General features: G+C 36.7%; 2 protein-coding genes across 2 annotated transcripts; one reads left to right on the top strand and one right to left on the bottom strand.

Annotated features, from left to right (window-relative positions):
• Positions 1-6,111: 6,111 nt before the first annotated feature.
• On the top strand, positions 6,112-33,374 carry LOC123526991 (uncharacterized). The gene is made up of 3 exons (XM_053523743.1): positions 6,112-6,574; positions 25,619-26,349; positions 31,194-33,374. The coding sequence occupies exons 1-3, from the start codon at positions 6,372-6,374 to the stop codon at positions 33,353-33,355; spliced, it is 3,096 nt and encodes a 1,031-aa protein (XP_053379718.1). The 5' UTR covers positions 6,112-6,371; the 3' UTR covers positions 33,356-33,374.
• Positions 33,375-40,447: 7,073 nt separating this feature from the next.
• LOC123526148 (uncharacterized) lies at positions 40,448-48,705 on the bottom strand. The gene is made up of 3 exons (XM_045305167.2): positions 48,578-48,705; positions 41,837-41,980; positions 40,448-40,956 (listed from the first exon to the last, which is right to left on the bottom strand). Exons 1-3 carry the CDS (start codon positions 48,663-48,665, stop codon positions 40,856-40,858), a joined length of 333 nt encoding a protein of 110 aa, XP_045161102.2. The 5' UTR covers positions 48,666-48,705; the 3' UTR covers positions 40,448-40,855.
• Between the last annotated feature and the right edge of the window lie 4,848 nt (positions 48,706-53,553).

Here is a 53,553-nt window from a genome sequence, read left to right as displayed (position 1 = left end):
TAACAGATTTCCAAATAACTATTCTTGTGTCCAACAACCATGGTCATCTTGGCCCCATATCTACCCCCTGCTAAATGTTTGTTATAATAATATTATACACAAATAAATAAAGAAATCTTACAGTATAAACTATTTATTTATGAAACTGCAAACTATTTTACGAGTCTCTTGAGTCTGAAGCACATTATGATTTACAGTAAATGTCGAGAACGTGATCTCTGCCTTGGTTCGGCTACATAGCGACTCGCCTTCCTCTCTCTGCACCGGTCCAGCTCTCTACGTACCGAACAAATTAGTTCATAAGCTTTGTTTGACCTTTCTAGTTCCAGAAGAGCACTCTGTTTCTCTAGGGCTGCCTGTAAGTCGCAGATTTTAGCAGACATAGCGTCCAGTTTTTCTTCATTTGACGGAGGCAATCCTTCAGTCTGTGTCTTAACACTGCAACTAGATTTCTGCTGTTCATCTTTACCTTTTTCATTTTCCTCGTCTGTAAAAATATTTTCATCCTCACTCACCATGATCTGTTCTAATACTCTTTTCTCTGAAGGTGTGCTTGACTTGCTGCCTAAACTAAGCCAGTGGTTCCTGGATTCTTCCCGAGAAAGTTTAATAATATCTTCGCCCCACCTAAGAACCCTTGGATTTGGTGACTCGGTAATTCATAGCGCGGCTGTAACCAAATCTCCTTTACACTTCTCCAGATGACCAGAAGAACTGACATGCTTGTCTTTCCATCCTGCGTCACCACACTTGAAACCACATGACAGGCACTTGAAAGGTACATCATATTCACTAACATGGCTTCTAGAGACTATTTTGAGACATACCGCATGTTTAGTGTTCAACCCGTTTACAGTTGGACACTACGCTTCCCTCTTTGATTGCGTCTGACGGAAGAGGGGGAGGACTCTATGATGAGCAGTTTTTAAATCCTACCAGGACTGAACTGTTTTGATATTTGTCTTCTGGCCTGTTTCGTCGGGTCCTTAAGGGTGTTTCTCTTGTTGCTCTGTCTTCTGAAAAGGCATTGAGTACATACGTTTTTGGTTCTTAAGGTTTGCTTTTTATATATTTATACACGAGCTTTTTGTGTTTTACATGCCATGCCTTTTTGTTTCCATTACGTGTGTTAGAGATTCACCTGGAGGGGATTACTTTTATTTACACTGTCCCATGTCTTTGGAACATGGTGGGGGTAAGAGTGAGGTTGGGTGCGCACCATAAACCGGTTTAAGCTCCCCAGTGGTGTTTTTTGCCACTGACCGTTCCAAGGCGGTGCCCCACTGTGTTCCTTTGTTTGTTCGTTTTGTCCTTGTGTGTTGACTTTGTGTGCGCGCGTGTGTGTATGCTTATTGTTCGTCTTGTCCTTATGTGTTGGCTTTGAGTGTGTGTGTTGTTCGTTTTGTCCTGATGTGTAAGCTTTGAGTGTGTGTGTGTGTTGTTCGTTTTGTCCTGATGTGTAAGCTTTGAGTGTGTGTGTGTGTGTGTGTGTGTGTGTGGTGCACGCGTTTGCGTGCTGGGGGGTTCGTTTTGAGGAGGCTGCGCTTTTGGTGCGTGGCATTCCCTGTTTGATATTTTTCTTTCTTTCTATAGAAATGCGTCTCAATCCTGGACTTCTCGTCTCTCTTGTTACAAGTTGCATACTGGTAGACTCTGCCCCGCTTGGCTACACATTTCAACATCGCTGAGACCATCTAGAGAAACTAAATACGTGCATGCAAAAAAAAATGTATATCCAAAATTAGACCTTGACCTTGACCAGTTTTAGAACCTTGTTCGCTTCTGTAATCTGCCTACCCATTTTGGAGGAACCTTATCCCCAGTATACGGCTTCAGTTTATCATGATGAACTAATATATATCTGTTGGCACGTGGTGTTGAAGGAAATGGACCTAAGATGTCTTTAGCCAAACATTCCATTACACCACCCACAGAGAAACTACCAAGTTGTGCTTTAGGCTTCCTCTCTGGCCGCTTGTCAGTTTCACATGCGTCGCACTTACGAAACCAATTATTGGCAGCATCTTTCATTTCATACCAGTAGTACTTCATACCAAAATGTCTCCCTAATACTTCGCCATGAACCTCATGCAATACTTCTTTCATTAATGGTCTGGGCACCACCATTTGCAATACTGGGTTAAGTCCATTTTTCGGGAAAAACTTCTTATAAAAAATACCATCTATCACCTGTAGGGAATCCCATAGTAACCAATAGTGTTTAGTCGCTGGTCCTGTATCAATGACATTGCTAGAGTATGATCTGTTATCAGGGTTCGACATCTTTGCATCATATATGAGTTTAAGGTCTGAGTCTTTATGTTGTAAATCTGCTATCTCGCTGCTAGATCTCTGATGAAGTATTGTTCTCTGTCCTGTCACATCTTTGCTCATGGTTGGCTGACCCCCTGCTAAGTCTGAACTCTCATCTTTGTCTTCTCCTGACTTTGAAGGTCCCCCTTCCTGCAGATCTGTCCCAACTGCCCTCATCGATTCCTTACTGCAATTATCCCTATTCATACTGTTTTCCATCTGTGTACCCATTTTAAGCTCATTCACCGAGTTTTCAATCCCGCCTTCCTGTGAGACCTTTACCATACTATGGCTGTAGGATTGACTCAAAGAGTTGTCTCCAATTTCGTGTGTACCGGTTCTTACAGTATTTACCTTAATGATTGGTTTCTCGTGTTCTACATTATTTTCGGCGCCTATGTATGGCATTTCACCTCTCGTTAGGTTTACAGTTGTCTCTGCCTCAGCCTCTCCAACAGATTCACGACTCTTTGTCGATCGACGAGACACATCCACACCGTTATCTTTACTCACCTTATTAACATAGCTCTCCAAAGGCACCGGCATATCTCTTCGTACTCTCGCCTCACACCTTTTACATGGCCCACACCTTAAAACCTCTAGCTCATTACACTGACAATCCCAGGGCTTTACACACCTTGACATACCGTCTGCATTTGAATGTTTCTTACCTGAACGATACTCAATGACAAAGTCATAAGAAGACAAGATTTCTAAATACCTTGCCAGCCTCCCCTTAGGTTCTTTAAAAGAAAACAAATAGACTAATGTTTGGTGGTCTGTTCTCACTACAAATTTCCTGCCTAACAAATACTGCCTATAGTACTCTACAAAGTATCTCAGAGCTAAAAGTTCTTTGTCTGTTACACAGTAGTTCTTCTAAGACTTGGTCAGACATTTTACTACCATAGCTAATCACTCTCTCAACACCTTCTTGTACTTGGCTAAGTACAGACCCTATTGAAAAAACACTCGCATCGCAATCTAATATGTACTCTCTATCATCTCTGGGGTAAGCCATAATTTCAGGACTAAAAAGCGCAAGCTTCAAATTCTTGAAACTGTCCTCACACTCTTTTGTCCAGTCAAACTTTTTACCTTTCTTTGTCAGATCAATCAGAGGTTTCGTCATCTGTTAGTAGTTTTTAATATGGCGTCTGTAATAAGACCCCATGCCGAGCAGAGCTCGAACCTGAATGACTGTCTCTGGTGTTGCAAACTAAAGAATTTTGTTAACATTCCTGACAGACGGAAGAACACCTTCTACTGAAATAGTATGTCCCAGAAATTCAACTGACTTTTGAAATGTATGACATTTCTCTGGCTTAAGTTTAAGACCTGCTTGTTCAATTCTTTCCAGTACCGCACTTACTCGTGCTACATGTTCGTCAAAGTTACTAGCGTACACAACAATATCGTCTAAATAAATTAAACATGCTGTCCATTTAAGTCCATAAAGTGCAACCTTTATGCACCGCTGAAATGTTGCACTGGAATTTTTCATACCCATAGGCATGGTCCAGTGTTCATATAACCCATACCTGGTCACAAATGCAGTTTTAGGAATATCTTTCTCCCGTACTGGTATCTGGTGATATGAACTTGTAATATCAAAAGTAGAGAAAAAGTTGCTCCAGCTACAGCGTCCAGGCAATCTCTAGTTCTTGGAATTGAATAACTGTCTGTCTTAGAAATTTTATTGATAGCGCGATAGTCTATGCATGGTTTAACTTTTCCGTCCTTCTTGAACACAAGACACAGCGGACTGGCCCAGGGGCTTTGAGACTTTTGAATAATGCCATGTTTCTCTATTTTCTCCAAGATTTTGCGCTCTTTATCAGCAAATGCGATTGGGACACCCTTCTAGGAGGCACTCTGATAGGTCTTGCATCCCCCATATCGATTTCATGTTCAACCAACTCCGTGCGACCAATGTCATTTTCATCTTAGAAAAGGCCTTTTCATGACTTAAGAGCAAGTTTGCTATGTTTGCTTTCTCGACTGGTGATCTTTCCTTGCCAGCATCCTCAAAGAGACTCTTCAAGTGGTCAGGTACAGCCGTTCTGTCTTGAACTTTGTTCTTAAATGAAACTTCATGACCTTTTTTCTCATGCTGAATCCGCCGAATAGCACCAAAGTAGTCTCTATCTGCAGGACTCTCTTCAGGCATAATAGTCTTCAGATCAACATAGCCCTCTGCTGTACCAATCACACTGTCTTGATTTATAGAAACCGCTTGCGAAAAAGGATTCATTATACGTACCTTCTGAGTAGGACTGCTGTTAATGTCGACAATAATATTTGCCATAACAAGAGAATATCTATCGGTAAAACCTGAATTTGGTTCGATTAAAACATCCTTTGCCCAGTCATAGTCATCTTCGGGTAACCTTTCTACAAAAACATCTATCACTTGCTCACTTTTACCAGGTACTATATAATAATCAGCAGCCGTCACTTTTATTACTCTGTTATCTTTGCCTACTTGCAAAATTGGTATTTCATTTCCATGAAAATTCAAAACTCCCTTGCTTAAAAGTAAGTCGCTAGGTCCACTTACATCCTCTTGTATTATATCTCCACCAAGTAAGCCTTCATCATCAATTTCAGCAACAATGATGTCTCTTGTAATCACCAGAGGCCCTAGCTTAATTTCAAATAAAGCTTTGCCATTCTCTTTCAGTACATTACCACCTGCACCTGATAAAGTTGAAGTTTTTCTCAGAATAGGTCTTACCTGTTCTGGAATTCTGTCATACCCCTTCAGCTCCTCCCCCAGCATCAAAGTCTGTATCAGCATTACTTGTACAATCACTTAAATCGACACCTTCACCCTCATTGTCTCTCTTCTTAAGATTCTTTCTTTTCCCCATAATGCCTGCAAAAATTTAGTCAACATTAAGAAAAGAGAAAAAAAATGAGTTGAAAGCATTTAGTATATGACACAGCTGCTTTAATGATGCTTTAATTGCTGTATAAGCAAAATAGTCCAAGAACTGTCATCAATCTTCAGCATAAATAATCACCGTCCGCCATGTTCTTGTACACGATATTAAGAAAAAATAGAAAATAGAAATTCAAAACAAGAAATAACTTAACTGAACTCCAGAAACTCCAACTTAAATCCAAACATCGAACGTCATCCTTACTTTCACTTTCGAAATGTTCCTGTTCCGAATACTAGTGTAAATAGTGTAAAATAACTTAGAAATTCAGGAAATCTAATGAACGGACTTATATGAATGTTTCCAAAGCGTGGAAGAGGTAGATACATGGTGCGCTTTTCGTTATATATCATGCGATGCTGGATTTGCAGGAAAGTCGGTCAGAATTGCTGGAACTCAAGGTCTCCGCTCTTCCGCCATTGCTATCGTCAAATCGTCAGCGCACCTGCTTCACAAGTATTTCGGGGTCGATAATAAAAATAAATCTTTTAAACACACGCAAGACAAAAATAATTATTTGTAATAAAATTCGTAATTTCTGGCCTGATCTATGAGTTTTACCGACCACCGGAAGGGGTTACTCAAAGATGGAATGTCGTAAACTCCAACATTTCCAGCCACTGTACCCGCAAAATCTACGAGAAGTTATGAATATTTATCAAATGACCTGATAGAGACACCTAGCGTTAAAAATGACAATTTGTTCATCTGTCTGTACGTTGTTAGTCAGGTAAATTATGCAGAAACAGCGTGTTAACACCGTAAGCTGAAAATAAGTCGATAATAATATTTCAAGTTGCTTCAAGTGTCACAAGAGAAACCACAGTAATTATTGATCGGATGGAATGAGTAATAAAACGCGGCCTTCAAAATATTTGGAGAGTTTTAAAGTCGTTCAGTGTACAGTCCATAAAAAAAAACAAACGTGTTTGTAAACATGGACGGATCCAAACAGAAGGGGAAGAAGCATTTTATAGAAATATTTTGATCATGGCAAAATACAATACATATCGTAGCCCTGACCAACCTATAAACCGGGCCAGTCTATTTTATAAGTGCAACAACACGGTTGAACCATTTAAACAAGCTGTAAGATATCGCATTTCATGTTAAATGTACAAAATGGATGAATTACGAAATTCAAAATGTCAGGACTTTATCTGTGTTCTTTACGGATTTGTGTACACGGGTGGAAAAATGGAAAGATATACGAGAAACAAAATGAAAACCTTTCACCAAAATATATGTGGACAATTAGCTGGACTTCCGTGTTGTCAACAACAATGCAGTGCCACGTATAAGTTGAATTTCAAGAGGTAGGTAGTTTTGATTACCTGTTTGTGAATACTTAATGATTCAGTGGAGGAACTGATGACAGATCAGACATTCCACAAATTGAGATTAGAAATTTATGTGAAAACATAAAATCCTACAAACGGCTTGGGATATACAAGTACACAACAAGATAGATAATAAATTTAATTTATATTTCGGTAGGAAAGTTGTTTTTATCATTTATTTTCATCATACAGACAATAATAATAACGTTTACAAAATACATATACACGTACAATATTACCAACAAGTTTTATATATCAAGTATGTGTGTATTGCTGTAATTTCATTCTTATATACTATCAGTTGTTAAATGTACATCAAGAAAATCTCTTTTGAAATCTCACATCATCTCACATCAACCTCTCAAATCTACATACTCATAAAAACAACCTCCAACACAATCATACACACTCACACATATCCATGTGCACATAATATGTAGTATCAGCAGATATCACAAAGTCCAATCGTTACCGTGAAAAACCGGATCATTAACGCATAATCTCGGATCAAATGGAACGCACTTGGTAAGAAAATTATCTTTTTCAGTAATTTAGAAAAATTTGTCATAGACGGCATACAGCGCAAGATGTGCTCTGAATTTTATGGAATACCCGTTGATATTTGTTTTCCAGCAAATCTAAGCAGTTTTCTCAATTACGTCGGAAAACCATGCCTAAGTAGCAGGTAAACAAGGCAATGACTCAGAAAAAAAGTTATTTCCAGTACGTTCTCTGATAAACATACAATAGTACCAATTCCATGTTGTGCCTAATGCATTCATGAAACACGCTGGTGCTACAAAAGATTAATTAAATGTTTTGAAAGGCCAATATAAGGCGATTCATGACTGAACTGAACAGTAACGCAAGAGTCAAAGGATCAGCGACTGAAAAATGCAGTAACGCAGGAGCTTCGGATATTTCTTCTGTGTTCGTTTTCATCAATGTCTTAGGAAAATGTACCATTATTTATTTATCTTATCTTTCAGTAACAGCTATAAGTATTTTCTCTTGATACTGTTTTAGTCTAAACAGCAATTCACTGTTTTTATATTGTTAATCATTCTTCTTAGACCCCGTGAACTGCTTTTCTTTAAGGGCAGTAATTCGGTCGCACTGTGATCAAAATGTTTTAGACAGGAAAAAAGCATGCATGTACTCAATCCCGTTGTCTACATTTTTTACATAACATGTACAGATAGCTAGCTTCGTTTCAAATTATAAGAACGAAGTCCGCCATCCGGTGGCGAGAAAGCCGTTTTCGAGATACTGTTCCCGAGATCAGAATTAAAATGCTGTTACTTGGAACTGCTTTTATTCTACAATTTAATTTTATTTCTCACTTTAGCACATCTATCAATTTAATGTGTTTGTACTAAAATGTCAAAAAAAATCGCACTGAACACGCATTTATACATTTGAGAATTCTTCAAGCAAGAACTGGTCCCCAGTTACGTGGCTATTTTTTAGTGGTTCTCACCCTTGTGATTTTACCTCCTTCAGGCTAGTATGGAAAGTTTCCTTTTTCAGAATAAAAGTAAGTCAAAAGCTTTTGGGTCCTTGACGGAAATCACGGACATTTCGCTACAAACTTTATTCAGTAGTAAAATCGACAATATCTAAACTAAGGAATTACGGTATTAGCAATATTTTAGCAGAAATAATTCAATTTGTCTAAAAATATAAATTATCATACCACAGCTTTGCAAGTTATTCTCTCAAAAATCACGGCCTGTAAACACTAACTCCACCTATTTCATAGAGGTGAATTGAAAAAGAGTCAATACCATCGAGGCAGGGTTATAGTTACCGGAACTATTTGAGTTCTAAAGATGAGTCGTTATCCTTCCATTATTGTGGCTTCTTGCTTCGTATGCTATCAAACATGATCAACAAAATCAAAGGACATATGAAAAGACACAAAGACAAATTCTCCAGTGTTACAGGCGTAATAAATCATACTGTGCTCGCGAGCTGATGTAAACCTGATGTGAACCCAATGGTATGTCCACAGTGTAGAACGCTTTTTTATTCCAACCAGTATAATTGTATACCTTAAGAATCAGTACTGATTTCAAGTTCTTAGATACATTGGAGCCATCCTGTTTGTTCATCCATTCAATTCAAAATATTTCAATTTAGTAGCAACATATGGTGACATGACTCTGATCAGAGTGGAGCATTAAACATCTTTTTGATCGTATTATTCTTTGTGTTGCCACTACTTATCACTGTTTTGTAAGGTAAATACAATGATTAAAGGTATGTTTCCTTTGTAAATTGATGAAAACGAATAGAGAAGAAAACTCCGAAGCTCCTATGTTACTTATTTTGCAGTCCCTGATCCTATGTCTCCTGCGTTACTGACCAGCACGGTCATGAATCGCCTTATCATTGGTCTTCCAAGAAACGTAATTGATCATTTATGATAAAACATGTTACATGAATGTGTCAATGATATCGTGGAAGTGGTAGATTAGTGTTTTGCCGGAGAACGTACTGAAATAATGCTTTTTCTAAGTCGCGGCATTGTTTCCTCACTATTTCTAAATTTGGGATAGTTTTATTTATTTTATTTTTGTAAATAAAATATTTTGCTGTAAGAATGATACTATTTTAGCTTCACTTTGTAGAACTGGTCCCGTAATTAACAAGGCAATCTGAAAGACAGCTAAATCCCCCGCCGCTGTTATGGATAGTGAAGGGGTAAACCTTTGACATTGAGCTATGACCTTGACCTTGAACTGACATGGCTGACTTATGCATTTTTCACATTGTCGTGATGAGGTGATCATTAACTAAAGTTTCATGAAAATTCTACAAGGGGTTTAGGAGATACTGAGCTAAAACCTTTTACCTTTAGTTCTGACCTTAACCTTGAGTTGACATTATTGACTCATGTGTTCATGATAAGGTGATCATTTGACCCAAATTTGATGAAAATCCTTCAAGAGGGTTTAGGAGATATAGAGTGGACAAAAATGGAAAGTTCAAACCTTTGACCCTAAATTGTGACCTTGACCTTGAGCCGACCTGGCTGACAAGTTCTGCACATCGTCTTGGAAAGGTGATCATTTGACCCAGGCTTCATATGAATCCTTCAAGGGGATTAGGAGATTCAGAGTGGACACAAAAATGGAAGGCTCAAACCTGAGGCTGACTCATAAGTTCTACCCATCGCCTTTATGGGATGATCATTTGACTCAAGTTTGATAAAAATCCTTCAAGGGGTTTAGGAGATACAGAGCGGACACAAAATGACAGGCTCAAACCTTTGACCCTAAGTTGTGACCTTGACCTTGAGCCGGCATGGCTGACTCATGGGTTCTGCACATCGTCTTGATGAGGTGATCATTTGACCCAAGTGTTGTAAAATTCCTTCACGGGGTTTAGGAGTTATGGAGTAGGCATGAAAGTGTTACGGACAGACAGACGGACGGAAGGACGGGTTGACGGAGACAATAGAGAGTTTGAGATTTCAAACTTCGCCTTCCCCTTCAACGTCTCTTGCGAAGTTAACGTATAAAGTTGAAGTTCGATTAAAATTCCTTGAGATTTCAAACATTAGAATGAACCTTACTTCTTTTAATCCGCCCAGTCAATTTATCCGTAATTATGATCGTTTTTTTCGTGCATTTTGATACCAATTGTCCGAAAGGGCAGGAATTGAAAATTAAATAAAAAACATTTCAATTAATATAATCATCGCATGGATATTAGAGCGATTACCAAAAAAAAAAAATCAGACGATAAAACAATGCGAACAATGTAAAAAGTCGTTAGTGTTGCTCCAAACATTTAGGTTTTATATAAACTTATGTCAGTATAGTCAGTATACAATGCACGATTGTAAATCATACATGAGAGGAAAAAAAAAGGATTATTACATACCTAAAATTATTTTCAATTCGGTTTCAATTGACCGCGATCGTGCAATATTTTTCCATATCATGACGTTGAAAGCTTTCATATCGGACTAGTCCCAATCCGTGACTCTAGTTACCTCCCCTGACGGTGCGTCCATTGCGGATCTCGTTTCTTTAGATTTTTTGTTGCTATTGTGTGTTTGTTTAATTTGTAATTTATGCAACATTTTGTTTACTTTTACACTTTGATTAATCTGACCTATTAGATACTGGCATATAGTAATTTATCAGACTGAAATGAAATGAAAGTTATAATTACGTCATGAGTTGGACTAATATAGGACGTGGAATGGTTTCTTAACGTTGTAATGGAAAGAATCGCGTGACGTGCATGGCGTCCACGCGCACGTTGCGACAACATGTTGACGTCATTTTCGCGGAAAATATTAATGCGCGTCAGTTTGATTTGTTAATTGCGTTTTCGGAGAATTTTTTTTTTCGTATTTTTCCTGTCTTTCGTGACACAACGATAATTTAAATATAAATTAATCATTTGATAATGGATATGTAATAAAAAGGTTATCAACTTTGTATGTGGATATAGGCACTCGTTCTTTCGCAGACAATATTGCGCTCCTAAAGTCGCGCAATATTACCGCTGCAGAACTCGTACATATATCCACATACAAAATTAATAACCTATAATGATCGTATCAAAGTGATAATGACACTCTGTATGACTCTGTATACATGTAATGCCAAACTCTCAGACAGCACAATATGATTTTAATATACTATTTTATAAGAAAAGCATCTGCGGATCCAGGAATTATGGTTAGAGGGACACCAACATTAAAGAGGGGGTCACCCATTTCAGGGGGCTGGCGGGGGGGGGGGGTAGGGGTAGGGTAGGGACACACCGAGTTTCAAGACCTACTTTCTTTGTAAAATGTAAGAAACAAAGGGGGAATTAACCCACAATGTCCCTCTGCCAGGCTCTGGTTCCGTGCATTTTAAGAATGGAGTTATCCCATACGGCTAACAGGAAACGTCTCTCATCATGATATCATATATATTTGAAATTGTTTGATACTTCAGAAGAATTTCCGTCTTACTAGTACCATTTTATGTTTATGATTAAAACGCAATTGTCGTATTAAGTATCCGACAGAAACAGATTGATTTTATTTGGATGAGAAAATAAAATGTTCCACCAAATGATAATTGCGCGTAATTATTTATTTTTTCAAGTAAAATGACTGTCATGCCATGTGCCTCCATCCAGATTTCAGTCTTTGATGCCGAGTATGTGGACAGAGTAGATGTAAAAAGAATGAAGTTTCGACTTTCGTGATTTCACATCTTCGGACGTTCAAAACTTCACTTTATACGATAAAAAGGGCCATCTGGTATAATCGATACCGCCTGGGGACACAAATATGCCGTAGAAGTTAAAGTTTGAACAAAATCTCAAAGTTTCTCAAAATCAGTTGATAACTTCATTCTTCCAGGTTCAATTCAATGTATTTAGTTAAAATCATTAGCCATACAAAAATTCATTATTCTTATACCTGTTGATAGTGTTTCGCATCAAATTTAGTCTAATTATATATATGGATAATCAAATAGCTTACTAAGCAGACATCCTGAAACTAAGCTTTTTATTTCGCATAGTAATAAAGAGAAGTCTTAGGCTTACGTGATACTACATGGAAAACTTTAGTAGCAACGTGTGATATAAATAAAATACACGCATATCGGTGACGTTTTACCCAAAATATATATGAGAGACGTTGAAGGGGAAGGCGAAGTTTGAAATCTCAAACTCTCTAATTCCTATAACTCCCACCACGGGTGGCGGGGGATGAAAATAGCCAATATCTCGTATGTAAGTTCTAATTGTACGTTATTTTGTTGACGAAATTTTCTGAAATCTCTCTAAAATGTTTGTATGTGTGGACATTCCCAGGAAAGATGTTTAATGGATTCAACATGCATCTGACAGAAAGCACAAAGGTTCGATTCGATAAGACCTTGTTTTAGTAGAAGTTTATTTGTTGCTATTATTCTGTGTATAAATTTGTACTGGAAGTTTCTAAATGCATTATCTATCGTAGCTGTAAAGATATTCCTATATATTGATTTCAATACTAAATTTGGTTTTATTCCACCATCATCTGATGATGGGCTATTCAAATCACTCTGCGCCCGTGGTCTGTCGTCCTTCCGTTCGTCCTTCAGTCCGTTAACAATTTCTCGTTATGGCATTTCCTCAGAAACTACTAGGGGGATTTGGACCAAACTTTGTCAGAATGATGTATGATACTCTAATTATGTCCCCCTGAAAATCAGACTGGTTCAACAATTTTTGAGTGAGTTATGGCCGTTTGTTTATTTTTATAATTTACATAGATTTATGTAGGGAAAATCTTTGAAAACTTTCTTGTCCAAAACTACGGGGCCTATGGTTATTATATTTGGTAAGTAGCATCATCTAGTTTTCCGGAATGAACTTTGACCTTGAGATTGACCTAGTGACCTTCCCCCACAATTCTCAAACAGGCTTTAAATTTGAACCATATGTATAGTTTTGTGTTCTGAATTGAAATTTCTGACCTTGCCTTTTACCTAGTACCTATTTTCACATTTCTTTAGCTACTGTCTTCAAATTTAAAGCACGAGCATAGTTTTGAGTACCGAAATGAACTTTGATCTTGAAATTGATCTAGAGACCTACTTTCACATTTCTCAAGCTACAGCTTTCGAATTCGGACCACATGCATGGACCACAAGGTTAGTTTGCGTGTACTGAAATGAACCCTGACCTTGATTTTGACCTTGAGCTAGTCTTGAAATTTGGAACATTCAAAACTGGTGGGCGCCAAGATCACCCTGTGATCTTTTGTTGAAGTAATATTTTCCTTTTTTGTTTTGGCTTTATTTGATGTTCATTTTTTATTTGCCTTTATGTGTCTGTAAACCTTGCTTTCTGAAGTTAAAGGTACATTCATTTTCTATTTTGATTTTTTGTTTAGTTCCGCAGGTATACTTTTTATTAAATACATTTGTTTGAGATAGTCATGTTCAGGAAGGCTATAGTAATTCTTAACGTCTCCATATGTATAGAATTGATATTTTCGGAAATCATATAAGTGTTCGAGATATAACACATTGAAAAATGTTTGGTTTTTTACTTTATTTTCTTGTTGTTCCATTTTATCTCTTTATTTGCAATTTTGCTTTTGGACAGAATGCCGATTTCATTCCACGCTATAATGATATCTCTAAAATTGTCTAATAACTTATTAACGTTTCAAAAGACCTCCTTGATCCTTCAGTTATAAAAGTGGCATCATCAGCAAATCATACATTTTAACTTCAATATCATTAATATATTTGCGATTTCTTTTGCGATAAAAAGGGTTAATGACTTTAGTATGCTGTAACAGCCTTTCAGTATATATTTGAATTGATAACTATACTTATTAAAAGTATACTGATCAAAACTTGGACAGATGTAAAGTAAATTTATTTAAAATGTTTTGTAGGTATACTATACTTTGCGATTTTCGTTCTCTGTTTTTTGGAAAAGACAAACACAGGTGTTTATCTATAGCAAACAATACTTTGTGATGAAGATCAATCCATTCCTGGTATTGTTCAAAACTAACCCCGTGAATAGATCCTGCTTTACTTTTATAGAATAAATGGCCCTCTCTGGACAACGCAGCTTCAACTTCGTGATGTTGTTTCTTTCTAATACATGAAGGAACGTGTTGGTTGAGCCTAGTTAAGTCTTAATTTATGTAGATACCACTGCCTTTGTGTTTTTGTTGCCTAACAACTTCACATAATTGCACTATGATTTGCCTAGGTGTTTATCTATCTTCGGAACTTTTGGTTTCCTAAGTCGGTGTCCGATCTCAATATCCTCTCTCCCAAGTTTCAGTTTTAGTATGTATTTGTTGAGGGTAGTGAGACTGTTGACGCTGTCGGATATTGTGACTCTCTTGGTGTTTCTTAAATGCCATCTATCCGTATACTGGTTTTTCGGCTATACTGTTCTAAATCATTTATTCTTTCTTGCATTTGTCTATTTTTATTTTCCATTTCATCTTTTAAGTTATCATTTTTATCTTTTTGGTCTTTTAGCTTAGTTTGAAATCGAGAGACTTCTTGATTCAGATTTTCATTTTCTGATTCCTTTTCAAAGAATTTGCGTTCGATGATATGAATTCTGTTATAGAGCGAATTTAGAAATTCTTCTTTCATTAGTTGGAATGTGTCTCGTATAATTTCTCTTAAATTGCCGTCAATCTTTCTTCGTGATTACGCTCGATAGTTTTTCTTTTACATCTTTTAACTTGTTATTTATCTTACTTAGAGCCTGTGACTCCATTTCCCTCTTAGATGGATTATCTTCTTCAATAGTGTTTTTTCTATCTTTTTTCTAATTCTTTTTCTTCTGTTTCACACTGGTAGAATTTGCACCAGTACTTGTGTCTAAATTACATGTGTCTAAATTGCTGCACATGCTACTTAATTCACTTCTTTTTCTCTTCTGTTTGTCTTCAATGTCACTTTTATTCTTTTCTATCACTTTAACTTCTTTCGTTTCTTGCGACATAATTCTATTCTACTGCATGGCAAAGCTGTATACGATTGTACACTGTGGTTTTCATTATGAGATATGCTGGTTCCCACCACTGGCACCAGACCAGAAAGAAAATGCCTCTGTACATGTTATACCCTACCCCTAGGTATTCTATAAGAACCATAGTCATGAACGGGAAAATATATTAACCCGAATAAATCGCGCATTTCATACCTAAAACACGTAGTTCGGTAAATGTGTACTATGGGTAACTTATCTAACATTGTGTACCGGTCACATTTCTTCAATACATCTTATCTTAGAAAAACAACGCGTAGTTTATAGTTATGCCCCACTTCGTAGAAGGTGGGGTATATTGTTTTGCAGATGGTCGGTCGGTCGGAATGTAGACCAATCCGTTTCCGGATGATAACTCAAGAACGCTTGGGCCTAGGGTAATGAAAGTTAATAGAGAGGTTGGTCATCACCAGCAGATGAACCCTATTGATTTTGAGATCTGTATGTCAAAGGTCAAGGTCACAGTGACCCTGAATAGTAAAACGGTTTCCGGATGATAACTTAAGAATGCTTGGGCCTAGGATCATGAAAGTTGACAGAAAGGTTGGACATGACCAGCAGATGACCCCTATTGATTTTGAGGTCAGTATGTTAAAGGTCAATGTCACAGTGACTCTGAACAGTTAAACGGTTTCCGGATGATAACTCAAGAACGCATAGGCCTAGGGTCACAAATAATGATAGAGGGATTGGTCATGACCAGGAGATGACCCCTATTGATTTTGAGGTCAGTGTGTCAAAGGTCAAGGTCACAGTGACCAGAAACAGTAAAGTGGTTTCCGGACAGTAACTCAAGAATGCTTGGGCCTAGTGTCAGGAAAATTGATAGTTAGGTTGGTCATGATCAGCAGATGACCTCTATTGATTTTGAGGTCAAAGGTCAAGGTCACATTGGCCAGGAACAGTTAACGGTTTCTGATCTTCTTGTCCAAAACCACTGAGCCTAGGGCTTTGATATTTGGTATGAAGCATCATCTAGTGGTCCTCTACCAAGATGATTCAAATTATTTCCCAGGGGTCTAATATGGCCCCGCCTCGGGGGTCACATGGTTTATATAGACTTATATAGGGAAAAACTTTGAAAAACCTCTTGTCCAAAACCACAAGGCCTAGGGCTTTGATATTTTGTGTGTGACATCATCTAGTGGTCTTCTACTAAGATTATTCAAATTATTCCCCTAGGGTCAAATATGGCCCCGCCCCGGGGGTCACACGGTTTACATAGACTTATATAGGGAAAAACTTTGAAAATCTTCTTGTCCAAACTACAAAGACTAGGGCTTTGATATTTGTAATGTACTATCATCTAGTGATTCTCTACCAAGTTTATTCAAATTATCCCCCTAGGGTCAAATATGGCCCCGCCCTGGGGGTCACATGATTCATATAGACTTATATAGGGAAAAGCTTTTAAAATCTTCTTGTCAATACCTACAACATTTAAATTTTGACCACATGTATGGTTTTGAGTGGCAAGATGAACCTTGACATGAGTTGACCTTGATTTTGACCTAGTGACCTACTTTCACATTTCTCAAGCTACAGCCTTCAAATTTGGACCACATGCATAGTTTTGTGTACCGAAAATATTTTGACCTTGACATTGACCTTGTGACCTACTTTCACATTTTTGAAGGTACAGGCTTCAAATTTGGACCACATGCATAGTTTTGTGTACCGAAAATGACTTTAATTGACCTTGTGACTACTTCACATTTTGAAGACAATTGACCATGCATATTTTGTGCGAATAACTTTGACTGATTTACCTATACCTACTTTCATTCGATTGTACAGACTTGAGATTTGGACCGCATGCATATTTTTGTGTTCTGAATTGAATTTGACATTGATTTTTACCTACTACCTACTTTCACATTTCTCAAGCTGCAGCCTCCAAATTTGAACGCATGCATATTTCTGTCTCCCGAAATGAACTTTGACCTTGATATTGATCTAGTGACCGTCTTTCAAATTTCTCAAGCCACAGCTTTCAAATTTGGACCACATACACATTATTTTGTACCGAAATGAAATTTGACCTTGATTTTGACCTTGAGCTAGCTTGAAATTTGGAACATTCAAAAATGGTTCAGTGGATGCACCAAGTCACTTTGTAATCTCTAGGTTAAAGGTTAAGTCAGGTCAGATTAAATCTGAATGGTAGAATTTTTGTTTAAAGTGAGCATATAATTTCTGTTCCTTGTGCAATTACTAAATGCATCAAGGGGGGCATTTCGTGCTCGACGAGCTCTTGATACTTCAACGTTTCACAAAAAAAAAACTTGCTTGAACTTCCATGGTGAAGTTCCGTTCTAGATTACGAAACCATTCTGATTGGCTAATGTGAAAACGTATGTCAATCGTCATTTTAACACACGTGTTCGCTAAAATGTGAAAATGCAGCATAAATATGCAAAATGAATAAAATAAACAGAACAGATGCAGACCAATGTACGATTTCAAATTAAAAATCATATACAAGATGAATTTCATTCATCATTTCGAGTTTTAATGTAAAGATGTGATTTTTTTAAATTCTGTTTTTGTTTGTTTACATTTCGCCAAGCATGTGCACACTACCGTAACCTCTAGACTGTTCATTAGGGAAGGTCAAGCAAGTTGTTTTTTTCTGTAACGTTGACGAAATGTTGATAATCTCAGCAACATGGAATATTGAGACAATGTGACTGGTGCACGATGGAAGATAAATTATCGCTTGTTCAATATACTAGGTACTCATTTACCGAACTGCGCGTTTAAGTTGAGAAATTGACGATTTAAACGGGTTAGTATATTTTCCCGTTCATGAACATGGTTCTTATAGAATACCTAGGGGTAGGGTATAACATGTACAGAGGCATTTTCTTTCTGGTCTGGCGCCATTGATTCACACTTTACCTGTACAGGTAGCCTATGCACGAGATTTTCATGCGTTTAAGTGATAATATTTTTATCTCCGTGCTATACTGCACTATCTTTATCACTGTCAGTATAGAGTTGCAATCTGACTAAAGTACATCTCCAATTAACGCTACGCACATTGGATCTGAAGACGCGCTATTGATAGCCTCGTTCTGACGACCCTTCCGCTAGCCAATCAGAGCCTTAGTTATACATTTTGTATGTAAAAGTAGAAGTTAAAAAAATCTATATTTAGCCTGGGTTTTGCATGTCTGTTATGACTGCCACATCATGACTGCGCCGTCGTGTTTTGAGAGGTATCATAATATTATGTCACGGTACGGACTGCGTTACGTAAGGGGAGAATACGTGTCAGGCAGCCAGTCAGCTCAAAAAAGCAATATCGGAAATCCAACGGGTCATTCTCAGATCTTCGTTTAGAAGATCAAGTACTTTAGTCAGATTGTTACCTTCTCTATTGCAAGCCCGCCCGCTTAGCTCAGTAGGGAGAGCGTTGGTCTACGGATCGCAGGGTCGCGAGTTCGATCCCCGGGCGGGGCGTATGTTCTCCGTGACGATTTAATAAAAGACATTGTGTCTGAAATCATTCATCCTCCACCACTGATAATTCATGTGGGGAAGTTGGCAGTTACTTGCGGAGAACAGGTTTGTACTTGTACAGAATCCAGGAACACTGGTTAGGTTAACTGCCCGCCGTTACTGTTGAAAAACGGCGTTAAACCAAAAACAAACAAACAAACAAATATTCTCTATTGCAGCCAAATATACAGTTTTAGCTTTCCATTATGTCTATCAAAAAGTCATGTATTCTAATAAATTTTCGTTATATTTTCTAGCAAAAGTTTGTACCCTATGTTTTGTGGTTTACTCCAATACACCAATATTATCCTTATATATTTTAGTCCATAGTAACACTTTAGATCACAATAAAAAAACTGGCGTCCATTTTACCGGCTGGTAACCCCTCGATAGAAACGTTTGGTATCATATGCAACTCATATTGCTGCAAAATATTTTAACAATTAATTGCCTCGATAGCCTTGTGATTGAGTGTCCGCCTCGGGTGGGTTCGATCCCCGGTCGCGTCATACCAAAGACGTGAAAATGATACCAATAGCACCCTGCTTGGCGGTAAGCATTTAAAGGGGAAACTAGCTCCTCTTCTGAAATGTTTTTATATATTTATTAAACAACACTGCTTTTATTTACTACTACTATATCATTAGACAGTATATCTTAACGTTGTGTAATAAGAATTTTGTTTGTTTCAAGTAAACTGTATTAGGCCTCTGTTCCCAGGGCCTCGACATCTGCATTTTAACCATATACTTTATATCATATGTATTTGTATATTGACAATTGTGTGGACTTTGCTACATAACGCAGTGCATATTATGACGTTCAATCTTTGAAAGAGTTATTTGAAAACGTTTCAGTCGGAGATATCTTATCGTTTTTAAAGCAGATAGGAATATATCAAAAAATCTAACATTTCATATTTTTGTTTACATCTTGCAATATTAGTATGTTTGCAGCTGATATTCTAACAAACACGTATATACATTTTTACATAACTGATTTTAGATATGCTTTATATTTTTACATGGATGTTTCTAGATATGTTTTACATTATTCATAGTGTTCTTTACACTTTGACATGGGTGTTTTTTGGATATGCTTTACATTTTTACATCAGTATTTATCCTTTACAATTGGCGTTTGCAATATGACTTCTTCTCGGCGATATATGACCATTTTGTGTCGATTCACCGTAAAACCCAACTCACTCACTCACTCACTTATTTGAAGCTTTGACCAATTTCTGTATGGAAAGCATAAGGTATATAAACATAAATATGATACGACAACTACGTAAGCACAAAATACTACATCCCGTCTTTTTGTTAAAGACAATGCACATGGAAATATATGTGAAAAATTTATACGCAACTATTAAGAGTTTACAGCTATTGTTTTGCAATGATTCAACTGTTAAGGCGTAAAAAATTGTTTGTTTCCGGTATCCCGACCTACCCTGCCCGAATATTGTTTTCAACTTTTGAAAATAATTTCCGAAAAGTCTCACTTAATAAAAAAAAATATCCGCTCCCCCCCCCCCCCCCCCCCCCCAAAAAAAAAAAAATAATAATAATAATAATTAATTAATAAAAGGTGTACGTAGGATTCATATAGGCAGATGGCCCCCAATTTTTGAAAAATAATAAGATCGATGACAGTGCTGAAAATCGATAGTTTTCACTTAAATAAACTGTAAACTACCGAACTGTGTCGTTTTTAATAATAACCTACCTACCTACCCTAATTTTTTTTTGCATGTTACCGGAAACAAAGAATTTTTTAGGTCTGATTCGTTTATCAGCTAGTTTATATCAACATGATATTGATTTAAATTATTCTCTGTCGATAATCTGAGTGTATGTGTGTGTGGCTTGGTGTTAATGTGCCATTTTAATTAGCCTGATATCAACACATAATTGCTTGTTCTATAATCACATTATGGAGGTTATTATGCTCCATTCTCGCGCGCTTAAATTCCAGAAACTTAAGTATATACTTCACACATTTAATCACGGTAGCGCACAGGTGTTCTTATTTCCCTCCCAGGGCGATCATTTGAACTAGTCTCTTGTTTCTGTTTGTTTTCCGACTTGTATTCTCGCATTTTCCCAAGCGGTTTAAAAAAAGTGATACATCCCATGTCACAAGTTTCCCGTGATGTCTTACTGTAATCACTGATCCCTTTTTCTGTACAATAATTCCTCGTATGTATTAAGTTCCTTTTTCATACTATGTCCTTGAATATGCGCTGTTTTGACAGTTTTTGGCAGAATTTTCATAAATCGTTTTGCTATTCCGTTTGCCTCTGGGTGTATTGGCGTGATCTCCTATCTCTGAACCCCATTTCGACAGCAAAACTTGCAAATTCTTCACCTTGAAAAGGTGGTCCATTATCCGTTCTCAAAATTGACGGAACGCCACTAATTGAGAAGATGTAACTTAGCCTTGAAATAACTGTCTTTGCTGCAATACTGTTTATTACTTCCACGAACGTGTATCTGCTGTAATCATCAATCACGACCATTAGATATTCTTGTGACGGCAACGGGCCGTAAAGGTCTACACTTTCTCCGTCCCAGACTCTCTTTGATAGCTCACATAATTTCATTGGCTCTGTGGGATTTTTCGGATCCACGAACAAACAAGTTCTCCATCTTTAGACACACTGTTCAAATTTCTCATCAATGTACAATTGTTTACATTTTACAATTCCTGCATGTGATTCATGCGCGATATCTATCACTTCTTGGTGTAATATCTCAGGTATTACAAGTCGTGTGAGTATGGGAGTCGGTACGAACCACGGTTAATTCATTTCGAACCCGGAAAAGCCATTCATAGCTTTTGTTTTTTCTTCGTAATTCTTTATCTCAGTTGTTCGCATCACTTTCTGCTGAAATTTATCATTACACATTGCTGATGCTATTTCTTTTAATTTCATGGTTTTGGTACCGCTGTTTCTGTTGCGAAACAAACATAGCTCTCTGCGAGACTTGATTGAATACATTCAGTGTCAGTGTTTTCTAAAGGATGACGCGACATGTAGTCAGCGGTATTTGAATTGCCTTTTTTGTACTGCACAGGACAATCATATCCAATGATACGCAGTCTCCATCTTTCTAATCTAAGTGGTTGGTTTTGGTTTTGGTTTTTAAATATTGCTTCTAATGGCTTGTGATCTGTAATACGTTTGAAAGATTTTCCAAAGAGATACAGTTTAAAATGCTCGATTCCGACGACAATACTCAAAGCTTTGCGTTCGGTTTGACTGTATCGCTGTTCCACGCTCTACTCGAAAAGCGATGATTTTATTTGCTGCCAGATGCATCTACCGTTAGTTCCAATTCTTTTTCATTGATTTTACTCTCGCCGCCATTGTTATGTTTTTATATATTTATTAAACAACACTGCTATAGTTTTATACTTTTATTTACTACTACTCTATCATTAGGCAGGAAAGCATCAGGTATATAAACATAATATAATACGACAACTACGTAAGCACTGAATACTACATCTTCGGTGGATTTCATCAGGAATGAGGTGTCGAGAGTGATTAATATAAGTTGTACAACTTGCTTCACAATCGTACTTTGATAAATTAGTGTAAACTATAAAATAAGTATGTCAGAATAATTTGTATGTTTGATACATTGATAACGTAACATATAAGCACAGACAGTGCTTGACTCCCTTTTCATGCTATTATTGATATAATTATTGTTGAATTGCTGTTAAAAATAGAATTTGGGTCATTTGTGGCTGATTTGGGTTCATTATGTCGATAGCTAGATCCCAGGGTCTCACATTATGTCATATGCAATAGTTAAAGGGAATCAGATATTTGATAGAGCAAGTACTCGTTGTAAAATACTATGTATAAATTTGGACCAATCAGAAACAAGTTCTATGAATAGCACCAATCAAAGCTCGCGTCTGCCATAGTATAAATAGGTAGATGGATGACAGAGAGCTCATGCTGTATCCAGTGATAGAAGAAGACACATCGAGGATTCAACTAATAATTTATCCCAGTATATTGATGAGGAAGTTATTGCAACTACACTGTCAGGGCGAATAAATTATTTCAAAGAAGACATTTGAAGTTCATAGACTAAAGAAGAGCTGCAGAATTTCAACAGGTTTTGAGCTATAGGGTCAGCGCATAGGAGTTTTACCTTAAGGGTAGTTGAATATAGACGACAGCAAATATGGACTGAGCATCGGAAAGCTGAGGCAGAGACATAGGTTTTGGTGATCTACTGAGAAAGTAGGAGAGTTCCAGCTTATAGACGAGGTGCAGCGTTATTGGCGAAGTACAGCTAAGGCACCAGGGTCATACCTATATGATAGTTGAATGCTATAAGTGATAGCATATAGGCGCTGAGCCTCCAGGAGTCGGGGCAATCTTAGTGAGTTGCAGCTGTAATTAAAAGAACATAGGCTGAGCATCTATGTGATAGGACTCTTACGTTATTGTTCAAAAACTGTCTGAAAGGAACCTCGACACAAAGACCAGTCAAGTATAGTATCTCCAGCCTATAAGAAGTTGAAGATGCTGATTTCGAGTTGATGGTTGACAGTTGAAACATTGAATGATTTTGCCTGATCCCTGAAATTCTCTAGCTCATAACTGAAATCATTTACGAAACATTGGTACACGAATCATTTAGGCAAGGTAGCCAGAGGAAAATTCTATATACGAGATATCTGGTCTCACCAGCTATACGTTTTAACATAGGACAATCTACATCGTTTGTCAGCTAGTCTAACACATAGTTACTTAAGCGATAGGATCCATTTTATTGTTCAAGATACTAAAGGCGTAGTCACTTCTCTGGGTCATATAACTCATATCCTGACAAAGTATCTTCAAATCAAAGAAATAATAAAACAATGAGTACCAGCGTTACTTCCTCGAGACAAGAAAATATCGGTAAAACCGATGGATGCCCTCCGAAATACGACTATTGCATATTAAAAGAAAAAAATATGTGATCATAGGACACAGATTCCCCCCTGCCCCCCCCCCCCTTGTCACTGTACATGGTTTCATGACTAGGTGAAATAATTTTAAGACATACACAATATAGCCTTTTAAGAAATTATGTGATTTTTTCACTAAGTGAAGGCCCATAACTCTGGCCTAGCTGAGTGACATCTCAAAGGGAACTCCAGATGCAAAACTTCACAGGCTATAAAGCAATCCTCTAACTATTAATGACACTAGGTCAAGTACATTTTGAGATAAATTGGGCAGCAAAGCTTATGCGATGTTTTTGTCCAGATCCAAACACACGGCTTCAGGTTTGATACCGTACAATGATATTATCGCGTGTTGATCACTGTTACACTTATTTCAAAATACGACATTAATGAAAAAGGACATCTAAACAGACCACTCGGAAATGAACGAAATTTGTTCTTTTAAATATCTAATGACGAGTGGATAAGAATTACTAGTTTTACACTATGATAGCTTTGAACAATATTAAGACTTTCGCTTTTAAAGACCAAGGTCACAGCTCTTTGGAATTCTGTTTTAGGTCATTCGAAATGACTGCCAGTTAAACATAGATTTTAGTAAATCTTAGTCATTACATGTACATGTTTATACATAAACTGTTTCATACTGACTCCAAGAGTCGAATGATGCATTTGCAATTTTCTTATTTCTTTTTCATTACATCCAATCTGACTAAAGTACTCGATCTTCTGAAATATAAGATCTGATGACGACCCATTGAAATTCCTCCCTCTGATTTCTGATTTCCGATATTGCTATTTTATTTTCACCAATTTCTTTTTATTTGAACCAATCAGACGACTTGTTGCAACAAGCGTTTGACTTAACCTTCAAAATGCTGCCGATTGAAAACTGGAATTCCGGGTTAAATACAGACTTTTTATCAGTTCTACTACCTTCAGTGTCAAAATGTTGAAAGTAAGGCCATGACTGGCTGGCGGAAAGGTTGTCTATACGTGCCTCGGACTGTCTATCGACTGCCTTCAGATCCTATGTATTGCATTAATAGGAATTTATTTTAATCAGATTGTCATAACACCTGTCCATTATTCTGTCAGAGTATCTTTTTCTTTGAAAATACACTTGTTTGAACTTATACATGAACCTTGAATGATCAGAGTTATTTTAATTTTGTATGTGAAGCTCGATTTAAATTCGATATAACTTGCGACTAACGTTTGCCACAATGAGAACTTGAATTAAACTTCTATCCATTTATTTTCATTTTAATATTTTGAAGTATCAACAAATAATATCTTATTTCTTGAAAGGCTTTGTTGTAATGATTAGTCAAGATGTTCTGTATAATAAGTTTGTCTTTCTTAACTGCTTTCAGTTGTTTTCTTCTTCTTTTACTTTTGCTATCACTATACATTACATAGAGATGTTACATAATTACAATTTAATTTGTGCAGGACCAATTTCTCTTCATATAAAACATTATCACGTAACGAAACTTATAACGCCCTCGACATTTTTGCAATATGTTTCATATTACAAATAGCATATTCATGAATAAAATGTTTGAAATAATACCTTTGAAGTTGTCTTAAGTAGCTGATCTCGAGTGTATGATGCTTTAAGATCAAAAGGAGGCCTAACGTCAAATATATAGTTTACTAACTCATCAAACATTTATTAGTTAAAGCCCCCATAAAAAGGATAAATCATAAGTATTTGTACAAGAACAGTGTGGGCATTCCACTGGCATTGGAATGACGCTCTTTATAACTTCAAATGAGTCTATCATTAATTGCAGGCATAATTCCTAAATGAAAAAAATAACATGTAAGTATCATTTCATCAGTAGATATCATGCTTACCTGACATCTTCGACTGCGACGGCTGATTACTTACAAGTAGGAATAAAACATCCATCCACCATTTTAAGTTTCAATCCTTTCAAAACAATGGACGTTAGAAATATTTATCTTACAGTACCCTTTTTTCAGGTGGTGTGAAACATGTTCAAAATGGAGGAAAGAACTTATGAAAGGAAGACGACCAGGCAAAACAGAGTGGGAAAAACTTAAATCATGGAAGTGGCCAGACTCTTACGAAAACATAGTGGATGTTTTTCTGCCGAGCGATTGGACGAAACACAATGTAACACAGTTTTCTGATATATCAACCCAGTGCCACATTTGGTATGCGTGTAAAGCATTTGATTTAAATCAGACTTTTGTAAAGAATGTTCGAAATGCGCGAAACTCCACTTGTCACAACCCAAGTTTCCAAGTTTCTGATGTTGAGAAGGCAAAAGCATTTGATGCATTGACAGATTTAATTAAAGATCCTGACACAGCAACAGATATCGATGTGAACAGCTGTTTAAATGAACTCAAAGACATTGAGAGTAATCAGTATTTACCCGATTACATGAATGAATCATTACTAATGAAAGTAGCAGCAATTATTGGGGAAAGCCAAAGCACCATAGAAAGGAAGTTGATTGACATTTGTGAACAATTAGCTTATATTAGAGATGAAAACCAGGATAGGACTTTAGATAATCATATAAGAAGGTCTGAAGCAAGAACTAGGAGTATTAAGACAGATATTAAACAAACAAAAGTGGCCGTCTTGATTATATTCCTCCTTGTGATATGGACCAACAGCCTACATCATGTGCTGTTTCAAGGAGCCAATGTTGAAAATGTCGAACAAAACTATCTAGGTGAAGGTAAATCATTTTACAGTTAGCAGAAATTATTGAATGCTTAAGGACACTGTCGACAAAGCCACGCATTTTAGTATTTTATTGTAACTCGTTTAACGATGTCAGTGTATTTGATTCTGTGTTTAATAGTGCTCTAACATTGTTCAACGTGTTATGACCTTTTGTTTATTTTGATTTCTAATATAATTTTATATCCAGTGGCCATACAAGTAGTTAATTGGTTTTTATGGCCTTACCTATAGAAGGGTCATAAAATCTGCAAACACTAATGAGATAATGATTCAAGTTGTTCATTTTTTTCCTATTACACCTCAGCAGTGGATGGACTACCCTAGTAGATTGATGGTTAATTTGTTTAGTACTCCGATTTCTGGGTTAAATTATTTGTTATAATATAAGTAATTATTTGTGCATTCTTTGTTTCCATAATAAGAAAAAATGATAATTGCATATAACTCATTATTGGTGTCATCTCTCTTGTTTAGGGTATGCATTTAATTATTAGCTATAATATATGTAAAGTAATTATATGTGCATTCTATGTTTCCATAATAAGTAAAAAATAATTGCATATAACTTATTAATGGCGTCATCTATCTTGTTTAGGGTCAGTGTCACTTATTTTGATCTAGTGACCTACTTTTTTGTTTTTAACCTACAACATTCAAAACTGGACCACATGTATAGTTTTGAGTGGCTAGATGAACCTTGACATGAGTTGACCTTGATCTTGACCTAGTAACTTACTTTCACTTTTCTGCAGCTACTGCCTTCAAATTTGGACCACATGCATAGGTTTGTGTACCGAAATGAACTTTGTCCTTGACATTCACCTAGTGATCTACTTTCAAATTTTTGAAGGTACAGGCTTCAAATTTGGACCAATGCGTAGTTTTGTGTTCCGAGATGAAATTTGACCTTGATTTTGACCTAGTGACTTACTTCCACATTTCTCAAGCTACAGCCTTCAAATTTGGACCACGTGCATAGTTTTGTGTACCAAAATGAACTTTGACCTTTATTTTGACCTAGTGATCTACTTTCACATTTCTGTAGCTACAGCCTTCAAATTTGGACCACATGCATAGATTTGTGTACCGAAATAAACTTTGACCTTAACATTGCCCCAGTGACCTACTTTCACATTTTTGAAGGTACAGGCTTCAAATTTGGACCACATGCATACTTACGTATTCCAAGATGAAATTTGACCTTGATTTTGTCCTAGTGACCTACTTTCACATTTCTCAAGCTACAGCCTTCGAATTTGGACCACATGCATAGTTTGGTGTACCGAAATGAACTTGAGATTTACCTAGTGACCTACTTTCACATTTTTTCAAGCTACAAGCTTCAAATTTGGACCACATGCATAGTTTTGTGTTCTGAATTGAAATTTGACCTTGATTTTTACCTAGTACCTACTTTCACATTTCTCAAGCTAAGCCTTCAAATTTGAAGCACATGCATATTTTTTGTGTACCGAAATGAACTTTGACCTTGATTTTGACCTAGTATCTTTAGAAGTGGTGACTTTGGTTGCTGATTAATCAATCCTGAATCATCATAGAATGCAAAGAAATTCCAGATTGTTAAGCTCAGTTTTCAAAATTTTCTAGCACTTGGTGGGGGGGACACTCCTCCCAAACCCAGCCTATTTGCCTATATCTTCTGGTTATTAGTCAGCATTTATAAAATTAAATCATTCAAGCGCGGCTACCGATTTATTTTAATAAATGCAGACTAATAAACACTAACCTATTTAGTGGTAAAATTATATTTTGTTTACTATCTTAGGTTCGCGTGAATCAATTGATTAACCAAGTCAATAATGGGTGACAGGTTACTGCTGATTGAAGACCAATATCTAAAAAATCCGCAAGACCTCCATTTCTATTTCCCATCAGACCATTTTCAATAATATTTAACTGTTAAGAGAGACCACTTGTGAACAAAGACCTCTTTTTAACTCGACTATTCGAAGAGCGTGAGCGTGTGCGTGTGTGTCACACCAATTACTCATTAATGATTTCATCTAAGAACTTCAAATTTGGACAAATGGAGGGCTATCATTGAAACCTTCGCCGCGCGGGTAACAAAATAGATTCAATATATGTACTTACAAAATATCACATTCAAATGTAAAAGTAATCTGGTTAGAGGTCAATGGTGTGGGTCAATGTCAAGGTCAACATTGCTTGAAATAGATTTTTGAAGTTTTGCTCATAGCACATTCATATATTGACCAATCTCTTTGATATTTGGTATGTAAGTGCCTTGTATGCAGCCAAAACTACCAATTGGTATTAGAATTGGTGTTGGATCCAAGGACTGTGATGACTTGGATTCTGACATAGTTACCTACTTTTTAGCTCGACTATACGAAGTATAAGGAGAGCTATCCTACTCGCCCCGGCGTCGGCGTCGGCGTCTTTCCGCGTCCCCACCTTGGTTAAAGTTTTGGTGCACTTTCTCTTTTTTCAACTTATCTCTGTAATTACTTGATGGATTTGATTCAAACTTGAAATACTTATTCCTCATCATCATCCACATCATCTGACATAAGGGCCATAACTCTGGCACCAATATTTCATGAATTATCCCCCCTTATCACATAGATTTTCAGGTTAAAGTTTTGATGCACTTTCACTCTATCTCTGTTATTACTGAATGGATTTGATTCAAACTTAAAATAGTTGTTCAACATCATCACCCACATCATATGACACAAGATGCATAACTCTGGCACAGTTTTTCATGAATTATTCCCCTTTTACTTAGAATTTCAGGTTAAAGTTTTATGCACTTTCACTCTATCTCTGTTATTACTGAATGGATCTGATTCAAACTTAAAATAGTTGTTCAACATCATCACCCACACCATATGGTGCAAGGTGCATAACTCTGGGACCAATTTTTTATGAATTATTTCCCCTTTTTACTTAGAATTTCAGGTTCAAGTTTTATGCACTTTCACTCTATCTCTGTTATTACTGAATGGATCTGATTCAAACTTAAAATAGTTGTTCAACATCGTCACCCACACTATATGGTGCAAGGTGCATAACTCTGGGACCAATTTTTTATGAATTATTTCCCCTTTTTACTTAGAATTTTAGGTTAAAGTTTTGATGCACTTTCACTCTATCTCTGTTATTACTGAATGGATCTGATTCAAACTTAAAATAGTTGTTTAACATCATCACCCACACCATATGGTGCAAGGTGCATAACTCTGGCACCAATTTTTCATTAATTATTCCCTCTTTTTACTTAAAGTTTTAGGTTAGGTTCACTCTGTCTGTTATTACTGAATGGATCTGATTCAAACTTAAAATAGTTGTTCAACATCATCACCCACACCATATGGTGCAAGGTGCATAACTCTGGGTCCAATTTTTCATGAATTATTTCCCCTTTTTACCTAGAATTTTAGTTTAAAGTTTTGATGCACTTTCACTCTGTCTCTGTTATTACTTAATAGATTTAATTCAAACTTAAAATAGTTGTTCAACATCATCACCCACACCATATGACACAAGGTGCATAACTCTGGCACCAATATTTAATGAATTATGCCCCTTTTTGCTTAGGATATACTTATATAGTGTTTTGATACATTTTATCTTTACCTCTCTTATTACTTTTAGTTGATATTTTTGACACAGACTCAGGAAATTGTGCAATATCTTCATCCACAATTGGAGTCATTAAACACTCCAGTGACAGCTCTAGTTTCCTCAGATGTGCCCAGTTTCACTATCCAGCATCGAAATAGTCGAGCGCGCTGTCTCCTGTGACAGCTCTTGTTGGATTTTGAGCTAGTCTTGAAATTTGGAACATCCAGAAATGGCTCAATGGTAGGCGCCAAGATCACTCTGTGATCGCTTGTTTATAAAGTTAGTTAGATTTTGGGTCATTGCCTTTTTCCAATTGTATTTAATATAGTAAAGTTGAAAATATTTATCTAAAGTGGTTTCGAGCGAACTTTCTTGAGACACACCGAATGCATGTTTAGTGTTCAACCTTTTACAGTTGGAGGCTACACTTTCCTGTTTGATTAAGTCTGAAAGGTGGAGGACTCTATGATAGGAAGTTCGTTAATTCCAATGGGACTGAGTTATTTTGATTTCTCTATTCTGACCTGATTCGTCGGGGTCTTAAAGAATGTTTCCCTTATTGCTTTGTCTTCTTCAAAGGCACTTAGTACATGCGTTTTGGGGACTTAAGGACAGCTTTTTTATATAAATCTTCAAGACCATTTTTATGTTTTAAAAAGCATGCCTTCCGTTGCCATTGCGTGTGTTAGGGATTCACCTGGCGGGGATAACTTTAATTAGCACTGTCCTGAATCATAAGAATAAGTGTGAGTTTATGTGCAACATTAACCGGTATAAGGTTCCCAGTGGTCTTTTTGCCACTGGCAGTGCCACAGTGTGTTCCTATATTTGTTCGTTTTGTCCTCCTGTGTTGGCTCTGTTTGTGCGTGTCTGCGTGCGTGCGTGTGTGCGTGCGTGCTGTTCATGTGCACGTCCGTGTTTGGGAGGCTGCGTTTTTGGAACGTGGTTTTCCGTGTTGTATATTTATACTTGCTTTTCAATAATTCTAGGTAAAAGATACATATATTTGATAAAATCATAATTATATTAATCATAATATAGCCAACTTGAAGAAAAAAAAAAGAAATACATTGAATACCGAAATAGGGGGACGAAATGAGCTGACCGGGAAGGGGAGACAGAAAGGAAGACGAGTTAGACGAGTTGACGAGGGGACGAGTTGACTGTAAATCTTTAATACGATCTGCTTTTGTTTGTTAACCTTTCTTGTCATTTGCATGATTTCAGGTGACTGCTTCTCCGAAAACTATAGTTATCCATTCGCACAAGATCTACCCTTGCTAGATTACGTACGGGATAATAAAACTCTTGTCGGCAGAAAATGGCTGTTTAAATTATTCCAAAGAAAACTACTGCATGTTAAAACATCGTCTCGCGGGATAGTCTCTGTTGCAGAATTCGGATATGGAAAATCTGCTATCATTTCCCATTTGCTCTGTGCAAAGCAAGGTGAAAAGGGGCGATTTCTGAGAGACCATGTGACTGCATTTCATATCTGTAAATATGACGTTGCTAGCACACAATCACCAGAGAGATTCATCAGACGTATGGTGGGATTCTTTGCAACGCGAATCCCGGAATACGGCAGTATAATTTCCTTGCTTTCCGAAGCATCTGTTTTGTATGACAGCGAAAAATGTGCCAAGGAGCTAGAAGCTTGCTTTGATCAAGCCTTCAGAATTCCATTTAAGAAAATTAAAACTGAATCTTCTACCAGGATAATAGTTATAGATGCGCTTGATGAATGTTATCATTCGTCCAAAAATAAGAATTTTATCTTAGATTTACTGTCTACACGTATTCAGTATTTCCCGAAATGGATACAATTCCTTATAACAACAAGAGATATGGTACAATTGCAGACTTTGCGAAAGTTAGAAAGATTACATCTTTTAACAAATGATTCCAACAATTTGAAAGATATCGAAGAATACGTCGAAATGATTTATAAAGAAAGTTCTGGTATTGTCCATTCTAAAAGTCAGAAAGTAATGAAACATTTACGTGAAAGCAGTGAAGGCAACTTTCTCTATATCATACATGCTTTACAATATATTGAAAGCCCAGAATTTAATGGTACATTGCCTGAATTACCATTGTCTCTAGAAGATATCTATGAATTAAACTTTGACCGACAATTTCAAGGTGGCAAAACATTTAGCATTGCTAAAGTTATTCTTGAAGTTATATGTGCAAGTTTAACACCTCTCAACAAAACAGATATCTACAATATATTGAAAAATAGTGAGACTATAAACACGACATTTACAGGGTTTGAACAGGAATTTGAAAAGCTAACATTTTTTGTGAAAGCCGAAGACGGAGTTATTTTGAGACATAAAGCAATACACAGTTGGTTAATAGCTTCAACTACTGGACGGTACAAAGTGTCTCTTACTGAAGGGCATATGATGATTTCAAAGCACTTACTAAAAACGGTAGAGAAAGACGGAACGGGGGACATTTTGCCTTTGGTGATTCATCTGAGTAATTCTAAAGACCAGTCACTACGAAAGGTTTTTCTCTCCTTTGATATCAAAAAGGTAATGTATTTCGAGGAGGAAAATGTCCTACAAAATCTCATTAGTATGACAGATTCTGAAGATGCTCTTAAACTTCTTTTATCTCACCATTTGGATGTAAACATTATTGACAGAAATGGAGTGAGCCCAGCATTTCATGCAGCAGCTAAAGGACATTTAAGTCAACTTAAGCTACTCCTTCACAAAGGTGCGGACTTGCATTTTGCTGTAAACTCTTGTAGACGCTGTGACACATACTTAAATGAAATTACAAATACCATAGAGGAGATAAAGACAACATTCTATTCTGGATATGGATTACTTCATATAGCCGTTCAGCATGAATCTACTGAGGTTACCAAGTATTTAATTCAGGAGACAAAAATTTCTTTGGATGGTGAAAACGTTTTAGGACAGCGGCCAAGTGATATAGCCTGCGTAATTGGAGATATTGAAGTCGTGAAAATGTTTATATCTCATAAATCAAATGTTATAGATGATAAATGTTTATATTTAGCTACAAGGAATGGCCACTTCGATATCATAAAATACATTCTAGAGTCAGGTTTCCGTCCCAGCTGTATCGCAGATAAAACCGCGACGAATGAATTTGATAGAATAATGCAATCTTGTAAATGTGAAATCAAACCGTCTGTTATATCTAGTAAAGTTAGACCTTTGGACACGTGGTGGATCGTCCTCCAAGAAACGCCGCTTCATTTTGCAATACGGTCTGGTCACTTAAAGATCGCTAAGTATATTACAGAAAAAACAAAACGTTTGAACAGATGTATCGATGTATATGGTTATACACCTTTCTTACTAGGGATAAAGCACGACAGATATCAAATAACTCACATGTTATGAAACAGCGTGTCTAAGGATAAATGTACTTCTTCTGCAGCCTTTTTGACACAAGGAAACGTCGCTGGTTATGGTACAGTGATTTATAAAAAGGGTGAAGATATTTGTCCCGAAGGTGCTACATTTGCACATTTAATTGCAATATATGATCGGACAAACATGCTAGACATTTTTGAAAATGATCAAGCACTGAAATGGAATATCACGGACAAGTCTGGTAACAGACCTATCCATTATGCAGCAAGACATAGTAGTACAGGTTTTATGCGATTTATGTCTAATAAGTTTGGCAAAAACACGTTCGAAGAAAGGTCAAGCAATGGATCAACGGCTTTTCATGCTGCAGCTATAAGTTGTTCTGAGCCGAGCTTAAAAGAACTTACCAATGATTTCCATGATACTATAGCAGACTTGAAAGATAACGAAAACAGAAGTTTAATTCATTATGCTTTAATGTGTGAACGCGGCAGATTTGCGGTCTTTCCTCAGTATAGACTAACATTTCGCAGTCAAAAATATATGTTTACGCTTACAAATATTTCACATGTTGATAATCATGGTCGAAACGTACTTCATTATATTCTGAGGTTCGGCCAGGACGAAATGCTTCATTATCTTCAAGATAAGTTTACATACCAATACAGACGTATGCTCTATTCAGAAGATAAATCTGGATTAACTCCAGTAACATCTACAATATATTTTGCACCAGATGTTAATGGTATGTTTTCGTCTGAAATTGAAGAACTGTTAAATAACGACATAATAAATACAGGAAAGGAGCGAACGAAACGTGCGCTCTACCATTGGGAAATCTGTCTAATTAACATTCTGAAATCTTCTTTTCAAGAGAATGCCAGTTCCTATTTCATAAGAGATTTTGACCGAATAATTGTAAAAAGTCCATTTTTGACTAAAGCTGTTTTATCCAACTCTCTGTTCGCGAATTCCTCATATCTTGAAGCTTCTAATGTCAGGAAACTCATTGTAAACGGTGTAAAAATTGCCCGGTATTCTAAACGTGAGGGCATATTAACATTGTCATTACAAGCAATTTCATATGTCTTGCCTAAAATCCTTCATGACTGTGGAAAACCTTTGTTTCGTTCGCCTTTGCATTATATTGCATTAACTTTTCCGTGGACAGTAGACAAAGATGAAGACCAGTTAACTTTATTCGATAATATGTCTAAGAAAATAATGGATGGAATGGACTTGCACTGTAGTACAAGCAATGGATTGAATCTCCTTCATTATTCCATCAAAGGAGGCTACATTAAACTAGCAAAATATTTGATAAAAAGACAATTATCAATAGTCAATGAGAATGTGTCTGCCACTGATATTCTATACATGACGGTGTTTGCAAGGTTTAACGACAATGCAGCACTTAACAAATCTAAATTATACTCCAGTGTAGATATGTTTTTGTCTAAATTTATAAAAGAAAGACAGTCTGAGATGAATGCAAATGATTTCTGTAGTAATTACCCCAAGCACTTGTCGTTGGTGCATATGTTTGCTGTAAATGGAATGGACAGGACTCTTAAAACGGTTGCAGAGTTGTACGGTATTGAAATCACACATTGTATAAGCATTCATAACTTTACTCCGTTGTACTTTGCGCATTTGTTCGGCAGACAGTCGGTTATAGAATTTCTGGAAAAAAGTTCGAAATTTATCTTCCCAGACGTAAGCGCTGCAGAATTTCTATTCCTTAACATCATAAACAACTTTCCGCAAATGAGAAGACAAAACCCTTTTCGCTGCTTGACCTCGAAAAGAATGAGTATAATACATTCGAGATCTCTTATTCAAAACTATCAATGTTTAAAGACATTTTACAAAATGCAGTTTGTGACTTTAAATAAATATTTTATTCACAATCTTGTGTATGCGAGACAGGGCCTCTACTTAGTTGGAAAGTTTGTGCTAAACTATTTAGATGTAAAGAGACTATATAAGGATATACTTGGAAGTCAAACAATATCAGCCTGTAGTAAATTTGTTAAAGCAGTGATAAAATGTAAAGAAACATTGACCGAAGTTAAAAACTGGAGTGAAATTCGAAATAATTATCTTTCCTGGACAAGTGTATATCCTTTCCTGAAAAATATCCGCATTGCACTGGATTTACCTTTTGATGCGAAATTAATTCCGTTCGTGCATGCCAAATTTCGAATAGACTGTTCTACTCAAAGTATTCGATATACATGGCATACAGTTATGTACCTAGAAAGAACACTAAGAACGGTCATTCAGAATTTGCAAGACATAACAGTGTTGATAGCGCTCATTGACCAAAAAGCGTTTGTGAGAGTACAAAGTATGCCTTACATGTTTAACGGTTTAGAACCGAATATTATACCATACCTGTATGACTTTGGCTTTTCTGCATGCTACGAATGCCCGTTTTATTTTTATCGGAATGCAGTATATAACACAAATCGCTTTCGTTACTTGAATATTATAAAGTCAACCATAACATACAAACACATTGACAGATACAGGATGATAAATAGTCCATTCTTTCTGAGTAAAAAACAAAGAATACAGCTGGATAAGAAGATTAGATTTATATACAAGATGATGCGTAGTGTGAAGAGAAGACATAAATGGATGAAGGTGCATTTCAAAAGTGAAATTACAAACCAGAATAAGTGCAAATGTAACCGCGTTACAAGAATAAACTCTGACAATAGTGAAGCGAAAGAGATTTATCAGCTCCGAGTTCCTTTGATATAAATCCATTTAAATTTATTTGAATCATGTTGCGACGTTTTTATACATGTGTATATACAACTTAAGTGCGTTCCCTCTAATAGAGATATACATACATATCGCTCTTGTACAAAAAGAAGTATTCCAAATATCACAGCGTTTGACTGGCTATGAGCATACATACGTCAATTCATCAAATGAGATGCTAGTAGTCTGCAACATTGGAACAATTAAAACAATATGAAAAGGACAAAACGGGATACAAATCGTAGTTCAGCATAACATCATCATTTTGACTTCTATTTTCAATAAAACTTCACAGTAATCTTTTGGTGGCATCTGGCGGCCGTAAAATGTCGCACCGTATTTAAGCTCAGTATTGTTTTGGTAATTTTGGAATCATAGTTACATAGATATGGGAGTTCTGCTTGAGTCGGTGATAGGAGCGTGAGGGCTTTGCTCATTTAATTACCTTGCATGTAAAAGGCTCAGTCAAACCGAGTCTGTATTATTTTGCTTGGTTAGGTGCTCCAAATGCTCTTAGAGAGAAACTATTGATTCGCGATTTTAACTCCATAAAAAACAACGAGGACAGGAATAGTCACGATTCAAAAATTTCAGCCCCTCGCCCTGAAACTCTATAGTAGTAAGAAACTAGGATTTTGATGCAACATGTGGTCTCCAGAAGTACTCATCAATGTCTGTTCATATGTTATAACATGGTTTCATGTTTTGCTTTTATCTATCATTAAAATTGTTGTCCATAAAAAGAAAAAACATGTGTTAAAATCATTTATTTCTGTTTTCTCATCAATGACTTGTATGTTTGGTTTAACTGTAGTTTTATGATCATTCTCAACTGATAGTAGAATCATGTTAGTCTATTAATAAGTACTAGGGTTAAGGCAAGAGCTGTTTTGGTGTTATGAACTAAGAACGTTTAGTATTAAGCTATCTTTTGGAGTGTTAACTACTGTTAATAATAAAGCATGTTAATAATAAAGCATGTAAAACTCTACCTGGACTTACGTTCTCTTCTTCGCCATTATCTCATGGAAAGACCAAACATTTTCAACAAATTTTTCCAGTTGAAGAATAATGGATAATAACAATATCAGCATCTTAAAGGTATATTGTTATTAATAAATGTGTCATCTGCATTTAAAACATAAGATTTTATTTTAAAACAAAACTCTAAGCAGTGCATACCGGGGTTTCATAAAATCGGATGGAATGAAAAATTAATATGTAAACGATTCTGATGATGTTGTCTCAACAATTAGATTACCTTTCGAGAGCACAAAATCGTTCATGTACGATTACAAATTACAAAAATAAATTGTATTTGCATTACATGGATGGCGCAAGTAATAGGACCAAAGAGACTTATTCATTTGTGTCCCTTTTAAGTAGATCCCTGCCCTAAACCTGTGATCAAATTTCATTTTCGATATATACGTTATGTTGAAATGTACGTCAAAGACAGTTGATGCAGAAAATGCATGTGTCTATGCATCGCTTATAAATACGTCCAACTAAATTTAATAGACAAGAGTAAATATGGTGTTCTGTTAGGGCCAGAACTTACTCCCTATGAACGAGAAGCACAAAGGTAAAATGGTATGATGGCGAAGTGCGACAGTACGATGGTGACAGTCGATCGTACTTGAGGTATAATAAAATGAGTATCAACCGCCAGGGTGTTATTTATAAACTAAATATCATAGTATTCAATAATAACCTCTCTATGAAAACACAACTAGTATGTATTGATATGTACTAGTAGTAGTTAATTGTTTTGTGAGAACATGTTGTTTAATCAGCTCTTATATTTCAAGCCAAGAAACGTTAAAATATTTATTGTCGTCTTAAAATAATTAAACAATACACACTTAATTAAATATTGCTTATATCAAAGCTTTTGAGTAAGTTTTATACAAAAGTGCTAATTAGGTCTAGAATACAGTTGTTTGTTTCCACGAGACCGACCGACCCTATATTAATACCACCAACCTATACTGTGTTGGTGTGCCGTAAAACCCAAATAAATAAATAAATAAATAGTTTTTATTCTGATATGCTTGCCTCTGTTAAAACACTCTTACGCTAGAATGACGTCACATTAACGTGCGGTGACGTCAAAACTTTTGTTGCAACCAAGAAAGAGCGCTTCTATATTTTAACAACAAGTACTGATTTAGATTAAGGGCATATTAGAACCGAAATAATTTATAGCGCTCTAGCAAAACCATGTTTTAACACTATTTATACACTCGGGCGGTAATACGTGTACATCGTACAACTTATTAGTCCCCTACTGGTTGAAAACCAGTTTCGGGGACTATAGGAATGCGCTTTTCCGTCATTCTGTCCGTCCGTCCGTCCGTCAACAATTTCTTGTCTGCACGATAGTGGTTTCATTTATGATTTTATTTTCACCAAACTTGCACACAACTTGTATCACCATAAGATCTCGGTTCCTTTCTTGAACTGGCCAGATCCCATTATGGGTTCCAGAGTTATGGCCCCTGAAAGGGCCAAAATTAGCTATTTTGAGCTTGTCTGCACAATAGCAGCTTTATTTATGACTTGATTTTTATCAAACTTGCACACAACTTGTATCACCATAAGATCTTGGATCTTTCTGGAACTGGCCAGATTCCTTTATGGGTTCCAGATTTATGGCCCCTGAAAGGCCCAAAATTAGCTATTTTGACCTTGTCTGCATAATAGCAGCTTTATTTATGATTTGATTTTTACCAAACTTGCACACAACTTGTATCACCATAAGATCTTGGTTCCTTTCTTGAACCGGCCAGATCCCATAATGGGTTCCAGAGTTATGGCCCCTGATAGGGCCGGAATTAGCTATTTTGACCTTGTCTGCAAAATAGCAGCTTCATTTATGATTTTAATTTAATCAAACTTGCACAAAACTTGTGTCACCAAAAGATCTTGGTTCCATTCTTGTACCGGCCAGATCTCATAATGGATTCCAGAGTTATGGTCCCTGAAAGGGCCAAAATTGGCTATTTTGACCTTGTCTGCACAATAGCAGCTTCATTTATGATTTTATTTTAACCAAACTTGCACACAACTTGTATCACCATAAGATCTTGATTCTTTTTTATACGCCCGCAGGGACGTATTATGTTATCGCCTAGGTGTCCGTCTGTCTGTCTGTGTGTTGGTTAGCAATTTCCCTTCTGTAACTCTTGAACCCCTTGATGGATTTCAGAGAAACCTGACACAAATGTTCACTCATTGAAAGGATGTGCAGAGCGCATGTTTCGGATGGCTAAATTTAATGTCAAGGTCACACTTAGGGGTCAAAGGTCATATGACTTTGTTTTATGTGAATATTGCTCTGCATTTGCGTTGCATTGCAGTGCTCTTGTTTTTTTTGGCAGATCCTTCTTTTGTTCGTTTACAATATTTTTTTTATTACTTCCCTTTTATGTTACTATAAATAGCTTATTTAGTAACTTTTTTATTATTGGCCGTAGGGAAAAACTGAGACCACTTTTCTGTGGTACAACATGGATGGTACCTCCAATTTTTATGTGTATTTTGACATATCTGTACCTTGTAAGAATTTTTTCTCTTTGTTTTTGGTTAAAGCAATGGTACTCAGGTGAGCGATATAGGGCCATCATGGTCCTCTTTTTTCCATTGTTATATGATTTTTAATGACCCACGGTGCTACTTTTAGATTCACAGCTTAGTTTTTACCCACTAATTTGCCTAGCTCAAAACGTATTTGATGTAAATTCATGAAACCTTGCTCGAGTCTTTATCATGATGTGACCTTGCACACTTGGCATTCTTCTTGAGAATCTTGCGCTTATTACAGAGTTATGGCCCTTGAAATAGCCAAAATAGTGGATTTTTTGTTTGTGATGCTCATAGCTCAAAAAGTATTATGGCCTAGAATAATGAATCATTTTCATAAAATGTTTGTTGAGGCTATACCCCTTAAGACTGCAAACATTTGAATTATTATAATCATATCCCTTATTTGTGACAAATGTACCAGTAGGGGCACACCCTGTGTCCTACAGACACATTCTAGTTTTCTTTCAATTATAACCAAATTTTCACTTCACCCCGTTTAAAAACATATTTATAACTTTAAAAGATATTTATTTTTAAATTTGTTTGTGTTTTTATTCAACAAAATCAAAGGGATTGGGAGAGGATTATTTTCCGCCTCAGTCAAATTGAGCAAGGGGATTTTGTCCGTCTCGATCAAATATATAGCGGGGGAAGGAAGGCGGGATTTTGTCCTACATTCCGGGAAAAGTGGAAGACCATAATTAATGACTACATTGACTTCTAAAACCTTAAAGAAGATGAAATTTCACCTTTCACATTTGATTAAAAACGCTACAAAGCAAGCTGCTGGATGTTCAGTACAATTATGTAAAACCTAGGCTGAGGAAGGATAAAGGACAAATAGTTCGTTTCATCGGTTGCATGTGATTGACCGTGGTACTGACGTTAAGTCTTGTGGTCTAGCCAGAGCAGTGGAGAATTAAAAGTGAACGCAAACATAAATACATACTTTTTTACAATATTCGGCTTAAATAGAATATATGTGCTCGTGCAGTTTTTACAAAAGATTTGAACACCAATAATAGTTAAACCAAACACATTGTGAAAATAACCTAAACTGTATATTATTATGACAGTATTTCAAACAGATAACAGATAGGTCCAGCCTAAATGTTCATGGAAATTAAAATTTAAGTATTTTAGCGGATTACAAGCGTCCAACAAAAACTAACTTGGCATGGATTTCACGTGATCCAGATGCGAAACACGAAGACCCTCGTGTGCTTGTCTACTGCATAATTCACAGAACTGTGCGCATTGAAACTGACCTGAAACAGGAAAAGGCAGAGATCATTATAAATCGTATTCTTTTTTTGCGGCTGAAACTACTTTAATTATCAGTAAGCAGATCATGACACCGCGTAGATACTTGACGCGTTGAAATATCTATCAGTTCGCCTGATGTGCCAATGTGCGTGACAATGATAACGCAAAAGGAATTAATTGTAATGTAATTCTGGAAAGAATGAATTACAATTCAGGAAAGAATTATAATTCAGGTAAGAATGAAATTTTAGGGAAGAATAGCAATGGTAACAAAAAGAATTACGTTGACAAAATTACAAACATAATAGAAAAGAATCACAATGCAAGAAAGAACTAATGGTAAATGGAATTAAGAAATGGTGATCATTTTAAAGAGAATTACTACAGTTATATGAAAGAATAACAAATTACGATGGAATTGCAATAGTCATTGGAGATAATTACTCTGTGGGAAATAAATAAAAAATGAATAAAATAATTGCAAAACGGCTTTTCATGGTGCCAAAGATGTATAGAGAATATGAATATATTTGGTTAAGTAGTTCCTGCGAAACCTGCTTACATGCAAAACTTCCATAATATTTCTTTGTAAAAATGGGTATAACTTATAAAATAAAGTTTGTAACTTGTCCGTGAGGTCATCACATGATGCCGTAAACATGTGCGAAGTTTAAAAGTATTTTGCCGAGTTGTGTTTTAGAACCTGCTTACATACAAAACTTTTGTGACGCAAACGCTAACGCCGACGAAAGGGTGACAACAAAAACTCTGTTATTCATACAAAATTCAATTAGCCGAGCGAAAAGCACTACTCTGTATTAAGGGAATAAGAGGCAAATATGCAAGTATTATCTTGTGGTTTTCAATGGACTATATTTTTACCTGAGCATTGCGGACATACAACAGTCGCTTCGCAAAGCAAACATCTGTCACAGATCCTGTCACTTGGTCTGGTCGCCGACGTATGGCTGGTACATGTCGGATGGAAACGTTTGTGGCAAGTCTTGCACATTGTAAGCGATATACCTGTAAAGATCACGTGGTTGTTTTTATACGAGACTATAACAGGTCTAATTCCACTTGTGCGAAAGAGGTGAGTATAGCCTACTCGTGGGATGTTCGGATGAGGATGGAACGTCACAGCTGTTTGAGGCATATTTCGTCCGTAACGTTCGTCACAAATATGGTATGTTCTACTTTTAGAACAGAGTAATGCCTACATCTGAAAAGTCCAAGCATGTTTAGTTACGTAGCACAGAAATAGTTCAGATGACGGTCAAAAAACTTCCATCATCAATCGGCATCATTTTCAGCAATTGTTGGTCTTTACCTAAGTTGGTCTTATTTTTTATCTTTTAAATTTAAACGTTTAACCACCGTCATGTAAAGATATTCTCACACAATTTGCTGGAAACTACTTTTAATGACTGCTTCAAACCTAGTCCCAATGTGTGACTAGTCGGTCAAAAGTGATAATTACGTCACGAGTTGGACTGCTTTAAACCATACTTCCGTTTACTTGCTGGTTTTCCGGTCAGCAGTCAAAACTGTTTGACCGAGGTCTGAAGAACCGCATGCCATGAATATACTACCACTTTAGATTCCCTACAGTTTGTTAACTCAGCGCCGGGTTATAGTGGTGAATACAGCCAGTCTACCTACCCGTCTGATCCGTGACATTCCGTGCAAAGCATAATTGTAAATACATGTACACTACTGACTAGTTCACAAATTAAACCAACTAGAGCTAATGCGGATTGATATGTTACGTTATTATTAAGTTATTTTTAGAAGCATATATCTATTTCAAGAATTTTAACAAAAACATTTGATAATTTTAGGTTTTTATTTATTTATTAATAAAACTTTTTATTTACACTACAGTAAGTTCTTTGATTTTTATGCCCCCGAAGGTGGGCATATTAAAATCGCACTGTCCGTCCGACCGTAACTTTGTAAATTCTTGTCCGGGTTGTAACCCTGCCATCCATGAAGGGATTTTAAAATAGCTTGGTATAAATATTTACCTTAATGAGACGACGTTTCATGCGTAATACCCAGGCTCCTAGCTACAAGGTCAATGTCACACTTAGAAGTCAAACATTAATAGGGTCTGTTTCGTGTCCGGTTCGTAACTTTGCCATTCATCAAGGGATTTTGAAATTACCTAGCGTGAATGTTTATCATAATGTGACGACATGTCAGGGGCAAGACCCAGAACCCTAGCTCCAAGGTCAAGGTCACACTTAGAGTTCAAATGTTAACAGAGTCTGTTTTTGTGTCTGGTCCATAACTCTGCCATCCATGAAGGGATTTCGAAATATCTTGGCATAAATGTTAACCACAGTGTGTCATGCACAAGACCCAGATCCCTAGCTCCAAGATCAAGTCATACTTAGAAGTCAAAGATTAATAGGATCTTTTTCGTGTCCGGTGTAATGAAGTATTTCGACCCCCATAGAATAACGACCCCCCGGTCATTATTCTATAGAAAATGTGACTCCTTTCCTGTAAAATATGGACTCCCCTTATAAAAAACTGACTCCCTTTGAAAACTCTATAGAATAACGACCCCGGTCATTATTCTATAGAAAAACTGACCCCTCCAAGTAAAATACTGACTCCCTAAAGATGACTCCTTTCGAATCTCATAGAATAACGACCCCGGTTATTTATAGAAAAAAATACTCACTGCCGAAATTACTACATTCGAACTCTCATACAATATCGATTCCCGGACATTATTCTATTTAAAAAAGTTACTCTTTCCGTGTAAAACACCGGCTCCTAAAAAGACTTTCGACGATAATATCTATTAAAAAGTGATCCCCACCAAACCTAACGGACAATTTTACTAGATCTACAACTCTAATACCCTCCATTGCCAATAGTTAACATTTTGATTGTACTACTACTACTGGTGCCGCTACTTCTATTGCTATTATTACATGTACTTCTTCTTCTTCTACTACTACTACTACTACTTCTACTACTACTACTACAACCGCTACTACTGATACTACTATACCTGCTTCCACTAATACGTCTTGTACATCTACCTCTTCTTCTCCTGCTGCTGTTGTTGCTGCCACTTATTCCTCTGCTGCTGCTGCTGCTGCTGCTGCTGCTGCTACTACTGCAACTGCGACTACCACTGCCACTACTATTACTACTACTACTACTATTACTACTACTACTACTACTACTACTACTTTCTATTGTTGCCGCTACCGTACTTTACTGCCACTGTTAAGTATTGCAACTTCTATTAATACTAAGTTCTATGCTAGCAGTTTCTTGTGCAGTTTTCTTCTGAAGAATTACTTCATACCGAAGTTTGCAGGGATTATTGACACTGGTGTGTTTTGTGAACGTATTGTGAATTGTTATTTTCCTGAAAAAATGTATACACCAAGATACAGCGTCTAGAAACAGAATCCCTTTTCCCGTTGCGGAATGCTCTGATTTCTGTGTCAAGTGATGGTATCTGGGGCTAATGGTCAAACGGAAGGACGGATGGACGGACAAGGGCAAATCTATATGCCCCCCTCCCCCGAGTGGGGGCATAAAATGCAGCAATTAGGCCTTAGATACATGAGTTATCACTAAATTTGACCAAATGACCGGGGGTCGTTTTTTTTTATGGGAGTCAATATTCTTCGTGAGGTTCAGTTTACTTCACGTGGGGGAGTCATAGTACTATGATCTGGAGGTCATAATACTATGACCGGGGGGTCACTTTTTCTATAGAATAATGACCGGGGGTCATTATTCTATGGGGGTCGAAATACTTCATTACAGGTATATAACTCTGTCATCCATGAAGGGATTTTGAAACAACTTGGCATAAATGTTTACCATAAAGAGACGATGTGTTACGCGCAAGACCCAGACCCCTAGCTGCAAGATCAAGGTCACACTTAGAAGTCAAGTCAAAGGTTTCATGTTCGGTTCGTAACTCTGCCATTCATCAAGGGATTTCGAAATTACTTGGTATAAATATTCCCCATAACGAGAAAACGTGTCATGCATAACAACCAGACCCCCTAGCTCTAAGGTCAATGTCAGATTTAGAGGTTAAAGGTTAACATGGTGTGTTTCTTGTCCGTTCCATAACTCTACCATCGATGAAGAGATTTTTAAATTACTTGGCATAAACGTTCCCTATATTGAGATGACGTGTCAGATGCAAGACCAAGACCCCTTGCTTCAAGGTTAAGGTCACACTTAGAAGACAAAGGTTAACATTGCATGTTTCTTGTCCGGTCAATAACTCTGCCATTCATCAAAGGATGTTAAAATTACTTGTCACAATTCTTCCCTATAATGAGTTGGTGTGTCATGCTCAAGACCCAGACCCCTAGCTCCAAGGTCAAGGTTACCTTCGGAGAACTTTTTTATCTGGTCGCAAAATTCATACCTAAACTATTCTGGCATATTTTGCACAGACAACTGTAGCATTCTTGGGCACACTTCGGGGGCGTTTGTCACTAATAGTGTCAGCTCTTGTTTGAGGTTCAATTCTAAATATTTAGTATATTTTTGGCCAGTTTTTCAACTATTTAAGTAATGACTTAAGCTCTGACTTAAGCCGTGTCGGATATATTTACAACGATTTAGTCAGCACGTGAATAACGGGGCTCGACAAAAGTTAAACCTTCAATTGGATTTTTCTACTTTGAGCGATGTCAGCAATGGCTTATCTTTCTATTGTTATTTTAAACCTGGGGCATAAGTGGTTTAAGAAAAGATGGAGGCGGAATATTTAGACATGGATTTACATTTCCAGTATGAAGTTAAAGCAGAAATGTTGAGGAGGGAGGGAATGATACGGGACAAACAAACAAATTAAAAAATGACGTTGTGTAAGTCAGTTACTTATGGCCAGTTTTTCAACTCTAGCACTAAGAATGGCTCAAACCAGTATTAGTTAAGCCGTCGCTCAACCTTGTTTTCTAACGGATTTTTACTAATACTCGGCGTGTATATTTGCGATGTATTAGCTAAGCCTTGGTCACACACTATGAACATGTGGAAACAGTCATCGGGCCGTTTCGCTGTATTTTTTTCATATATAAAACGTGTTACTTTGGTGATTTACTACTTTCGAAAAAGAAATTCTCATAGAAATCATAGAAAAATACAAAGACACAGAAGCACTAGCGCCGATCTAATGAATGAAAAAAAAATTTGCTAGGAAAAAAGATGAATTTATTTCAATGTAAGACTACAAGCATTCCTATTTTTGCTCATTGTCTTATTGTTTTCATTATTCCTAAATGTTCCACCTTCCATGTACAAAACACGTGCAATATGCACTTGTAATTAGGAATGCATTTGTAAATTCAAATTAATAGTATAGGTACTCAAATTGCACTTGCAAATGCATGAATTTCAAAATCCACACGTCATTGAAAGGAGACGTATATACACAGACGTGCGTATCCATATTTATATATATTTATATTTATATATGTTCACCTACATATTTGTGCGTTACATGTACTTATAACTTAATACATGCACTTATATATTTATGCTTGCATGTATATTTTGAAACGTGTACAAACGTAGCGAGAGAATTGAATCTGTTACATTTTTAGCTCGACTTTTGCACTCGCCCCAGCGTCGGCGTCGCTGTTGGTTTAAGTTTTTTATATGTAGCAAAACATCTGTAATACTAGCTTTACTGAGACGAAATCTATCCAAAAGTCCGAATCATCGTACATAACGAAAGGGTTTGTACAGTCCCGTATCATTCCCTCCCTCCTCAACATTTCTGCTTTAACTTCATACTGGAAATTTAAATCCATGTCTAAATATTCCGCTTCCATCTTTTCTTAAACCACCTATGCCCCAGGTTTAAAATAACAATAGAAAGATAAGCCATTGCTGACACCGCTCAAAGTAGAAAAATCCAATCGAAGGTTTAACTTTTGTCGAGCCCCGTTATTCACGTGCTGACTTAATCGTTGTAAATATATCCGACACGGCTTAAGTCAGAGCTTAAGTCATTACTTAATAGTTGAAAAACTGGCCATTACCTCTTAGATCGGTGTTCATGATAATGTTACACACCGATAGCCACACGAGAACTCCATGCAGATATAGACTTGTCATAGTACGCTACTGCGGAAATATAAAGTGGTAGTATTGGACTTGGAATTCATGGCATGGAGAGCTAATAGTTTTAATAATTGACCAACAATCCATTCAGTAAATGTTTTATTACATGACATCAGAAATAAATTTAAACAAAAATCCTCAAGTGTTTGCTGAAGCCCAGCAAACCTATGTTGAAATATAGACCAATCAGTAAACAAACAATAAACCGGCGATATATGTAATATGTATAATAGCGACTGTGAGAACCGCGGTCAAATAATGAAGGGATTCGAAGTCGAGGCCTCTAAGTCCGAAGTCTGACAGTCTATCCATACCCCTCTGTTAGATCTACTTTGATATAATTTATGATAATAATTTGAAACTATTAAAATGGTCAGATGTTTCAAAGATTAAAACAGCTAGTATGCTATCACATTTGCTGCATTACACTTAGCCTAGCTTGTACTTTATAAGACGACGAAAGGGTATGAGCGCTCTGACGAAAATATCATTAAGAAACCCTGTACCGCGCGGTTACTTATTTAAATAACTTACTCCCCGTTCTTTAAGAATTGATTAGGCCTAAATTGCGTTTCAAATGTCTTTGTTTCAACGCAATAGGCCTACCAAATTAAAACGACCTTAAGATTAATAAAAGCTAAACAACACTTGATCTTCTGTACTGGTACTGATGATAAACTCGAACAGAAAATGAGGGTTTTTACCTGTAACTTTTTTATTTCTGCAAATTGTTATCAATGGTTGGTATCAAAATAAAGCTTAGCTCTTACTGAATAATTGACATAATTTAAATTTATATTTAGTAAGCAAACTCACAAGAAGTGAGGCCCTGAAAGGGGTATGTAAAATGGGGACTGTACGAATGTTGACTAATGATAAATTCGACCACTTTGTCATTTAAAAAAAATTCTCCATAGTATTATATTGAAACTTTCCCAAAAATGTTGCAACAGTCATTCCCGATCAAGTAATGAAAAGTGACCCAATGTCAGGCCTTCATATGTTGACAGTGAGCATGCGCAAAAAACATCCTCTTCCCCAGTATTTTTGGATAAATATTTTTTAAACAGACAAATGTAAGTCATTTATTTATACAGAATATTTACCAATTTTGTTTTTGTTTACACCAGTTGGTGTTGTAAGTGGTTGCTATTAGACGGCATGTTCAATTATATAAAAAAAAACAATTGCAATTGAATAATTTGAAGGTGGTCGACTTTATCATCTGTTCGAGTTTATCATCAGTACCAGTAGCAGCTATTTAAATTGTGTTACAAGTAGTATTTGAATTGACAGTAGTCGTCAAAGCATATGTTGAACTTTTTTCCATATCAAAAATGGAAATACAAGACGCAAATGATATCTGCGATTTCATTTGACAGTCTAAAATTCGGAACATTTAGATTTAGACAGCGATGCCAACGAAATCTCTAAAAAAGAGATATAGCGGTAGCTACAGTAGGCTACCAGATGCAAAATTGAAAATAAGCAACTCACCAAGAATTGTGTTGTCACATTTCAAAATGCTAACGTTTGGGAAAGATGCTGAGCACCTTGCACAAGAGAGGCGACCCTTTTCTCTCATTTTTTCAAATATTTTCAAATAAATGCACGTAATTTAAAATAATGACGTCATTTATAAACGTTCCTGTGACGTTAGCGTTGTAATGTGTCTTTTCCCGGATTATATTTTGCGTATGTTTAACATAAGTTCCTAGAACACTCGCCCTTTAAAACTTGCAGTAATGGAACTAATTAAGTCCATGCGTGATTGCTGACTTCAGCAAACATCCTAACTGTATAAGTATAGTGTGATTGTTTCGAGTTTTCATGCTTTTGCAGTCGTGCTTTCGACATTTCATCATTTTGGTTTCGTTGTTTCAAAATTTCATCAACGTATAATTTCGTTTTATCATTATGGCGATGGTTTTAACAAGACACCGTAAAACTCTGACCGCCCCATAATGCTCCAACTACAAAAGTACTTTATCAGTGTCCTTTGGGCAGAAGCGCTTAAACCGAATATTTTCTAAGAATTGAATCTCCATGATAGCTTCGTTTTGTACTAATTTATCTTTTTTTTTTTTTGCAGTCGGTGCGTGTACACCTTTATCTAACAAACTGTAAATACTAGTATAAAAATGTATTTTATTTATATACACCGATCGGTCGATGCTTAATGTTCAGAATGAGAAAGCAAGAAAACTGATATCCTAGATTAAAAGTAAATGCGTGTGGCGGTCGAGTTAAAGACAAAAGGCTTACAAAGAAACTCGAACGAGACCAGTCACCTCAAACACACAGCAATGACCCCCCCCCCCCCCCCCCCCCCAAATTCTCTACATCCCCTATGAGCCCGCCCGCTTAGCTCAGTATGGAGAGCGCAGATCTACTGATCACTGGATCATGAGTGTTCGATTCCCGGACGAGGCGTAAGTTCTCCGTGACAATGTGTGTGTGTGTGTGTGTGTGTGTGTGTGTGTGTTCGGGTTTAACGTCTTTTTCAACAATTTTTCAGTCATATAAACGACGGTGTCTACTTGTAGCAGTGAGCACAATGTCCAACTTTATAGTGCCGCCTCACTGGAATAGCACGCCGTAGACACGTGACATGATACCCCACCCAGTCACATTATACTGACACCGGGCTGACCAGTCCTAGCACTATCCCCTTAATGCTGAGCGCCAAGCGAGGAAGCTCCTAGTACCTTTTTTTTACGTCTTTGGTATGACGTGGCCGGGGATCGAACCGCACTCGAAGCGGACGCTCTACCACTAGGCTACCGAGGCGGTTAATGAAAGGTATTGTGTAAGAAATCATTCGTCCTCCACCTCTGATTCCGAATCACATGATTTAGGAAAGTTGGTACTTACTAGCGGAGAACGGGTTTGTACTGGTACAGAATCAAGGAACACTGCTTAGGTTATCTGCCCGCCGTTACATGACTGAAACACTGTAAAAAAAACGGCGTTAATCCCAAAATAAGCTTCCCATATGTGGAGTCTCTCGCTCTTGATAATCAGTACTGATTAGCTGTCATCAGCTATTTAATACTACCAATCTATACAAAGCCCGATTCGATTTCAGCAGGGGAATCATCCACCTCATTATTTCAGGAATGGAAATAATTGTACCAGCAGGAAGTTGGCAGTTAGCAGTTGCAGCAGTTGCAGCAGTTAACTGCTACAACTGCTGGCAGTTACAGCAGTTAACTGCTACAACTGCCAGCAGTTACAGCAGTTAGCTGCTACAACTGCCAGCAGTTACAGCAGTTAGCTGCTACAACTGCCAGCAATTACAGCAGTTAAACATTGCGAATGTATGAAATGTCAATAATTACAAAGCTGAAAAATAACAAAGCTTTTAGTAAGAATGTAACATCTATACAATGTATACAGTTTGAAGTAGCATAAACCTACGGATCACCGGAAGTTTGCACTGGAGTAGTACTTGCAGTTTTGCTGCTTTTAGGTTTTAATAGCAGTTACAGTAACACCATTCTTTATTCTATTACTGTTGTAACAACAAACATTAAATTAACAGAATCCATGTTACTACTGTATTCCCAATTTTGAGGGCGAACCATATGTAGCTACGTTTATTTTTGAAATATTATCTAGCATAAACATATTTTAACATAAAAATCATATAAACAATACACAGAGTATAGGGCCTACACCTGCGAAAGAATTCCACGAGTCTTGTCCGAGTGAATTATCCACGCAGCTTGTAACTGACTAGTATTGTTTGGATAATTAAAACATGGTTCCGCTGATTATTATTTCGATCGATTGTAATATGTTCTTTTTTTATGTAAAAACGTAGATGGAAGAATGGGGAAGCACTAGTTCACGTCTCATTTAAGGCACCAAATATTGTAGGTGGACACGTCACCGTGCAACGTGTATTTGTGCTAACAACGCTGAAAAAACGTAGGAGTGCGTAGAGTGAGTTCTATCCTGCGTACCTAGTAATCCATACACTGTGCCTAAATTAGCTTTTAAGTGTAACAAGCCTTTCATATGAAATAGAAGATTAAATGTATATATAGCAGCACTCTTTATTCGTACCTGTTAAATGTAATTTTCATATTAGAATCAAACTATCATGTATTGCTTCAGCAACGGATTGTCAGTATGCCAGATACCTAATTACAAAATGTGCACATATCTAGTGCTCTGTCATTATACAGCATTAAAAAGCATTTTTTTCAGAAAATGTTGGTTCATGTTGAAAAAAATGTTACAGTTTTAAATTGTTGCGACATCAACCATTTCTGTCAATTCAGCATACAACGCCAACATCATGTCTTTGGTACTGAACTAATAGAATTATTTTGTCTAATACCTTTATAAAGAAAAAAGACCTCAGTATGTTTAAATTGTAGTTACATTAATGTAACTGTTATGATATTACATTGTTATAGTACGTATAATATCTTGTCGGAACAATGTTGTCTTTTCCTCTTAGTATCGTGTGCGCGGAACTAATGTGTCAAGGTTCCAATTTCACTGGTTGCAGTTCCAATGTGGTTTTGTCTTTTGCCCGGCATTAAAAGGTAGTCCCGACTGGAGATCACATGGAGTTAATTTTGGCTAGTGATTGATTAAAAAATCTTTAAACGGGGTCAATGTCAAGGTGTTTGCCTTTCGATCCTGGGGTTGCAGGTTCAAGGTCTTATAGGGTCGCGACAACACCTTAATCTTACTTTTTTTCAAGGAAGTGGGCAGAGTAAGTGTGAATCTTTATCACAATTAGGGTGAAAGAAATTGATAAAACGGGAGACCATGTGAAACGCAGTAGGAAATCATTACTACTACAAAATCTAACGTAAATTATACTATAGCGCATCTGTCATCATTCTACATTTTATTTACCTAGACTCATTTTATTTTATATTATTATTTTGTGTGTGTGATGTGTGTGTGTGGGGGGGGGGGGGGGGGGAGGAGGTATTATATAAACCTACTAGGTGAATGCTATTTAGAGAGAGATACGCAACGAGATACCGGTATAGATTTCTATAATGAAAACCGGTTCTTGGAAGTGAAAAATGATGTCTTCAGTCAAAACTACACGACAATTATCCCAATGGAGAAACATTAGAAATAAGAAAATAAGCAAGTCAAAAAAGGGGAGAGCGTTCCCGGCCAAACACCAAAGTCCACCCTTGCTCGGAAACCAGACCTTAACCAGGACGGCCACCACCCGGGCGTGTCGGGCGTCCACCCTCTCTACAACGACCACCCGGTGGCACCCCAGTTTCTTCTACTGTTGCGGGACTGGACCCCGACACCGAAACTCGCCATTTTACGTTCTGCCCAGACTTTGAAGCACCCCCACTCATTTCGTTTCTTGTCATACATTATGTTTATTCTTTTTACCTCTCCTTTGTTCAATTAGGCCTATAATGATAAATAACTACTTGAATATTAATGCATGTAAAATGCATATACGTGTTATATATAAATTTAGTGCCCGGGACACACATGCGAAACTATCAAAATCTTTTCAGTTTCCACTTTGAAATTTGGAATTCCCTACTTTCGTTTTAGTGAAAAGATAATTATATAATGGTTTCTAACTTAATTCTGTAATACCACATGAATTAATTCCCTTTTATTCTGAAAATTTAATTACATTTCTTTCATAGCATATATACAGTTTGTTAGAATTACATACTAATAATTATTCTAAGAGCAATTATATTTCTCTTTAAAATGTAAAAGAATTCTGATTATGATAGAGTAAAATATTTATTATTTATGAATATGTTAATATGCTAATTTCATACCAGTTTAACTGTTACTGAAAGTTTACATAAATACTAATGAAATCACAGCAACCAGGTCAGCAACTCTGACCCTACGTCCAGCATATTTGTTTGTCACAAATCCGTGGGTTACGGGCAGCCATTTTATGTCATAATCCAGTTGATCACATAAATTTCTACATCTAACCTTTACCCTGCTGAATTTCTAAAAAGGACTGTTCCATCATTCAGTTTGGGCAATACCATTTACTATTAGAAGGGGCGTTAATGAAAATTTACTGACTGAATATGAAACAGTGCAGACCATGGTCAGCCTGCACGGATGTGCAGGCTGATCTTGGTCTGCACTGGTCGCAAAGGCAGAATCACTAGCCGGCAGCAGGCTAAAAGGGTACAGGCAGCCCAATTCTGTCATAACCCTTATATAGTATATGGTACATTATGGGTTACGGACGGCCCTCTTCCGTCACAACCCGCAAGTTCTTAGCAAAGCCTCATCTATGAACTGTACCTAGTATTCATGATTTTACTTGTCACATTTTATTTTATGATGTATTAACTTAGCTGTTCGCTGTTGTTAAGAGTTTTGTAAATATATTTGAAAACTGCTATTCAGCTTGGTTTTTACTTGGTCTAACTTTAGATTAAACTTGATATACCCAGTGTACGAACCTAGGGTAGTAACCACCCCGCTGAAAT

Source organism: Mercenaria mercenaria, chromosome 14, assembly GCF_021730395.1.
Source record: "Mercenaria mercenaria strain notata chromosome 14, MADL_Memer_1, whole genome shotgun sequence".
Classification (NCBI taxonomy): domain Eukaryota; kingdom Metazoa; phylum Mollusca; class Bivalvia; order Venerida; family Veneridae; genus Mercenaria; species Mercenaria mercenaria.
This window is presented reverse-complemented; position numbering and strand designations above follow the sequence as displayed.

Bases quoted from the DNA above. Each gene is read 5' to 3' on its own strand.
- LOC123526991 (XM_053523743.1), top strand. From the start codon at position 6,372: ATGTACAAAATGGATGAATTACGAAATTCAAAATGTCAGGACTTTATC. The intron at 6,575-25,618 runs GTAGGTAGTTTT...CCCTTTTTTCAG, and splicing joins TATAAGTTGAATTTCAAGAG to GTGGTGTGAAACATGTTCAA. The intron at 26,350-31,193 runs GTAAATCATTTT...GCATGATTTCAG, and splicing joins ACAAAACTATCTAGGTGAAG to GTGACTGCTTCTCCGAAAAC.
- LOC123526148 (XM_045305167.2), bottom strand. From the start codon at position 48,665: ATGAGAGAAAAGGGTCGCCTCTCTTGTGCAAGGTGCTCAGCATCTTTC. The intron at 41,981-48,577 runs GTGAGTTGCTTA...TGATCTTTACAG, and splicing joins ATGTGACAACACAATTCTTG to GTATATCGCTTACAATGTGC. The intron at 40,957-41,836 runs GTAAAAATATAG...TTCCTGTTTCAG, and splicing joins TGTATGTCCGCAATGCTCAG to GTCAGTTTCAATGCGCACAG.